At 34.3% G+C, this 72,089-nt stretch overlaps 2 protein-coding genes across 2 annotated transcripts; one reads left to right on the top strand and one right to left on the bottom strand.

The window, feature by feature from the left end:
* Window positions 1–38,506: 38,506 nt before the first annotated feature.
* Window positions 38,507–42,088, top strand: LOC139876496 (uncharacterized). The gene is made up of 3 exons (XM_071863821.1): window positions 38,507–38,590; window positions 39,617–40,614; window positions 41,766–42,088. The coding sequence occupies exon 2, from the start codon at window positions 39,638–39,640 to the stop codon at window positions 40,577–40,579; it is 942 nt and encodes a 313-aa protein (XP_071719922.1). The 5' UTR covers window positions 38,507–38,590; window positions 39,617–39,637; the 3' UTR covers window positions 40,580–40,614; window positions 41,766–42,088.
* Window positions 42,089–42,168: 80 nt separating this feature from the next.
* On the bottom strand, window positions 42,169–50,232 carry LOC139876497 (mitochondrial import inner membrane translocase subunit Tim9). The gene is made up of 2 exons (XM_071863822.1): window positions 50,068–50,232; window positions 42,169–42,544 (listed from the first exon to the last, which is right to left on the bottom strand). Exons 1-2 carry the CDS (start codon window positions 50,160–50,162, stop codon window positions 42,358–42,360), a joined length of 282 nt encoding a protein of 93 aa, XP_071719923.1. The 5' UTR covers window positions 50,163–50,232; the 3' UTR covers window positions 42,169–42,357.
* Window positions 50,233–72,089: the final 21,857 nt, after the last annotated feature.

The raw sequence follows: 72,089 nt of genomic DNA, 5'->3' as shown, positions 1-72,089 counted from the left end.
GAAAATGACAACTTAATGTAATACTACAGATCTAACATAAAGTTGATTACAATAATAAAGTTTTACTATATTTTACAAACTTTATACTACTTTTCCAATATGTAAAGAATAAATTTAAACAACAAAACTTGAAGTGAAACGATTTTAACTAATCAAATACGGAGTATTAAATTATATATCGGGTGTGTTTGAATGACAACTTATAACAGCTAGAGTTTAAGCTAAGTTAATACTGATAAACGATATGTATGCTTTTTGATTGATGTTCATTCACAGTACATAGCAAGACATAACCCTAAGAATAGCTAATGGGCTAACCGAGCATAAATAAATATAATAGTCTAACAATTCGTCCATACCATTATCCCAGTAGATTAAGCGGATTAATGGATATTCGTTAGATATTTAAAAAATGTTATAATATTTTTTTAATATGTAATGAAAATAAAAACATAATATAACAAACTAAATATAACATTATATAAATTAAAATCTTTCAACCAGAATTTGTAATCTTTGTCGAAGATTTAATACAATTTGTTAGATTTACTAAACAAAGATTATGACAAATGAAATGTGTAATTTGTATGTTTATTAAGTTAGATTTAAATATTTTATTGAAAATATTCATGGTTAATTAATTATATGATTGCAATGAAAACATATGTATATTGATAAATACATTTGTAATAGTTCCGTTTCAAACGGATCGAATCTAATGGATATCCATCATATAGTATCTTGATTATCATCACTAGGGAGAATAGGGAGAATGGAGATTAGCAACCTTGCTTGTTTGAATACAAACTTACAAAGTCAAAGAAAATATCAACCTTTATGTTCAAATAAACAATGGGTCTAGAGAGAGAGAGTTTTTTCTGGCGCTTATGGGAGATCAACGGGACAGAGAGGAGATTACAACGGAGGGCATCAAGACTGGTCTTCTAGTGCTAACAACAAACAAATCTCATCGTTCATGTTTTGCAATTATCCTCAACATTGGGTGGTCAGAGATTTATGGTTTCATTTCAAAAGGTACAGAACAGTCAGTGATATTTTCATACCGGAGAAAAGGCTGAAAAATGGTGAGAAGTTCGGGTTCGTTCGCTTCGAAGGGGTCAGAGATACTGAAAGTTTATTGAAAGAGATGAATTCCATTTACATGGGTGGAAGATGGTTTCGGGCCTATAAGGCACATGAAAGGAAAAGAATGGGTGATGCAGATACAAACGACACGAAGAGCGGGATTCATGGTGTTAAAACAGACAAGAGGAGAATGAATTCTATCGTCAATGATAGATTCAGAGATTTCGTGATGTAGTTAACAAAACTGTGGTGTACAAGGAAAAGCATAATCCTAACGACGGTACTCCGGGATTAATTTCAATCGTTGAGAGGGAATTCACAAACAAAGATATTCTTGACAAATCGTTAATTGGAGAAGCTAAAAGTATGGAGGTGTTAGAACATTTCACTGAAATATGTGATTCAGAAGGAATAAATCACGTTGAAATCAAGTATCTTGGGGGCATGGAGATCATGCTGACATTTGCATCGGTAGCGGCTACTGACTCAATCGTCAACTCAAAAGATCACTGTATTCACAAATTACTTGACAACATTAAGAAATGGGATGAGAATTATACTCCACCTGGGCGGCTTACATGGCTAAACGTAACCGGTGTATCGGTTAAAGATTGGTGTGAAAACACATTCAGATCAATTGCTATTTGGTGGGGTAATCCCTTAGAATATCACAACTGCTCGTTAAAAGGTAACCAAAATTTAGTATCCGGTAAAGTCCTAGTGAAACTGCGTAAACCTAGCAAAGTCAATAATCTAGTGAAACTAATTTCGGGAAAAAGGTCATATTATGTCTATGTTTCAGAGGATATTCATTGCCTTCCAGAATTGGATCTAGATGAAGATGTTGATTCTGACAACAGTGAGGCAAACTCAATAGCCGGAGACTCAGATTATTCCGGTGATTCAAATGAGGAAGATGAAGAGGTTCCGATTACGGTCAAGATTAACAACGATAACAAAACGGGTGATCAAGAATCAAGATGCCGAGCCACTGGTGATAGTTTCGATAGAGAATATTGAAGGAAGCAAAAAAGCAAAACATTCTTTGGAAGAAGGTGAAATTCCCTAAAACGAGGACGCATGCTACATGAAAAAGGTTTCATTTACACAATCCAATGATGATGTTTCGGAAAATGGGGGCAGTAAACGTTCTGTTGTTAAAGAAACTCAAACATCGAGTAATAAAAAACAATATACCTCTACACCTAAAATGAGATCATCACAAATTAAACCTACATCGAGCCAAAAAACTAAAACCACTTCGAGTCCTTTACTTTCAAAACCTAGCCCAAAGATCTCCAGCCCAAATCCAAGCCCAAAAAATTCCATCCCTAACCAATGTCATACAGCCCAGCCTTCCACTAAACCAAATTCTACTAAACCCACCACTTCCAAACAGAGTCCTGTAGTGACCCGAACTTTTCCATGTTTATATATATTAATTGAGATTGATATTTACATGATTAAATGTTTCCAACATGTTAAGCAATCAAACTTGTTAAGACTTGATTAATTGAAATATGTTTCATATAAACAATTGACCACCCAAGTTGACCGGTGATTCACGAACGTTAAAACTTGTAAAAACTATATGATGACATATATATGGATATATATATATATATATATATATATATATATATATATATATATATATATATATATATATATAGTTAACATGATATTATGATAAGTAAACATATCATTAAGTATATTAACAATGAACTACATATGTAAAAACAAGACTACTAACTTAATGATTTTTAAACGAGACATATATGTAACGATTATCGTTGTAAAGACATTTAATGTATATATATCATATTAAGAGATATTCATACATGATAATATCATGATAATATAATAATTTAAAATCTCATTTGATATTATAAACATTGGGTTAACAACATTTAACAAGATCGTTAACCTAAAGGTTTCAAAACAACACTTACATGTAACGACTAAACGATGACTTAACGACTCAGTTAAAATGTATATACATGTAGTATTTTAATATGTATTTATACACTTTTGAAAGACTTCAATACACTTATCAAAATACTTCTACTTAACAAAAATGCTTACAATTACATCCTCGTTCAGTTTCATCAACAATTCTACTCGTATGCACCCGTATTCGTACTCGTACAATACACAGCTTTTAGATGTATGTACTATTGGTATATACACTCCAATGATCAGCTCTTAGCAGCCTATGTGAGTCACCTAACACATGTGGGAACCATCATTTGGCAACTAGCATGAAATATCTCATAAAATTACAAAAATATGAGTAATCATTCATGACTTATTTACATGAAAACAAAATTACATATCCTTTATACCTAATCCATACACCAACGACCAAAAACACCTACAAACACTTTCATTCTTCAATTTTCTTCATCTAATTGATCTCTCTCAAGTTCTATCTTCAAGTTCTAGGTGTTCTTCATAAATTTTACAAGTTCTAGTTACATAAAATCAAGAATACTTTCAAGTTTGCTAGCTCACTTCCAATCTTGTAAGGTGATCATCCTGTAGTGACCCGAACTTTTCCATGTTTATATATATTAATTGAGATTGATATTTACATGATTAAATGTTTCCAACATGTTAAGCAATCAAACTTGTTAAGACTTGATTAATTAAAATAGGTTTCATATAGACAATTGACCACCCAAGTTGACCGGTGATTCACGAACGTTAAAACTTGTAAAAACTATATGATGACATATATATGGTTATATATATAGTTAACATTATATTATGATAAGTAAACATATCATTAAGTATATTAATAATGAACTACATATGTAAAAACAAGACTACTAACTTAATGATTTTGAAACGAGACATATATGTAACGATTATCGTTGTAACGACATTTAATGTATATATATCATATTAAGAGATATTCGTACATCATAATATCATGATAATATAATAATTTAAAATCTCTTTTGATATTATAAACATTGGGTTAACAACATTTAACAAGATCGTTAACCTAAAGGTTTCAAAACAACATTTACATGTAACGACTAACGATGACTTAACGACTCAGTTAAAATGTATATACATGTAGTGTTTTAATATGTATTTATACACTTTTGAAAGACTTCAATACACTTATCAAAATACTTCTACTTAACAAAAATGCTTACAATTACATCCTCGTTCAGTTTCATCAACAATTCTACTCGTATGCACCCGTATTCATACTCGTACAATACACAGCTTTTAGATGTATGTACTATTGGTATATACACTCCAATGATCAGCTCTTAGCAGCCCATGTGAGTCACCTAACACATGTGGAAACCATCATTTGGCAACTAGCATGAAATATCTCATAAAATTACAAAAATATGAGTAATCATTCATGACTTATTTACATGAAAACAAAATTACATATCCTTTATATCTAATCCATACACCAACGACCAAAAACACCTACAAACACTTTCATTCTTCAATTTTCTTCATCTAATTGATCTCTCTCAAGTTCTATCTTCAAGTTCTAAGTGTTCTTCATAAATTCCAAAAGTTCTAGTTTCATAAAATCAAGAATACTTTCAAGTTTGCTAGCTCACTTCCAATCTTGTAAGGTGATCATCCAACCTCAAGAAATCTTTGTTTCTTACAGTAGGTTATCATTCTAATACAAGGTAATAATCATATTCAAACTTTGGTTCAATTTCTATAACTATAACAATCTTATTTCAAGTGATGATCTTACTTGAACTTGTTTTCGTGTCATGATTCTGCTTCAAGAACTTCGAGCCATCCAAGGATCCGTTGAAGCTAGATCCATTTTTCTCTTTTCCAGTAGGTTTATCCAAGGAACTTAAGGTAGTAATGATGTTCATAACATCATTCGATTCATACATATAAAGCTATCTTATTCGAAGGTTTAAACTTGTAATCACTAGAACATAGTTTAGTTAATTCTAAACTTGTTCGCAAACAAAAGTTAATCCTTCTAACTTGACTTTTAAAATCAACTAAACACATGTTCTATATCTATATGATATGCTAACTTAATGATTTAAAACCTGGAAACACGAAAAAACACCGTAAAACCGGATTTACGCCGTCGTAGTAACACCGCGGGCTGTTTTGGGTTAGTTAATTAAAAACTATGATAAACTTTGATTTTAAAGTTGTTATTCTGAGAAAATTATTTTTATTATGAACATGAAACTATATCCAAAAATTATGATTAAACTCAAAGTGAAAGTATGTTTTCTAAAATGGTCATCTAGACGTCGTTCTTTCGACTGAAATGACTACCTTTACAAAAATGACTTGTAACTTATTTTTCCGACTATAAACCTATACTTTTCTGTTTAGATTCATAAAATAGAGTTCAATATGAAACCATAGCAATTTGATTCACTCAAAACGGATTTAAAATGAAGAAGTTATGGGTAAAACAAGATTGGATAATTTTTCTCATTTTAGCTACGTGAAAATTGGTAACAAATCTATTCCAACCATAACTTAATCAACTTGTATTGTATATTATGTAATCTTGAGATACCATAGACACGTATACAATGTTTCGACCTATCATGTCGACACATCTATATATATTTCGGAACAACCATATACACTCTATATGTGAATGTTGGAGTTAGCTATACAGGGTTGAGGTTGATTCCAAAATATATATAGTTTGAGTTGTGATCAATACTGAGATACGTATACACTGGGTCGTGGATTGATTCAAGATAATATTTATCGATTTATTTCTGTACATCTAATTGTGGACAACTAGTTGTAGGTTACTAACGAGGACAGCTGACTTAATAAACTTAAAACATCAAAATATATTAAAAGTGTTGTAAATATATTTTGAACATACTTTGATATATATGTATATATTGTTATAGGTTCGTGAATCAACCAGTGGCCAAGTCTTACTTCCCGACGAAGTAAAAATCTGTGAAAGTGAGTTATAGTCCCACTTTTAAAATCTAATATTTTTGGGATGAGAATACATGCAGGTTTTATAAATGATTTACAAAATAAACACGAGTACGTGAAACTACATTCTATGGTTGAATTATCGAAATCGAATATGCCCCTTTTTATTAAGTCTGGTAATCTAAGAATTAGGGAACAGACACCCTAATTGACGCGAATCCTAAAGATAGATCTATTGGCCCTAACAAACCCCATCCAAAGTACCGGATGCTTTAGTACTTCGAAATTTATATCATATCCGAAGGGTGTCCCGGAATGATGGGGATATTCTTATATATATGCATCTTGTTAATGTCGATTACCAGGTTTTCACCATATGAATGATTTTTATCTCTATGTATGGGATGTGTATTGAAATATGAAATCTTGTGGTCTATTATTATGATCTGATATATATAGGTTAAACCTATAACTCACCAACATTTTTGTTGACGTTTTAAGCATGTTTATTCTCAGGTGATTATTAAGAGCTTCCGCTGTCGCATACTTAAATAAGGACAAGATTTGGAGTCCATGCTTGTATGATATTGTGTAAAAACTGCATTCAAGAAACTTATTTTGTTGTAACATATTTGTATTGTAAACCATTATGTAATGGTCGTGTGTAAACAGGATAATTTAGATTATCATTATTTGATAATCTACGTAAAGCTTTTTAAACCTTTATTGATGAAATAAAGGTTATGGTTTGTTTTAAAATGAATGCAGTCTTTGAAAAATGTCTCATATAGAGGTCAAAACCTCGCAACGAAATCAATTAATATGGAACGTTTTTAATCAATAAGAACGGGACATTTCACATCCAACCTCAAGAAATCTTTGTTTCTTACAGTAGGTTATCATTCTAATACAAGGTAATAATCATATTCAAACTTTGGTTCAATTTCTATAACTATAACAATCTTATTTCAAATGATGATCTTACTTGAACTTGTTTTCGTGTCATGATTCTGCTTCAAGAACTTCGAGCCATCCAAGGATCCGTTGAAGCTAGATCCATTTTTCTCTTTTCCAGTAGGTTTATCCAAGGAACTTAAGGTAGTAATGATGTTCATAACATCATTCGATTCATACATATAAATCTATCTTATTCGAAGGTTTAAACTTGTAATCACTAGAACATAGTTTAGTTAATTCTAAACTTGTTCGCAAACAAAAGTTAATCCTTATAACTTGACTTTTAAAATCAACTAAACACATGTTCTATATCTATATGATATGCTAACTTAATGATTTAAAACCTGGAAACACGAAAAACACCGTAAAACCGGATTTACGCCGTCGTAGTAACACCGCGGGCTGTTTTGGGTTAGTTAATTAAAAACTATGATAAAATTTGATTTAAAAGTTGTTATTATGAGAAAATGATTTTTATTATGAACATGAAACTATATCCAAAAATTATGGTTAAACTCAAAGTGGAAGTATGTTTTCTAAAATGGTCATCTAGACGTCGTTCTTTCGACTGAAATGACTACCTTTACAAAAACGACTTGTAACTTATTTTTCCGACTATAAACCTATACTTTTTCTGTTTAGATTCATAAAATAGAGTTCAATATGAAACCATAGCAATTTGATTCACTCAAAACGGATTTAAAATGAAGAAGTTATGGGTAAAACAAGATTGGATAATTTTCTCATTTTAGCTACGTGAAAATTGGTAACAAATCTATTCCAACCATAACTTAATCAACTTGTATTGTATATTATGTAATCTTGAGATACCATAGACACGTATACAATGTTTCGACCTATCATGTCGACACATCTATATATATTTCGGAACAACCATAGGCACTCTATATGTGAATGTTGGAGTTAGCTATACAGGGTTGAGGTTGATTCCAAAATATATATAGTTTGAGTTGTGATCAATACTGGGATGCGTATACACTGGGTCGTGGATTGATTCAAGATAATATTTATCGATTTATTTCTGTACATCTAACTGTGGACAACTAGTTGTAGGTTACTAACGAGGACAGCTGACTTAATAAACTTAAAACATCAAAATATATTAAAAGTGTTGTAAATATATTTTGAACATACTTTGATATATATGTATATATTGTTATAGGTTCGTGAATCAACCAGTGGCCAAGTCTTACTTCCCGACGAAGTAAAAATCTGTGAAAGTGAGTTATAGTCCCACTTTTAAAAATCTAATATTTTTGGGATGAGAATACATGCAGGTTTTATAAATGATTTACAAAATAGACACAAGTACGTGAAACTACATTCTATGGTTGAATTATCGAAATCGAGTATGCCCCTTTTTATTAAGTCTGGTAATCTAAGAATTAGAGAACAGACACCCTAATTGACGCGAATCCTAAAGATAGATCTATCGGGCCCAACAAGCCCCATCCAAAGTACCGGATGCTTTAGTACTTCGAAATTTATATCATGTCCGAAGGAGGATCCCGGAATGATGGGGATATTCATATATGCATCTTGTTAATGTCGGTTACCAGGTGTTCACCATATGAATAATTTTTATCTCTATGTATGGGATGTGTATTGAAATATGAAATCTTGTGGTCTATTATTATGATTTGATATATATAGGTTAAACCTATAACTCACCAACATTTTTGTTGACGTTTTAAGCATGTTTATTCTCAGGTGATTATTAAGAGCTTCCGCTGTCACATACTTAAATAAGGACGAGATTTGGAGTCCATGTTTGTATGATATTGTGTAAAAACTGCATTCAAGAAACTTATTTTGTTGTAACATATTTGTATTGTAAACTATTATGTAATGGTCGTGTGTAAACAGGATATTTTAGATTATCATTATTTGATAATCTACGTAAAGCTTTTTAAACCTTTATTGATGAAATAAAGATTATGGTTTGTTTTAAAATGAATGCAGTCTTTGAAAAACGTCTCATATAGAGGTCAAAACCTCACAACGAAATCAATTAATATGGAACGTTTTTAATCAATAAGAACGGGACATTTCAGTTGGTATCCGAGCGTTGGTCTTAGAGAACCAGAATTTTGCATTAGTGTGTCTTATCGAGTTTGTTAGGATGCATTAGTGATTTTCGTTTCTCCTGGAACTGGACAAGAGCATTAACAGGCAGATTATCATATGATGTTAAAAAACTAGAAGAAGATATTTCAAACACTACATTCAAGAATAATGGACCGGATTCATAGGTTTGGTCGTTATCTTCAAATGGCAAATGGTCCACAAAACTCTTAACCTCCTTAATCAGGCAGCAATTGAAGTGTCAAGGTAATAATCTTCCAGAAACTTTAATCAACATATTGGTTCCATCTAAAGTCGGGTTGTTTATTTTGAAATGTCCCGTTCTTATTGATTAAAAACGTTCCATATTAATTGATTTCGTTGCGACGTTTTGACTTCTATATGAGACGTTTTTCAAAGACTGCATTCATTTTTAAAACAAACCTTAATCTTTATTTCATAAATAAAGGTTTAAAAAGCTTTACGTAGATTATCAAATAATGATAATCTAAAATATCCTGTTTACACACGACCATTACATAATGGTTTACAATACAAATATGTTACATCGAAATCAGTTTCTTGAATGCAGTTTTTACACAATATCATACAAACATGGACTCCAAATCTTGTCCTTATTTTAGTATGCAACAGCGGAAGCTCTTAGTATTCACCTGAGAATAAACATGCTTTAAACGTCAACAAAAATGTTGGTGAGTTATAGGTTTAACCTATATATATCAAATCGTAACAATAGACCACAAGATTTCATATTTCAATACACATCCCATACATAGAGATAAAAATCATTCATATGGTGAACACCTGGTAACCGACATTAACAAGATGCATATATAAGAATATCCCCATCATTCCGGGACACCCTTCGGATATAATATAAATTTCGAAGTACTAAAGCATCCGGTACTTTGGATGGGGTTTGTTAGGCCCAATAGATCTATCTTTAGGATTCGCGTCAATTAGGGTGTCTGTTCCCTAATTCTTAGATTACCAGACTTAATAAAAAGGGGCATATTCGATTTCGATAATTCAACCATAGAATGTAGTTTCACGTACTTGTGTCTATTTTGTAAATCATTTATAAAACCTGCATGTATTCTCATCCCAAAAATATTAGATTTTTAAAGTGGGACTATAACTCACTTTCACAGATTTTTACTTCGTCGGGAAGTAAGACTTGGCCACTGGTTGATTCACGAACCTATAACAATATATACATATATATCAAAGTATGTTCAAAATATATTTACAACACTTTTAATATATTTTGATGTTTTAAGTTTATTAAGTCGGCTGTCCTCGTTAGTAACCTACAACTAGTTGTCCACAGTTAGATGTACAGAAATAAATCGATAAATATTATCTTGAATCAATCCATGACCCAGTGTATACGTATCTCAGTATTGATCACAACTCAAACTATATATATTTTGGAATCAACCTCAACCCTGTATAGCTACCTCCAACATTCACATATAGAGTGTCTATGGTTGTTCCAAAATATATATAGATGTGTCGACATGATAGGTCGAAACATTGTATACGTGTCTATGGTATCTCAAGATTACATAATATACAATACAAGTTGATTAAGTTATGGTTGGAATAGATTTGTTAACAATTTTCACGTAGCTAAAATGAGAAAAATTATCCAATCTTGTTTTACCCATAACTTCTTCATTTTAAATCCGTTTTGAGTGAATCAAATTGCTATGGTTTCATATTGAACTCTATTTTATGAACCTAAACAGAAAAAGTATAGGTTTAGTCGGAAAAATAAGTTACAAGTCGTTTTTGTAAAGGTAGTCATTTCAGTCGGAAGAACGACGTCTAGATGACCATTTTAGAAAACATACTTCCACTTTGAGTTTAACCATAATTTTTGGATATAGTTTCATGTTCATAATAAAAATCATTTTCTCAGAATAACAACTTTTAAATCAAATTTTATCATAGTTTTTAATTAACTAACCCAAAACAGCCCGCGGTGTTACTACGACGGCGTAAATCCGATTTTACGGTGTTTTTCGTGTTTCCAGGTTTTAAATCATTAAGTTAGCATATCATATAGATATAGAACATGTGTTTAGTTGATTTTAAAAGTCAAGTTAGAAGGATTAACTTTTATTTGCGAACAAGTTTAGAATTAACTAAACTATGTTCTAGTGATTACAAGTTTAAACCTTCGAATAAGATAGCTTTATATGTATGAATCGAATGATGTTATGAACATCATTACTACATTAAGTTCCTTGGATAAACCTACTGGAAAAGAGAAAAGTGGATCTAGCTTCAATGGATCCTTGGATGGCTCGAAGTTCTTGAAGCAGAATCATGACACGAAAACAAGTTCAAGTAAGATCATCACTTGAAATAAGATTGTTATAGTTATAGAAATTGAACCAAAGTTTGAATATGATTATTACCTTGTATTAGAATGATAACCTACTGTAAGAAACAAAGATTTCTTGAGGTTGGATGATCACCTTACAAGATTGGAAGTGAGCTAGCAAACTTGAAAGTATTCTTGATTTTATGAAACTAGAACTTTTGGAATTTATGAAGAACACTTAGAACTTGAAGATAGAACTTGAGAGAGATCAATTAGATGAAGAAAATTGAAGAATGAAAGTGTTTGTAGGTGTTTTTGGTCGTTGGTGTATGGATTAGATATAAAGGATATGTAATTTTGTTTTCATGTAAATAAGTCATGAATGATTACTCATATTTTTGTAATTTTATGAGATATTTTATGCTAGTTGCCAAATGATGGTTCCCACATGTGTTAGGTGACTCACATGGGCTGCTAAGAGCTGATCATTGGAGTGTATATACCAATAGTACATACATCTAAAAGCTGTGTATTGTACGAGTACGAATACGGGTGCATACGAGTAGAATTGTTGATGAAACTGAACGAGGATGTAATTGTAAGCATTTTTGTTAAGTAGAAGTATTTTGATAAGTGTATTGAAGTCTTTCAAAAGTTTATAAATACATATTAAAACACTACATGTATATACATTTTAACTGAGTCGTTAAGTCATCGTTAGTCGTTACATGTAAGTGTTGTTTTGAAACCTTTAGGTTAACGATCTTGTTAAATGTTGTTAACCCAATGTTTATAATATCAAATGAGATTTTAAATTATTATATTATCATGATATTATCATGTATGAATATCTCTTAATATGATATATATATGCATTAAATGTCTTTACAACGATAATCGTTACATATATGTCTCGTTTAAAAATCATTAAGTTAGTAGTCTTGTTTTTACATATGTAGTTCATTGTTAATATACTTAATGATATGTTTACTTATCATAGTATCATGTTAACTATATATATATCCATATATATGTCATCATATAGTTTTTACAAGTTTTAACGTTCGTGAATCACCGGTCAACTTGGGTGGTCAATTGTCTATATGAAACATATTTCAATTAATCAAGTCTTAACAAGTTTGATTGCTTAACATGTTGGAAACATTTAATCATATAAATATCAATCTTAATTAATATATATAAACATGGAAAAGTTCGGGTCACTACAGTACCCACCCGTTAAATAAATTTCGTCCCGAAATTTTAAGCTGTTGAAAGTGTTGACGAATCTTCTGGAAATAGATGTGGGTATTTCTTCTTCATCTGATCTTCACGCTCCCAGGTGAACTCGGGTCCTCTACGAGCATTCCATCGAACCTTAACAATTGGTATCTTGTTTTGCTTAAGTCTTTTAACCTCACGATCCATTATTTCCACGGTTCTTCGATGAATTGAAGTTTTTTGTTGATTTGGATTTCATCTAACGGAATAGTGAGATCTTCTTTAGCAAAACATTTCTTCAAATTCGAGACGTGGAAAGTGTTATGTACAGTCGCGAGTTGTTGAGGTAACTCAAGTCGGTAAGCTACTGGTCCGACACGATCAATAATCTTGAATGGTCCAATATACCTTGGATTCAATTTCCCTCGTTTACCAAATCGAACAACGCCTTTCCAAGGTGCAACTTTAAGCATGACCATCTCTCCAATTTCAAATTCTATATCTTTTCTTTTAATGTCAGCGTAGCTCTTTTGTCGACTTTGGGCGATTTTCAACCGTTGTTGAATTTGGATGATCTTCTCGGTAGTTTCTTGTATAATCTCTGGACCCGTAATCTGTCTATCCCCCACTTCACTCCAACAAATAGGAGACCTGCACTTTCTACCATAAAGTGCTTCAAACGGCGCCATCTCAATGCTTGAATGGTAGCTGTTGTTGTAGGAAAATTCTGCTAACGGTAGATGTCGATCCCAACTGTTTCCGAAATCAATAACACATGCTCGTAGCATGTCTTCAAGCGTTTGTATCGTCCTTTCACTCTGCCCATCAGTTTGTGGATGATAGGCAGTACTCATGTCTAGACGAGTTCCTAATGCTTGCTGTAATGTCTGCTAGAATCTTGAAATAAATCTGCCATCCCTATCAGAGATAATAGAGATTGGTATTCCATGTCTGGAGACGACTTCCTTCAAATACAGTCGTGCTAACTTCTCCATCTTGTCATCTTCTCTTATGGGTAGGAAGTGTGCTGATTTGGTGAGACGATCAACTATTACCCAAATAGTATCAAAACCACTTGCAGTCCTTGGCAATTTAGTGATGAAATCCATGGTAATGTTTTCCCATTTCCATTCCGGGATTTCGGGTTGTTGAAGTAGACCTGATGGTTTCTGATGCTCAGCTTTCACCTTAGAACACGTCAAACATTCTCCTACGTATTTAGCAACATCGGCTTTCATACTCGACCACCAAAAATGTTTCTTGAGATCCTTGTACATCTTCCCCGTTTCAGGATGTATTGAGTATCTGGTTTTATGAGCTTCTCTAAGTACCATTTCTCTCATATCTCCAAATTTTGGTACCCAAATCCTTTCAGCCCTATACCTGGTTCCGTCTTCCCGAATATTAAGGTGCTGCTCAGATCCTTTGGGTATTTCATCCTTTAAATTTCCCTCTTTTAAAACTCCTTGTTGTGCCTCCTTTATTTGAGTAGTAAGGTTATTATGAATCATTATATTCATAGATTTTACTCGAATGGGTTCTCTGTCCTTCCTGCTCAAGGCATCGGCTACCACATTTGCCTTCCCCGGGTGGTAACGAATCTCAAAGTCGTAATCATTCAACAATTCAATCCACCTACGCTGCCTCATATTCAGTTGTTTCTGATTAAATATGTGTTGAAGACTTTTGTGGTCGGTATATATAATACTTTTGACCCCATATAAGTAGTGCCTCCAAGTCTTTAATGCAAAAACAACCGCGCCTAATTCCAAATCATGCGTCGTATAATTTTGCTCGTGAATCTTCAATTGTCTAGACGCATAAGCAATCACCTTCGTTCGTTGCATTAATACACAACCGAGACCTTGCTTTGATGCGTCACAATAAATCACAAAATCATCATTCCCTTCAGGCAATGACAATATAGGTGCCGTAGTTAGCTTTTTCTTCAACAACTGAAACGCTTTCTCTTGTTCATCCTTCCATTCAAATTTCTTCCCTTTATGCGTTAATGCAGTCAAGGGTTTTGCTATTCTGGAAAAGTCTTGGATGAACCTTCTGTAGTAACCAGCTAGTCCTAAAAACTGGCGTATGTGTTTCGAAGTTTTTGAGGTTTCCCACTTTTCAACAGTTTCTATCTTTGCCGGATCCACCTTAATACCTTCTTTGTTCACTATGTGACCGAGGAATTGAACTTCTTCCAACTAAAATGCACACTTTGAAAACTTAGCGTACAATTCTTCCTTCCTCAATACTTCTAACTGTAGCGACCCCGACAAATCGTCAAGTGACGGCGTCGGCTACGTGGGTCCCATTACCTGATTATAAGTCTTTTAGATAACTTTTGACCAAAATATGTCGCCTTCATTTCAAAATAAAGATTGTTTCAAAGTTTACAAGAATTGTTCAACCAATAGTTAAGTTACAACGTTATAATACGAATGAAATCTAGGCGACACGGTTTAAAGTAAAGTCAAAAGACGCTCCATGAAATGCACGTATACTCGACATCCAATGCAAGTATCAAATAATGAGCAGAAGCATGTTTCACATATCGTGTAAGACCTGAGAAAAACATAGAAATCTGTCAACAAAAACATTGGTGAAATCATAGGTTTAAGTAAGTAAGTGAGTAAAAGTAAGTAAGTCGAACCACAAGGTTTGCAAAGTTGAAATAATAGTAATACATTCTAAAAGTTAATATTCACGAGCACCCAATTATCAAAGCTTAACATTCCATCCATTGTATACCCCATCCATAGTGCTAGAACAAACACTGATTCTCGAAAATATATTTCATCCGTAGACGGTAGCGAACCGTCAGAGATGAGGGTTGTCAACCCATATGGCCATATAACATAAGTTCTCGCTTACACCCGTCAAGTGTAACTAATGATAATCGAATTGAGGATTTTTGTTCTAAACTCGTATGTAGAATGTTTGTTTTCCCGTTCTTGTGTTCACTTAGTTCAAAAGAATCGTTTATGTTTTCTCATCCCAAATATAAGTTCAAAAAGAGTAAAAGTGGGACTATGATCTCACCTTGAGTGCGAGAGTTATAAAAGTACTTCAACAAGTAAACGCGTGCAAAGACAAGGCTAGTCTTGACCTAAACATATAGGTTATATCAATAACGGTAAACACAAACGGTCAAAGATGTTCAATTAGTCCTATGGCTCGTTACGACTCGATTATATTAACATGTGAATCAACTAGTCAAGTTTCATGCAAGATACAAGTAAATAATCATGTTAGAAAGGTTGCATAAGTATTTGGTTAAGTTTGACAAAAAGTCAAACTTGGTCGGGTCAAAGTCAACGGAAAAGTCAACGGGGTCGGGTTGGGTATCCGACAATTTTTCTAAGTTATATAATCATATATGAGCATGTTAGCCAAGTTTCATGTTAATCGGAGGTCCGTAGCATAGTAAATATTTTACGTCAAAAGATCAAAGCAAACAGCCCATTTTAGTGTATCAGGACGGTGTCCCAAAAATCAGGACGGTGTCCTGATATGAAGAGTGGGACGGCGTCCCAAATATCAAGACGGCGTCCCAATATGAAGAGTGGGACGGCGTCCCAAATATCAGGACGGCGTCCCAATTGCCTTCCAGGCCCTGTTTGCTGAATTTCTCAAGTGCACGACCCAAACTTCAAACAATCACAATTTATGATCCGCAAACAATTAGAACAGGTATTTTATATCATCGGAAAGCTATTTCGACAAGGAATAAAACTAACCACATATCATAAATCAAAATCATCATTTAAGACCACAAAAACCTCGTCGAAAGTTCGTTAAACGTTCCAAATCAAGGTTTCAAGTTCATCAATTGCAATTTAAGTTTCGGGAATCCAATTTATACATATGATATGCCGTTTTGAAGGTAATGAAACATGTAATACAACTAAATACTTACTAACAACATTTCATGGCATTCAAATCATCAAAAGTTCATTTAAAGTCTATCAAACTCTAACGAAAATTCACAAAAATCAATAGTCATGAGTTTGATGTTTCCTTAATCAACCTATACATCGAAACGAAGCTAAAGATACTAGTAACACTTTTAAAACATGTACTTTAACAATCTAACAACATTTGATCATCCAAAATCAAGGATTTAGCAAGAAATTTTCATATTGAACTAGTTACACCAAAAACAACGAATCGGGCATACAAATTACATACACGACATCACAATGAGCCATAGACACTAATTAACAACTTTATAAGTCAAGAACACGAATTTAAAGAAATCTAGTGTTTTAGAAATGTTACCCAAAATCGAAGTAGTTAGCATCAAATCGAAGAGGATGATGAGAGGATCAAGAATATGTAGTTTGTTTTGATGTTTACTTCCTTGGTGAGATTTGGATGATGATTTTATGTTTGAGAAATGAGAGAGTTTGAAAGTATCAAAAATGGAAAAGGGAGGATGAATGAAAGGGATGAAGGAGGTTGACTCTTTGACCTAGTCAAAAGTTTGATACTTTGGCAAGTTTGGTCCCTCAACTTTGAATCGGGTGCGGAAAATAACCGAACGAATTATTTTAAGTTACACGGGAGTACGGGAGATATTAAAATCCGATAACGAAAATATTTAAAATGTTACATAACAAAGGATACGAATTTAGATACGAAGGGTATTATTTAAAAAGAAAAAGACGGGCGTTAAAATAATTTAACGGAAAAATGCGGGATGTTACATTATCCACACCTCAAAAGAAATTTCGTCCCGAAATTTAGTTGAAAGTAGTAGTCGATATCTCCTACTCGAGACTTTACGTTGTCAATGCTATGAATAAGTGAAAGTACGTCCTTGAGTGTTCTCATGAATTTGGATAGTCAGGGTTTTACGTTGTATTAAGGTTTGGTTTTACGATCCCCAGTTTCAACTGGTTTTCCCCTATGAAGAGAAGTTTGTCATCAATAGTTGATGTATCTAGCAGGATTGCACGTTCCTGTTCCGCAGGACACGTTTCTAAGTTTGTTACACGAAAAGTAGGGTAAACGGAAACATAATTGCATCGGAATTTCTAAACGGTAGGAAGTGGTTCCAATACGCCCCAAGGTTTCAAAAGGTTCAATATTGCAGATATAGCCTTTCTCGATTTCCTAAAATGGATTTCACCTTTCCAAGGTGCGGTTTCTCAATATTACGCGATTACACACTGGGATTTGTGAGGTTTTCATCTAAGTTTGGTATAACTCTTCTGGCGACCATGGGTTGTATCTAGCCCTCCTCGGACTTGAACGATCTCAATTGTTGTTTCTTGATGGAGTTCAGATTCGGCGATTTGCTTGCTGCATGTTTTGGTTAAATGAACAGGGGTATGACATTAGCGGTCATATAGGGTTTCGGAAGTGCTGCGTTAATATACGAGTGATAGCTGTCGTCGTAAAAGGAACTACTAAAGGTGACAATACCAGTCTGTAACATGTCTTTCCAAGATTGAATCGTACGTTTGCTCGGTTCGTCGGTTGTGGGAGATACGCGGTACGTATGTCCAAGTGGGTTTCCAAGGTTTCTTGCAAAACTAGAAGCGATACGAGTATTTTGATCCGAGGTAATTGGCAATGGTACACCGTGTTAGAATAGGATCTCTTAAGATATGTTTGAACAAGTCAGTTAGGGTTCGAAAAAAAAATGTTCGTTAGGACTATTCACCCTCGTGGCGAATACTAAGGTAATATGAGGAATTTCTCTATCCATGGAAAAATGTTACAAGGAGTTCCCTTAAACGGAAGTGCGAGCGATAAAGATAGGAGTGAAACGAGGACTTAGAATAGGATGAGCTTACATCTCGAGGTTGCCATAACGTGACTCTAGTTGTCAAAAAAAAAAATGAAGTCTGAAAGAGAAACGAGATAGTACACGTAATTGTATAGTTCGGGGTTGAATAATGGTTGGACGATTATCAGCGATGCAAGGGCGTTAAGTCAAAGAAGAGTGAAGTATCGTTGGATTGTGTGTTATCTTAAATTCCAGTAATATCAGACGGTAACGGTGAAATAACATAGGTATGTAGTGTGGTACGTGATGACGAGAAAGTTGATCGGATCCACAATTTAGTATTCGAATTCTTCGCGCAAAATAACGAATTTTAGTTACGTTGATTTTGAGTCGAGAGAGTATGCCTTTCGGCGTTCAAGTAGAAATATTTCCATGTTTGAGTTCCATCTAGTGCTATACGAATTTAGCTAGGAAGGTTGGTGTGAAGAATCACGTTCAAGGCTCAGACATGAAGAGGTTTAAAGTTGTGTAACACGAGAAAAGTCAGAAATGAATCTTCGGTAACAACCGGTGAGATCTAAGATTTTTACGAATACAAGTCTGAGTTGGGAGAGTTTCCTGATTACATGTGGCTTGATTTCGAGATTGATTGTAACGACCTGACCATAAACATCATGGTCTAGAAAATTGGACTTCGTTCAACAGAAATTCTCACTCAGAGACTTTGGTATAGAGTTGCTCTTTTCTCAAAAGTTCGAGCGGGAGATGGTGATGTTGTTCGTTTTCCTTCTTTACTTGGATAGGTCAAGATATCATCTATAATTACGATAACGAATTAGTCTATATGAATTTGCATACGCGGTTCGAGAGGTTTGTGGATACGGGCGTGCCTTGGATAAATCGAATGGTACCAAGAGAGATTTACAACTAACGTTGTGAGTTCGGAAGATGGCTTAGGAGACATCGTCTCCCTTAACCCCCAATTGGTGATAACCGGAACGGAGGTCGATTTGGAATACACACGAGTTTCACGCAAATAATCATGAGGTCATGGATACGAGGAAGTGGGTATCGGTTTCCAACCGAAAATTATTTAGTTCACAAAAATCCATACATAATTGTAGGAAAGAAAGAAAAAAAAAATTTCTCCTTAACGAATAGGTTTTGAGCTCCTTAGTTCTATAGGTGTCAAGTCATAATTCTTAACGTATATCCTCTGATAAAATTTATAGGCACACAATATATTCCGTTGGTCACTTAAATTGCCTAAGTAGTGTCTAGGGAAAAAGTGGAGTGCAAAGAGCACGAGTCAAAGACTTGGTTATAAAACGTCTAGCGGTAATGGAATCGAATAAGTATGAAGTATACGGTTTGTTGTGAAGAAACGTACCCGTTACTAGTCCATCGTCGTTCCGGGCATCCTAGGTGTCGATGTTGAAGGTTCAACGGCGTGCGTTGGGGTTGATTTTCTTATTTGGGCACACATTCCTAAAATGACCCAGTTGGCCACATTCGAAGCAAGCACCCGTTCTGTGTGCGTTGGGCATCTTTCGAGCGACGGGTCCTTGGCGCCGGTGGCGAAACCTGCCACATCCTTCAAAGTGATGCTTGTGGCATTCGTTACAAAAAGGTAGTTTTCCGGCATAGCCTTTCTTGTCGTTGGAGGTAAAAGGCTTCTTGGCGGGGTTGTTGTTATTGTTGTGGTTGCTTGATTGAGAGGCTTCCCATGTTCTTTTGTTGTTACTCGGGTGGTTCTCGACCATTGGTGCCGGTGCTTCCATTTCATTCACCGTTTCTAAGGCTTGGCGGGCCATTGTTAAAGCCTCTTGTAGGTTAGTGGGTTGAGATGTCATTACCTTGTGTTGAATGCTCTTAGGGAGGCCATCCATGTAAAGTTCGACTCTTAGGGATTCGGGAGTCATGAGATTTGGACACATCGAGACTAGTTCGGTAAACCGTTGATTATAAGCTTTGAGGTCATTTCCGACCGTTTTTAAATTCCTTAGACCCTGTTCGAGCCTTCGAGTCTCGTCGCGCGGGAAGTATTCGGTGATCATTCTTTCTCTTAATTCGGTCCAAGAGAGTGTGTGGGCTTCATCGCTTCCCACTAATTGTACATACGTGTTCCACCATGAGAGAGCAATACCGGTGAAAGTGAGGGTGGAAAACTTGACCTTATCTTGGTCTCGACAACCGCTTGTGTTAAAAACGGTCTCCATTTGTTCAAACCATCGGGTGAGAGTAACCGGTCCCCCGGTTCCATCGAAAGTGGGAGGATTGTACTTCATGAAGTTCTTGTAGGAGCAACCTTCGATTGAATTACCGGCTCCATGATTGTTGTTGTTAGAAAAGTGATCGGCCACGGCCGTACCCACGGCGGTGGTTATCATTCGTTGAAGAGCTTGTTCTAGATTTTCGAGAGGAGTATTGTGTTGACCTTGGTGAGCCATTGTTCCTTCATGAGACAAGAATATCGTTGGTTAGTATTTTCAACAATACTAACCGTGGCATGGAATAAGGATAGAGAGAAAATTTTTCCTTGACTCGCCTTAAATTCTCTATGTCATAATGTCGGAACGTCCATGTGAATCACCGTAATATAATCCCGGAAATTATATTACCCTGATTCTCATGTGCATTTAACATTACTTCATAAATTCAAGGTGGCGCATCAACAAAATTTATCAACGTAAGATCAAGATCGAATACGAGTTTGATATGATAGAAGAGTTCGAGTATAAATGCACAATTAGTCAAATAATTCCTACTTCAGTCTATATGCCGGTTGTAGTCTAGATTCACCTATGTACCCTATGACTCGGGGTGGACACAAATGAAATCTAAATCCCTACAACCAAGGCTCTGATACCACTTGTAGCGACCCCGACAAATCGTCAAGTGACGGCGTCGGCTACGTGGGTCCCATTACCTGATTATAAGTCTTTTAGATAACTTTTGACCAAAATATGTCGCCTTCATTTCAAAATAAAGATTGTTTCAAAGTTTACAAGAATTGTTCAACCAATAGTTAAGTTACAACGTTATAATACGAATGAAATCTAGGCGACACGGTTTAAAGTAAAGTCAAAAGACGCTCCATGAAATGCACGTATACTCGACATCCAATGCAAGTATCAAATAATGAGCGGAAGCATGTTTCACATATCGTGTAAGACCTGAGAAAAACATAGAAATCTGTCAACAAAAACGTTGGTGAAATCATAGGTTTAAGTAAGTAAGTGAGTAAAAGTAAGTAAGTCGAACCACAAGGTTTGCAAAGTTGAAATAATAGTAATACATTCTAAAAGTTAATATTCACGAGCACCCAATTATCAAAGCTTAACATTCCATCCATTGTATACCCCATCCATAGTGCTAGAACAAACACTGATTCTCGAAAATATATTTCATCCGTAGACGGTAGCGAACCGTCAGAGATGAGGGTTGTCAACCCATATGGCCATATAACATAAGTTCTCGCTTACACCCGTCAAGTGTAACTAATGATAATCGAATTGAGGATTTTTGTTCTAAACTCGTATGTAGAATGTTTGTTTTCCCGTTCTTGTGTTCACTTAGTTCAAAAGAATCGTTTATGTTTTCTCATCCCAAATATAAGTTCAAAAAGAGTAAAAGTGGGACTATGATCTCACCTTGAGTGCGAGAGTTATAAAAGTACTTCAACAAGTAAACGCGTGCAAAGACAAGGCTAGTCTTGACCTAAACATATAGGTTATATCAATAACGGTAAACACAAACGGTCAAAGATGTTCAATTAGTCCTATGGCTCGTTACGACTCGATTATATTAACATGTGAATCAACTAGTCAAGTTTCATGCAAGATACAAGTAAATAATCATGTTAGAAAGGTTGCATAAGTATTTGGTTAAGTTTGACAAAAAGTCAAACTTGGTCGGGTCAAAGTCAACGGAAAAGTCAACGGGGTCGGGTTGGGTATCCGACAATTTTTCTAAGTTATATAATCATATATGAGCATGTCAGCCAAGTTACATGTTAATCGGAGGTCCGTAGCATAGTAAACATTTTACGTCAAAAGATCAAAGCAAACAGCCCATTTTAGTGTATCAGGACGGTGTCCCAAAAATCAGGACGGTGTCCTGATATGAAGAGTGGGACGGCGTCCCAAATATCAAGACGGCGTCCCAATATGAAGAGTGGGACGGCGTCCCAAATATCAGGACGGCGTCTCAATTGCCTTCCAGGCCCTGTTTGCTGAATTTCTCAAGTGCACGACCCAAACTTCAAACAATCACAATTTATGATCCGCAAACAATTAGAACAGGTATTTTATATCATCGGAAAGCTATTTCGACAAGGAATACAACTAACCACATATCATAAATCAAAATCATCATTTAAGACAACAAAAACCTCGTCAAAAGTTCGTTAAACGTTCCAAATCAAGGTTTCAAGTTCATCAATTGCAATTTAAGTTTCGGGAATCCAATTTATACATATGATATGCCGTTTTGAAGGTAATGAAACATGTAATACAACTAAATACTTACTAACAACATTTCATGGCATTCAAATCATCAAAAGTTCATTTAAAGTCTATCAAACTCTAACGAAAATTCACAAAAATCAATAGTCATGAGTTTGATGTTTCCTTAATCAACCTATACATCAAAACGAAGCTAAAGATACTAGTAACACTTTTAAAACATGCACTTTAACAATCTAACAACATTTGATCATCCAAAATCAAGGATTTAGCAAGAAATTTTCATATTGAACTAGTTACACCAAAAACAACGAATCGGGCATACAAATTACATACACGACATCACAATGAGCCATAGACACTAATTAACAACTTTATAAGTCAAGAACACGAATTTAAAGAAATCTAGTGTTTTAGAAATGTTACCCAAAATCGAAGTAGTTAGCATCAAATCGAAGAGGATGATGAGAGGATCAAGAATATGTAGTTTGTTTTGATGTTTACTTCCTTGGTGAGATTTGGATGATGATTTTATGTTTGAGAAATGAGAGAGTTTGAAAGTATCAAAAATGGAAAAGGGAGGATGAATGAAAGGGATGAAGGAGGTTGACTCTTTGACCTAGTCAAAAGTTTGATACTTTGGCAAGTTTGGTCCCTCAACTTTGAATCGGGTGCGGAAAATAACCGAACGAATTATTTTAAGTTACACGGGAGTACGGGAGATATTAAAATCCGATAACGAAAATATTTAAAATGTTACATAACAAAGGATACGAATTTAGATACGAAGGGTATTATTTAAAAAGAAAAAGACGGGCGTTAAAATAATTTAACGGAAAAATGCGGGATGTTACACTAACACCTTTCTTAAATGTTCACCGTGTTTTTGGTCATTCTTTGAGTAAATAAGTATGTCATCAATGAAAACAATGACAAACTTGTCAAGGTATGGTCCACACACTCGGTTCATAAGGTCCATGAACACAGCTGGTGCATTAGTTAAACCAAACGGCATGACCATAAACTCGTAATGACCGTAACGTGTTCTGAAAGCAGTCTTTGGAATATCATCTTCTTTCACCCGCATTTGATGATACCTGGAACGTAAGTCAATCTTTGAATAAACAGACGAGCCTTGTAGTTGATCAAATAAGTCATCGATTCTCGGTAGTGGGTAGCGGTTCTTGATGGTAAGTTTGTTCAACTCTCGGTAGTCGATACACAACCTGAATGTACCATCTTTCTTCTTGACAAACAAAACAGGAGCTCCCCACGGTGATGTGCTTGGTCGAATGAAACCACGCTCTAAAAGTTCTTGTAATTGGCTTTGCAGTTCTTTCATCTCGCTGGGTGCGAGTCTGTAAGGAGCACGAGCTATTGGTGCAGCTCCTGGTACAAGATCTATTTGAAATTCAACGGATCGATGTGGGGGTAATCCCGGTAATTCTTTCGGAAATACATCGGGAAATTCTTTTGCGACGGGAACATCATTGATGCTCTTTTCTTCAGTTTGTACTTTCTCGACGTGTGCTAGAACAGCATAGCAACCTTTTCTTATTAGTTTTTGTGCCTTCAAATTACTAATAAGATGTAGCTTCGTGTTGCCCTTTTCTCCGTACACCATTAAGGGTTTTCCTTTTTCTCGTATAATGCGAATTGCATTTTTGTAACAAACGATCTCTGCTTTCACTTCTTTCAACCAGTCCATACCGATTATCACATCAAAACTCCCTAACTCTACTGGTATCAAATCAATCTTAAATGTTTCGCTAACCAGTTTAATTTCTCGATTCCGACATATATTATATGCTGAAATTAATTTACCATTTGCTAATTCGAGTAAAAATTTACTATCCAAAGGCGTCAATGGACAACTTAATTTAGCACAAAAATCTCTACTCATATAGCTTCTATCCGCACCCGAATCAAATAAAACGTAAGCAGATTTATTGTCAATAAGAAACGTACCCGTAACAAGCTCCGGGTCTTCCTGTGCCTCTGCCGCATTAATATTGAAAACTCTTCCGCGGCCTTGTCCATTCGTGTTCTCCTGGTTCGGGCAATTTCTAATAATGTGGCCCGGTTTTCCACATTTATAACAAACTACATTGGCATAACTTGCTCCGACACTACTTGCTCCGCCATTACTCGTTCCGACACCATTTGTTCCTTTCGTTCTATTAACCCCTGGTCCGTAGACCTCACACTTCGCCGCGCTATGACCATTTCTTTTACACTTGTTGCAAAATTTGGTGCAGAACCCCGAGTGATACTTTTCACACCTTTGGCATAGCTGCTTCTGATTGTTGTTGTTGTTGCGGTTATTATTGTTGTTGGGATGATTGTTGTAGTTGCTATTGTTGTTGTTGTTGTTGTTGTTGGGCCGTTTGTTTTAGTTACGATTGATGTTGCGATTGTTGGGATAATTGTTGCGATTGTTGTTGTAATTTCTATTGTTGTTGTATTGGTGATTCTTATCACCGTTTTCCTCCCACTTTCTTTTGACTTGCTTCACATTGGCCTCTTCAGCAGTCTGTTCTTTAATTCTTTCTTCAATCTGGTTCACTAGTTTGTGAGCCATTCTACATGCCTGTTGTATGGAGGCGGGCTCGTGTGAACTTATATCTTCTTGGATTCTTTCCGGTAATCCTTTCACAAACGCGTCGATCTTCTCTTCCTCATCTTCGAATGCTCCCGGACACAATAGGCACAATTCTGTGAATCATCTTTCGTATGTGGTAATATCAAATCCTTGGGTTCGTAACCCTCTAAGTTCTGTCTTGAGCTGATTGACCTCGGTTCTGGGACGGTACTTCTCGTTCATCAAGTGCTTGAATGCTGACCACGGTAGTGCGTACGCATCGTCTTGTCCCACTTGCTCTAGATAGGTATTCCACCATGTTAATGCAGAACCTGTGAAGGTATGCGTAGCGTACTTCACTTTGTCCTCTTCAGTGCACTTACTTATGGCAAACACCGATTCGACCTTCTCGGTCCACCGTTTCAATCCGATCGGTCCTTCGGTTCCATCAAATTCCAAAGGTTTGCAGGCAGTGAATTCTTTGTAGGTGCATCCTACACGATTTCCTGTACTGCTAGATCCAAGGTTATTGTTGGTATGTAGCGCAGCCTGTACTGCGGATATGTTTGAAGCTAGAAAAGTACGGAATTCCTCTTCATTCATATTCACGGTGTGTCGAGTAGTCGGTGCCATTTCCTTCAAAATAGTCAAATGGAACAAGTTAATCATACAGAATATTAAGAGTAGTTAATAGTATTTCGTAGCATAATATGAACTCATTTATAAAAGCTTTTTCTTCATATTAGCGTTTTATAAGTTTAAATTCGGGTAGTACCTACCCGTTAAGTTCATACTTAGTAGATAATATACAATTCAACTACTACAATTCTATATGAAAAACTGGTTATAATAATATTTCGCGTTCAAACTTTTACACAATATTTTACAAACTTACAATACCGCTTATTTTACATATAGCATGAAATATAGCACACAATAAATTTGATACAAGATGGTTGTGAAGATAATTCTAGCTAGTACACAAGTCGTTCAGCAAAGGTAATAAAGACACGTAATTCATACGTCCAGAAACAAGTCATGCATTCTGGTTTTACTAGGATTACTTCCCATCCTTGGTCTTGTGGAACATAACCGTTATGGCCGTTGATAAGACATCGTGTTGTAACGTCGTCAAAGGGACGAGGGTTACGTAATGTCCAACAGTCCCGTAACAATCTAAAAACCTCATTTCTTACCCCAATTACCGACTCCGTCACTTGTGGAAACGTTTTGTTTAATAGTTGTAGCCCGATGTTCTTGTTCTCACTTTGATGAGAAGCGAACATTACTAATCCGTAAGCATAACATGCTTCTTTATGTTGCATGTTAGCCGCTTTTTCTAAATCACGAAGTCCAATATTCGGATATATTGAGTCAAAATAATTTCTTAACCCATTGCGTAAAATAACATTTGGGTTCCCCGCAATATATGCGTCAAAGTAAACACATCGTAACTTATGGATTTCCCAATGTGATATCCCCCATCTTTCGAACGAAAGCCTTTTATAAACCAAGGCATTCTTGGAACGTTCTTCGAATGTCTTACAAACTGATCTCGCCTTAAATAGTTGTGCCGAAGAATTCTGACCGACTCTAGACAAGATTTCATCAATCATGTCTCCGGGTAGGTCTCTTAAAATATTGGGTTGTCTATCCATTTTGTGTTTTTATACTGTAAAATAGACAAGAGTTAGATTCATAAAAAAAATACTTATTAATACAAGCAATTTTTACATATATCATAAAGCATAAGCACACTATATTACATATATTACACCACACTAATACAACTATCTTATTCCGACTCGCTTGTTTCTTCTTCTTCGGTTTTGGTTCATTTTGCCAAGTTTCTAGGGATATATGATGTTCCCCTAATACGAACCGTCGTTTTCCACATTGGTTTAGAAAAACCTGGTGGTTTAGAGGTTCCCGGGTCATTGTTACAACTTAAGGACTTCGGGGGTTGACGATACATATAAAGTTCATCGGGGTTGGAATTAGATTTCTCTATTTTTATGCCCTTTCCCTTATTATTTTCTTTTGCCTTTTTAAATTCAGTTGGGGTAATTTCTATAACATCATCGGAATTCTCGTCGGAATCCGATTCATCGGAGAATTGGTAATCCTCCCAATATTTTGCTTCCTTGGCGGAAACACCATTGACCATAATTAACCTTGGTCGGTTGGTTGAGGATTTTCTTTTACTTAACCGTTTTATTATTTCCCCCACCGGTTCTATTTCTTCATCCGGTTCTGATTCTTCTTCCGGTTCCGATTCTTCTTCCGGTTCCGACTCTTCTTCCGGTTCCTCTTCGGGAACTTGTGAATCAGTCCACGTATCATTCCAATTTACATTTGACTCTTCATTATTATTAGGTGAGTCAATGGGACTTGTTCTAGAGGTAGACATCTATCACATAATATCAAATGCGTTAAGAGATTAATATATCACATAATATTCACATGTTAAAAAATATATAGTTTCCAACAAAATTTGTTAAGCAATCATTTTTCAAGTAAACATGGTCGAAGTCCAGACTCACTAATGCATCCTAACAAACTCGATAAGACACACTAATGCAAAATTCTGGTTCTCTAAGACCAATGCTCGGATACCAACTGAAATGTCCCGTTCTTATTGATTAAAAACGTTACATATTAATTGATTTCGTTGCGAGGTTTTGACCTCTATATGAGACGTTTTTCAAAGACTGCATTCATTTTTAAAACAAACCATAATCTTTATTTCATAAATAAAGGTTTAAAAAGCTTTACGTAGATTATCAAATAATGATAATCTAAAATATCCTGTTTACACACGACCATTACATAATGGTTTACAATACAAATATGTTACATCGAAATCAGTTTCTTGAATGCAGTTTTTACACAATATCATACAAACATGGACTCCAAATCTTGTCCTTATTTTAGTATGCAACAGCGGAAGCTCTTAGTATTCACCTGAGAATAAACATGCTTTAAACGTCAACAAAAATGTTGGTGAGTTATAGGTTTAACCTATATATATCAAATCGTAACAATAGACCACAAGATTTCATATTTCAATACACATCCCATACATAGAGATAAAAATCATTCATATGGTGAACACCTGGTAACCGACATTAACAAGATGCATATATAAGAATATCCCCATCATTCCGGGACACCCTTCGGATATGATATAAATTTCGAAGTACTAAAGCATCCGGTACTTTGGATGGGGTTTGTTAGGCCCAATAGATCTATCTTTAGGATTCGCGTCAATTAGGGTGTTTGTTCCCTAATTCTTAGATTACCAGACTTAATAAAAAGGGGCATATTCGATTTCGATAATTCAACCATAGAATGTAGTTTCACGTACTTGTGTCTATTTTGTAAATCATTTATAAAACCTGCATGTATTCTCATCCCAAAAATATTAGATTTTAAAAGTGGGACTATAACTCACTTTCACAGATTTTTACTTCGTCGGGAAGTAAGACTTGGCCACTGGTTGATTCACGAACCTATAACAATATATACATATATATCAAAGTATGTTCAAAATATATTTACAACACTTTTAATATATTTTGATGTTTTAAGTTTATTAAGTCAGCTGTCCTCGTTAGTAACCTACAACTAGTTATCCACAGTTAGATGTACAGAAATAAATCGATAAATATTATCTTGAATCAATCCACGACCCAGTGTATACGTATCTCAGTATTGATCACAACTCAAACTATATATATTTTGGAATCAACCTCAACCCTGTATAGCTAACTCCAACATTCACATATAGAGTGTCTATGGTTGTTCCGAACTATATATAGATGTGTCGACATGATAGGTCGAAACATTGTATACGTGTCTATGGTATCTCAAGATTACATAATATACAATACAAGTTGATTAAGTTATGGTTGGAATAGATCTGTTAACAATTTTCACGTAGCTAAAATGAGAAAAATTATCCAATCTTGTTTTACCCATAACTTCTTCATTTTAAATCCGTTTTGAGTGAATCAAATTGCTATGGTTTCATATTGAACTCTATTTTATGAACCTAAACAGAAAAAGTATAGGTTTATAGTCGGAAAAATAAGTTACAAGTCGTTTTTTTAAAGGTAGTCATTTCAGTCGAAAGAACGACGTCTAGATGACCATTTTAGAAAACATACTTCCACTTTGAGTTTAACCATAATTTTTGGATATAGTTTCATGTTCATAATAAAAATAATTTTCTCAGAATAACAACTTTTAAATCAAATTTTATCATAGTTTTTAATTAACTAACCCAAAACAGCCCGCGGTGTTACTACGACGGCGTAAATCCGGTTTTACGGTGTTTTTCGTGTTTCCAGGTTTTAAATCATTAAGTTAGCATATCATATAGATATAGAACATGTGTTTAGTTGATTTTAAAAGTCAAGTTAGAAGGATTAACTTTTATTTGCGAACAAGTTTAGAATTAACTAAACTATGTTCTAGTGATTACAAGTTTAAACCTTCGAATAAGATAACTTTATATGTATGAATCGAATGATGTTATGAACATCATTACTACCTTAAGTTCCTTGGATAAACCTACTGGAAAAGAGATAAGTGGATCTAGCTTCAATGGATCCTTGAATGGCTCGAAGTTCTTGAAGCAGAATCATGACACGAAAACAAGTTCAAGTAAGATCATCACTTGAAATAAGATTGTTATAGTTATAGAAATTGAACCAAAGTTTGAATATGATTATTACCTTGTATTAGAATGATAACCTACTGTAAGAAACAAAGATTTCTTGAGGTTGGATGATCACCTTACAAGATTGGAAGTGAGCTAGCAAACTTGAAAGTATTCTTGATTTTATGAAACTAGAACTTTTGGAATTTATGAAGAACACTTAGAACTTGAAGATAGAACTTGAGAGAGATCAATTAGATGAAGAAAATTGAAGAATGAAAGTGTTTGTAGGTGTTTTTGGTCGTTGGTGTATGGATTAGATATAAAGGATATGTAATTTTGTTTTCATGTAAATAAGTCATGAATGTTTACTCATATTTTTGTAATTTTATGAGATATTTCATGCTAGTTGCCAAATGATGGTTCCCACATGTGTTAGGTGACTCACATGGGCTGCTAAGAGCTGATCATTGGAGTGTATATACCAATAGTACATACATCTAAAAGCTGTGTATTGTACGAGTACGAATACGGGTGCATACGAGTAGAATTGTTGATGAAACTGAACGAGGATGTAATTGTAAGCATTTTTGTTAAGTAGAAATATTTTGATAAGTGTATTGAAGTCTTTCAAAAGTGTATAAATACATATTAAAACACTACATGTATATACATTTTAACTGAGTCGTTAAGTCATCGTTAGTCGTTACATGTAAGTGTTGTTTTGAAACCTTTAGGTTAACGATCTTGTTAAATGTTGTTAACCCAATGTTTATAATATCAAATGAGATTTTAAATTATTATATTATCATGATATTATCATGTATGAATATCTCTTAATATGATATATATGCATTAAATGTCTTTACAACGATAATCGTTACATATATGTCTCGTTTAAAAATCATTAAGTTAGTAGTCTTGTTTTTACATATGTAGTTCATTGTTAATATACTTAATGATATGTTTACTTATCATAGTATCATGTTAACTATATATATATCCATATATATGTCATCATATAGTTTTTACAAGTTTTAACGTTCGTGAATCACCGGTCAACTTGGGTGGTCAATTGTCTATATGAAACATATTTCAATTAATCAAGTCTTAACAAGTTTGATTGCTTAACATGTTGGAAATATTTAATCATATAAATATCAATCTTAATTAATATATATAAACATGGAAAAGTTCGGGTCACTACATATTTGGAGGGCAAGCAAAAGCAGAATCCCTTGTCGTGTAGAGCTTGACAAACGGGGCTTAGATTTAGACTCGGTAAGGTGCCCGATTTGTAATGACAATCTTGAAACAACGGAACATTCACTAGTCACTTGCAAAAGAGCTATCGAGGTTTGGGAACAAATTTACAAGTGGTGGCATTTTGGGTCTCCTATGAATCTTAATCTAGCCGAGTTATTCAAAGGTAATGGGTTTACTTTCAAGTCAAATTTTGGAAGATCTCTTTGGCAAGCGGTGGAATGGGTAACCGGTTACACTCTATGGAAACATCGAAATGAAACGGTCTTTAAAAGAAAAAAGATATGCAGCGCAGCAATCATGAGTGAAATTCAAGTGTTGAGCCACTTATGGATATCAAATAGAGTGAAAGGCTTCGAGATTGGTTGGTCTAATTGGCTACTCAATCCTTTGTCATTCGACTCACTTTGTGCGATTAGGACGGGTGTATTCGTCAAATTTGAACTTCCAAACCCATTTGATATCAATTACTTTAGCACCATGCGTCTTAGTAACTAGCTTCCAAATATCTAAACGATGGAATTGCTGAATCTCTTCTTTGTTGTCTTTGGCAAGTACATACTAAATTCTACACTGAGTTTGAACCGAAAATCCCTTACTTTGGTAACTAGTAACCGTCGGTTATAAGAACCGATGGGCGCGAATAGAGGTATATGGATCCTTAGAAAAATCTTTAATGAACCGACGGTAAAAACCGGCGTGCCCCAGAAAACTTCTTATACCTTTCACATTTGACGGTGGTGGTAATTTCGCTATGACTTCTAATACTCTTATGGGCTCTCGATGTCCCTAATGTCACCCCTAAAGCTTCTTTTGCCACCTCTCTGATAGTAGATGCCATGCGATTCCATATCTGGTCTACGTCAGTATGATCACGTTTTATATATTGATTTAATACAGGTTAAAGTAGGTAGTTCTCCTATGTATAACCGTTCCAAAAAAAGTTCTCCTACGTATAAGATTGACACGAAGTTGGGCAAATGTGCGACAGACACCACCAAAACGCGATGGTTTGATTAGTTCCGCACCCCATATGTTGTCGCGTTTGAACCTGTTTCATCGCGTTTGAATCACATTTGTCGCGGAATGCGTAGGTAGTTCTGCATGTAACCATATTGGGTTCACAGTATGCTTCTCCGGCATACCTTTGTACATTCAATCTTATTTAATACATTGTTGCTTTTCATAAAAAAAAAAAAAAAAATATCAACCTTTATGTTTGTGTACAAAATGCCCACCGTAGAATTGAATCATAACCTCGTGGGCCGGGCTGACGCGATTCAGTATGTCACGGGTGTACCAAAAGTAGTCAACCAAAAAACTTTGATTAAACTACATATTGCTCCCTATAATTGTCACATTTTACATTTTATCCCTGAATATTTATAACTGCAGTCTACCATTATTATTTTTTCCCAAATAAAAGAAAAAAAACAAAAACTTTTAATACCCAACAAAGGACACACAAAACATCAACAAAGGCTTAAACACACAAGTCAATTAAGAAAACAAACCGCACTACCCTAAAAGGTCCAAACTAAAGGCAACTAAACAAAAGGAATCGCACAATAAAACTACACAACAACAAACAAATCGTCAATAACTTAAACAAGAAAAACTAAATGCAAACCTAAAAACACTCGATCAAAACAAACTAAACCGAATACCACTATACAAGTAACTCACAATCCGTCCACACATTGATTTCTAAGCTCTGCCCCGTGAATCTTCCTACTCTTCACCTTATTGGATTTGAAAATCGCTTTGGAATCGATTAATTCCTAAGTGTATGCCCATGTAGTTGTTTTTATACTATTTTTGTTCTTTCGTTAAATTAATATCGCAACATTTATCTTAGATTTTTGTTCGTGTCTATATGTGTATAAGTCTTTCATTTGGTTTTCAAATAACATTTCATAAAAAGTTTAACAGAATAATAGTGAAAATGGTTGATGATGATTTGGTGAAATTAGGTTGGTGTTTGATGGTTTAGCCTTAAAAAAAAAAATGGTGTTTGATGATGATTTGATGTAAGGGTATTTTAGTCATTTACATGACATAACAGCCTGTCAGTTAAAATTTAACATAATAAGGATAAAGTTGGAAATATGACAAATATACATACGAGAGTTGAGCTCTTAAAGTTTAAGAAGAAAATGTATAATGTGAAAACTATATACAAAAAATTGTAATTTCGATCAAACACCTTTTATATTGGTGTAAAGTTTGACTCTGAAACACGACTTATTTCTTTCAACCTTTTGTCTTGTTTTGTTTTATAAAAAGTTAATTTACTTTTTCCTTTCTCGATAAGATTAATAATGTTCGTGTGACATAAGAGAACATGATAATAATGGAACGGATCGTCAAAAATGCTGAGACAAAACGACATGAAAAATTAGAGTTAGTTTGGAGTAGACATGTGATTTGTTTATTAAAGTAAAAAGAAGGGTAAAAGTGATCATTTTTTGACCTTCCACCAATGAGTCACCCGGTTAACATAGAGAATTAATTCGCGTAAAACATGATTAAAGAAAAATAAGAACAAATACTGAACTCATAACCTCCACCGCTATTATTGTCACTTTCAGAGTCGCCCCGTTAATTCAAAAATTTTATGAGTCATATTCAATTAATAAAAAAAATAAGCCTTTGTACACAAAAGTTTTAAATATATGTAAGAATAAATTTAGTAAATGCTAAAAAATTATGTTGAGTCATAACAATATTTTTCATAAAGACCACATATTGTTGGATTATAGGCTCCTTTGGATTATGTGTCATATGCGAGCGCACATGTTGCAAGCCCTCAAATCCACCCCTGGTCACTCTTTGTTTTTTTTTTCTGAACGTTATGTCGGAACCTCACCCATCTAATCATTTTCTTAGACGAACATCACAGTTCTACCTTCCCTATCGTCACTCTATTTACTAATATAATCTATAATCTATTCTAATCTAACTTATCTATGAAAAAGTCAAAATTAAATAAATATACTAAATCTTATCCATTAGATTATTATTTAAGATGATAATCTCATGGAGGATGATTCTTACACACACTTTTTTGATCCTTACACACCAATTGAGTATTATTAGAAGAGTAAAAGGTTAAAAATAGGTGTGTGAGGATCAAAAAAGTGTGTGTGAGAATCATCCCCCTAATCTCATTATTAAGTTTATGGAATTGTGAATTATAAACTAGTAATGGTAACAATAAAACGCCATATAATCGTTTGTTTGCTTCTTTTGTACCGTAAGCATAAAATCACCATAAATCGTCAAAAATGATATATTGAAAAAAATTTAGCACACAATTTGTATAAGGAATTGATATATCCACCATCATTTTTGATATATAGTGTATCAACAGGTTATACAGTATAACATGTTAATGCATATTCAATGCATATTCTATAGTAGATATATTAAAAATGATCGAGATATATCACCTCCCAATTTGTATAACTATGTAGTACTTGATTATTATACCTAAAACACTATTTTAAATTATTTAAAAAACTTGCCTAAAACCATATGATTATTTTATTAAGATAAATTGACTATTTAGACACCTTTAGAAAACCACTATCCAACTTGTTTATCTTTTTGTTGTGCATTCTATCTTTTGCATATCGTTGTCGTCTAGAACAATCACGACCTCGTATAATTTTTTATTTTCTAAATGATAATTAACATTAACATAATATATAGCTACAATATCTTAAACCACAAATTTGTTATTATATAGCTATGTCTTCATCACGATCGGTTCATTACACTGTTTTCACTTTTCCTTCTTGTCAACAATTTATCTTTATTGATTAATTATGTTAAAGTTTACTAAATTCAGGATAAATGAGATACACTTAACAAATTGAATAGATCAAGGTGTGGCGATAAAACGTAAACATTTAAGGTTTTCTTTATCATGCTATACGAGAAAGGCAGATATTTTTACTCATATGTTTGCCTTATATGTTGATGACCAATTAGATGTACGCAGAATGCCAAGTTATACCATAACCATTTTCAAGCCTTTCCTTGACCACTTAGCGAGATTTGAACCTTACAACTCTTTTGAGATTATTACAACATCAATTACTAAGCTATTTTTGCGATGGTAAGAGGTGTAAAATGAGTAATAATCTTAAATTCAATCAACATCCGACGAACTTTAAAAGGGTAATTTGAGAGTTGAGGCTTGAAAATTTCTAATGAAGAACCTCGTTCAATCTTCATAGTCTACAAAACTTGGAATTTTGTGAGTTTAATAAATTATTTGTGTGATATATTTGAAAAATTTGAGTGAAATAAATGTGGTTTAACTTGGAGCACAAGGAGTCGTGACACTAGGTAAACATATAAATTTAACACTGAAGGTGAAAATGTATAAATGGTTCAATGTTTAAGTTGAGTGCCTAATTCAATGATTTTTCAACTAAAATCATTTATTTTCAAAGTTCGGGAGTCGACGATGAAGGTTGACGGTAGGAAGACACCCGCGGGGAGTCGATGACCGTCAAATCTCGACGTCACGTTGATAAAACGTCAACAATAGGAAAAGGCATAGATTAGTCAATCACTTAAAAATATCAACATCCTACTAAAAGTTTCAATTAATGTAAAAGTAATTGTACATGTTTTCCAAAAAGAAAAGCAACCACAAGTGGTATGATCACGACGTATCTTTATCATATTGAGATTCGTGTATATACGTCGGTGTCTTTAGCTAATTAAAATCTAGCCACATTAGTTAAGACTTAAGAGTACTATCAAATCAAAGTTAAAACTAATTAAACATTCTTAGAGTTATTTTAAGGACTATATACTATGGTACTCTACAAAAGTATTTAATGGAAAATAGTATCTTCAAAAGTATTTTTGAAAAAATAGTCGATGCCTATTGTAATATACTAGTACGGAGTAGCGAAGTCCTACATAAACACAATTACAACAACATTTTAAACACCTATATTGCACACACCAAGCCTATATATGATCAAAGATAAAATTCTTTCAAAATGAATTATTTGGATATTTATGATTTAATCATTGTATAAAATAAACTAAACTCAAAGGCAGCTTAAGTACACCAAAGGGCCCTTGGCCTGGCGGTATGAGAGGAACCCTTCAACCAAGAGGTTGTGGGTTCAAGCCTCACTTGAGTCAGTAAGATGTAAATATTCGTGATTTCGCGTATAGATTGTAGGTTTGCCTTTAAAAAAAAAAGAAAAAAAAAAGGCAGCTTAAGTACCAGTTAACATATACTCCGTATATAGATTTCATTTTGATTTAGTAAGTCTAATTTACACAACTTTGAAGAATACGCTTGACTTGCTTCTTTATATTTCTTCAATCCACTAAAAATGTGATGAAACTAAATGACAAGAGTAACGTCAGAAAGATATTTATATATATTTGTTAGAAGTCTACTAGAAACACGAGGACACCCATCGAACAACTATGTTCGTTTTCTTGGCTTAAATTTAGGAGATATTGTTAAGAGTCTTGGAATTCTTGGCCCATTTGCTCATTTTAATATTTGAATGTAGCTCCTTGTCAGGTCCTTAGATTAATAAAATCTCCAATGTTTAAAAAACAAAAAAATAACAATAGTTGTAATTAAATGCGATTAAATTATAATGATAAGTTATAAAGTATAGACTGTTATCAATAATAAATGTATAATCAATTTGAGAAACGAAATACGCTCTTGTAAAGATTGAGGTTTATTTTGTTTTTTTAGTTACTGAGATAATAACGTATTTGATGATGTTATAGTTGTTTAAATTTCCTTATGAGATCGATATAGTAGTATCCTGTAATTATAGTTTATAGTTAAATAAATTTAAAAGAGCGAGAAAATATATATTAAAAAAAACAAACACAGTGCGTTTGTTTACCTCTTAATAGAATGGTTCAACACTGAATGCTGAACCATTCAGCATTCAGTGCGTTTGTTTCTGACCTCTGAATGACATATGGTGCTGAGTGGTTCAGAATTAAGCTCTGAACCATTCAGAGCAGAAACACTCTCTTAATCATTAAGAGCCTAAATTTTCTGTAATATTGTCCTGAAATTATATCCTGATCACTTAACTAACAAGTATATTAATTTTTTTATTAATGTAACACGTTAATAAGGTAGTTTTACTCAGTTCATATCGTTCATTCTAAATGATTATCAAGCAGCTTATTTTCATTCAGAGCAAACTTTATTCAGAGGCTCTGAACCATTCAGATTCTGAACCATTCAGCACTAAATCATTCAGTTTTATCAAACGCACCCTAAGATATTTTGATATATGTTAGACAAAAGATTTGGTTTTGAGTAACAATTTCTATGTGACCTTTGTAGTTCTATGAAAATATGAAAATAGAAAAAGATAGTAATAATTTAGACTGTGTTAATTACTTACGAAATACAAGACATCACTAAATACTTTTAGAAACTACTAGGTTGAGTTAAAAACTGCAAAGCTTTCCATCCAACCTACTAACTGTTTAGAATGTGGAGAGACGATACAAAAAAAGTTCATGGGATCTAATGGTGGATGTCCGTAGGGCAACGAGTATAAATGTCTTTCAAGAATTTGTGGATGAAGGAATGCCTTGGGTTCCCGGAAACATATCGGTAGCTCTTCGTCTAATGTAATCTCGTATAATTTCGAATCTCGAAGTGTTAAAGGTGTCCACATCAAGACAATTGTCGGGTTCACAAATCGATCGGATGAGAAGAATGGTAAAAAGCTTTCTTAAAGTTGTTTTTTTCTATATTTAGTTGTTGGTTGTAATAGTTTGTATCGATCATGTACGGTATCGTTTGTCTTATTTTGTTATAAGTCTAGTTGGTTGGCGTTTATGATGTGGCTCGGTTGGAGTTAGCGTCGATATGTGACGTTTACTAGTTTCGAGCCCGTTTACTTGGTTCTTTGTTTGTACCAGCTTGGATCTTCATCTTTCGATGAAGTTCCCGTTTAATATAGTTTTCGTTATTTTCGGAAAAAAACCTACCAACTGTTTGAAATATTAGGATTTTACAAGTAAAAATGGACGAAGAAATTCAGCCCACTAGAAGAAAGCCCAAAAGTTGACCCGGCCCAATTTGAATTTCTTATAATTTTCTGGTGAAACTTCATTTTATAAGCTTTCCCCTTTTCCATCAATAATAAAAAAGTTCATCTTGAGTCTTCATCCCTAAATTTGATTTCTGCAGCGCTAGTTACAATTTAAATACTTTCAGGTATGTATCTATCTATCTCCATACACACGATTAGTGTTAATTGTTAAATATTATACTTATTGTTATTGAAACCCTAATTATCATAATAACCATCGATTTTTCTTAATTCCGATTATGTATGAAATTACAAATTGTGACTACATCGTGACATAATTTGTAAAAATTCGTTAATAATTCTTATGAATTTTGGTTGGTTTCTGAATGTTTATTTCAATAGGACTTGGAAGGTTTATTATCGAAACCCTAATTGCTAGCTGTACGTTAAATTTCATAACTTGTGAATATTTGGGTAATTTTTTCGTAGTTGGTTATAATATTCAATCTTCTAGATTATACTTATTCATTGGCGTAATCTAACTATTAGTTTTTAATTTACATTTGTTCTAGTCAGTATAGATTCACAATATACTTGTTCATATGTATACATATTTGTTAACAACTCATGAAAATCGTAAATGTACGTGTACAGTACTGTACACATTGCTAATGCATCTGCAAGAAATATAACACGTGTGTAAACAGCTGATGGTAATCATGAAATATAACACATCACCCGAGTTGCCCAATGAAGCACACCACCCCCGGGTTCAGTTCCTGGCTATGCCAAATTTTTCAAAAAAGAGAGAGTGATTAGAAGGTGCGCATAATGCGCAATTCATCCGGTACCAGGTCTTGCGCTCGGGGGGCTTGATTACCTGAGGTTTTACCTTCTATGGGGGAGCCAATGTGCTCGTTCATAAAAGGGTTTCCTCGTTTACCCAAAAAAAAAAATCATGAAATATAATACTAATATTAACTCATTACAGAAACTGATAGTATCTTACATTTAGAACCACGAGTGATTAACAAATATACTCGTACACATCAAATCAAGTTTGTGTGACAGTTATTACATTTCTGTTGGTTTTGCCATCTGTTTTAAGCCTTTTGTTTATATCATTTTAAAAAGATTTAAATGTTGCTGCTTTTATACTATGCTTGAATGTTAGTGGAGAAAGTTCTGATTTTTAATTTTTAATTTTGCAGATATCCTTTTGAGCTTACAAGATGCCGGCGACAGCAGGAAGGGTTCGTATGCCAGCTAACAATCGGGTGCACAGTAGTGCTGCCTTGCAAACTCATGGTATATGGCAAAGTGCGATTGGATACGACCCGTATGCTCCCAATAAAGAAGATAACAAGAAATCCGCCCAACCTCAATCTTCTAATCCAGAACCTGAAGGTGAAAATGCTTATGCTAGTTTTCAGGGGTTACTTGCACTTGCCCGAATTACTGGGTCAAATGCTGATGAGGCTCGTGGGTCCTGCAAGAAATGTGGTCGAGTGGGTCATCTGACATTTCAGTGTAGAAACTTCTTGAGCATTAAAGAAGATAAAGAGAAAGATCAAGAAGCTATTCAGGCTGCTGTTAATGCAGGGTTAGAGAAACTAAAAGGTAATGGGAAGAGAGTTAATGAAAGTTCAGATGAGAGTGATGAAGAGGAAAGCGAGAGTTCAGATTCTGATTATGATTCGGAGATTGAACGGGCTATTGCTAAAAAATATGGGAAAAAGGTGAGTAGTAAATCGAAGTCTTTAAGAAAGAAGAAAGATGATGATGATTCGGATGAAGATGAGTCGGATTATGAAAAGAAGAAGAAGAAAAAAAAAGGGGGTAGGTCAAAGAAGAGAAGTGTTAAGAGGAGTTCAAGTGATGAGTCATCGGATGAGGTAAGCGGTAGGAAAAAGAGGAAAGAAAAAAGGAGGAGAAAGGATGAGTCATCGGATGACGATCTGGACCGTAAATCGAATCGTAGGAAGAGTAGGAAAGAGAAAAAGAGGAGTCGTAGGTATTCGGATGATTCAGATAGTTCTGAAGACTCGGTTAGAAGGCGGAAGAGGAAGAGTAAGAGCAAAAGAAGGTACGAGTCATATTCAGATGCTAGCAGCGCTGAGGATTCAAGGGTTGGCAGAGGCAAAAGAAGGTCCGAAGGCAGGAACAGGAAATGAGCGTGTGATTAAATGATGTGTTCTTGATTGGAAAGGTATCACCTTTTTTTTTAGACTGATGATCTATGGTCATAGAATTGTTAAAATGCTTTCTTTTGATGGGTACATACAATTGTTTTTGAGTGTTGAGCATATATCATATGTACGAAATATATAACCATGTATACATGCTATGTTTTTTGACATGATTCCTCCGAATTTCTTTCTTCCTTTGCATCTTATAGTTCAAGGCATCTGTATGTTGTTTGTTGTCCCATTATAGTTAGTTTACGCTCAGATTGGTTAGATATGATGTGCTGTGATTGGTATCCCGTTACAACTGAGTGGTTTAATTTGCTTGGGATAGGTGATACTACTGAGCTTAGAAATTTATGATTTGATTTTCATTGTAATCACTAATCAGTAGTGGTATTATTGTTTAGTTACCGATCACTTAAAATCCTGCAGAAGTCAATCATGTTGAGTTTTAATTGGCAATCAAATTCATTATACCTATGTCCAGTTAGTAAAGTGGGCATGTTCGGTGTCAAACCAGTAACTTTTGATACGGGTTGAATCTGATGAGGTTGGGCTGACTGTTGCCCTTTTCCGTTTAAAGTTTGAATATTTTTTGTCAGTACTTAGCATCTTGGATGTAATTAAATATTAATTATTGTATTATTCAAATATTTTAACTTTTATTTTTTTGGATTTAATGGGCTTGGGAAGTTTTAAGCATTAACTCACGCTTAAGAGTTTAAGCAACAGTCTACGTGTTTGACTTATTCGTGCGACCCATTTGGCATGTTTCTTTCATAGCTATATAGAGAGAGAATATCCTAATCCAACCTAAATAGATCAGAATTGCCACCTTTACCAATTAGGAAATCTGGATGATGTGACAAGTGCTAGTTTCCAACTCAATCACCCTATTTTTTCATGCCTGAAGTCAATGTGGTTGCACATTGATGTATGTGATGGTGCATTATGGGAAGTGGCCAAAGCAAATATGCAATGGTACAGTGTGTAAATTTTGGTTCTACAAGATACTTACACATGTTATGCCTGGTGTCTTTTTGGGCCTTAATCATATTCCCTAGAATGGTTCATGCAACTTTTACAAATGCCAAAAGTTAGCGCTTTGGATATTTTGCAGATGTTGGAATATAATCGATTGTATTTTTTTGCCTTGCTATCTGTGTTGCAGGAAGTGGAAACAGGGAGCTGTGGTGAATTGGTATGCTGATTTGTATGGCAAAAAGCAATAGTCGTTTTGGCGTGTAAACTTAATATACCAATCAACTTTTATGTACTTGAATGAGTTGTATTTTTTAGAAATCGAACTTGTACACAGTTATGTGTTTGTTTTAGTAGATTTGTGCTTTATTTCATCAGTTTCATAATAAAGCTGTGTATGTTATTATCGCCAGCTTAGAATAAGCGTGAGAAGCTTAAGAAGTTGAGAAACTGTAGATTACATTGGTGGGTTAAAAGAATGTATCAATTTAGGACAAACGTTAAAAATGTTAAACATTTGACATCACGTTTATTATCATATTACGATGTTGGTTTATTTGATAAACAGAAAAGAAGGGTGCATAACATCAAAGTTGCACATATTATAAAGCATATGAAATTAATCAAAAAAAAAAACTTGTCAAACAGCAAATATCTCTTGACAATGTGTGCATACATGTTTATGGTGTTTACTCAAAAGCCTAAATTAACTCGATTAAAGCATCCAAATTGCCGACATTAACTACCTCAAACGAGGCTGGAATAAACCATAAATGACGGTTTTAGTCTTGAGTAGCAGCCCCTTGATTAAGTTCAGCAAACCTTAATCCGACACGCATTGAATGCTTCAAAAACTTCTCAGCACATCTCTTCACACATGTCTCCTCTTGTTTATCTAATGTCTTGCGTCTGAATGTGTCCACACAATCCGTAAAGCATCTCTCCACAAGCGTGTTATACATCCTCAGACTGCAAATTGAAAAGAGAAAATAACATCATAAAGTAATCAGTGTTATAATAATAATAATAATATAGATATGGATAGTCAATTTTGGTGTATACATATAGTCAATTTTGGTACACAAAGTATGTATTTTTATATTGAGATTTTAGGCTATAAATACTCATGAATGCAAGCATTAAACTTGCACCATTTCTCACACTTACAAAGTGTTTCTTTCTTTCTCTCCATTATCATCTTTGTTCTTACACTTCATTATTAGTATTCTAAATCAAGAATCAAATCACTAAAGGTAGTTATAAGCCTACTGAATTATAACATCAAGAATCAAACCACTAAAGGTAGTTATAAGCCTACTGAATTATAACATCAAGAATCAAACCACTAAAGGTAGTTATAAGCCTACTGAATTATAACACGTTATCAGCACGATAATCTTAATACTAAATATGGTTGGCTCTGCCACCAAAATGATATATGGTCGGTTATACCACCAAAATGATATATGGTCGGTTATACCACCAAAATGATATATGGTCGGTTATACCACCAGAATGATATAGGTCGGTTATACCACCTGGAAAAATATATGGTCGACACTGTCGCCAAATTTTCATTTATGTTTACTAATATTTATATTTTTGTTATATAACATTTATTTATGATTGCTTACACATGGTCGACACTGTCACCTACTTATCATTTATGTTATATTAAATTTATGTTTAATGTTTATATACTTATGAATATAAATTGACTCTAATTTATCATGATGTTTGTTTTAATTTTTGATAATAGAAAATGTCGAATCTGGAAAAGCTTAAATTTACTCCTTTAGAATCAACTGGAAACAACTACATGCCATGGGCTATAAAAGTAAAAATGCATCTTAAATCAATGGGCATTCTTGAAACCATAAATGAAAACAACACTTGTTCTGAAAAAGAACAAGCTACGGCATGTTGCTTTATTCATCAACATATTGATGAATGCTTACAAAATAATTATGTGACTGTAGAAGATCCCCATGTTTTATGGGAAGGTCTCAAAAGCAGATTCAATAATCAAAGAGAAATTTTACTTCCAGCTGCAATGGAACAATGGAGAACATTAAGGTTCCAAGACTTTAAGAAAGTAAATGAATACAGCTCAGCTCTGTATAATACATGTTCACAACTTAAATTCTGTGGACATGAAATTAGTGATGCAGACATGATGGAGAAAACTTTCTCCACAATGAATGCTGCAAACATCACAGTGCAAAGAAATTTGAGAATGCTAAAGTTCAAAACATATCCTGAACTTAATTCATATCTCTTAGTTGCAGAGCAAAATGATGAGCTATTAATGAAAAATCAGCAATCCCGTCCTACTGGTACACTTGCAATCCCTGAAGCAAATACTGCAAATAATTATAAACAGGGACAAGGACGCGGGCAAGGTCGTGGTTATAATAACCATCACCATCATCATGCCAAAAGCCATAACTATGGTAGAAACCATCCTTATGGTAATGGTAATGGGCGTGGACGTGGTCGTGGTCGTGGCCGTGGTGGTCAAAGAAATAGTAATCCACGAAAATATAAATATCAACCACAAAACAAGCCCATTAAACAAGATGTTGAAGAAAATTCTTCTAAAAATTCTGAAGAATCTTGCTACAGATGTGGTAGAATGGGCCACTGGGCTAATACTTGCCGAACATCTAAACATCTTGTTAAGATGTATCAGGATTCGCTGAAAGGTAAAGAAAAGGAAGTAAATTTTGTGGATAATATTGATCCAACAGTCACTGAGAAACCATCTGATTTATATGAAGATTTCTTGAATGTTTAAGTTGTGTGTCTTTTGAAAAATAAACGATTTAATATCGTCTGTCTTTGTCATTATGTTTGCTAAATGTTTCAGTACTATCTATTTGCGTTTAAAATATTGTGTAATATTAATGTACTCACTATTTATTTCTTATATATGAAGTTCAATATGAATTTTGCTGGAATACAACATCAATCAAGTGGTGGAGATCTCTGTATAGCAGACAGTGGAACTACACACACTATACTTAAATCCGAGAAATATTTTATTGATCTAAAACCAACGGAAGGAACTATACATACAATATCAGGACCTGCTAACTTGATAAAAGGGATAGGAAAGGCAAATTTCATACTACCAAATGGTACAAAATTTTTAATAAATGATGCCTTATTTTCTCCCAAGTCAAGCAGAAATTTATTGAGTTTCTCCGACATATACCTTAACGGGTATGATTATCAGTCAGTGACAACAGAAAATGAGAAATATTTAAGTATCACTGACAAGAGTCATGTGGTTGAAAAACTGCCAAGACTTAGTTCTGGATTACATTATACACATATAAATGTACCAGAAATACATATGGTAGTTAACGAAAAATATATTGATCCTGGTGTATTCAGTTTATGGCATAACAGATTAGGCCATCCAGGATCAACAATGATGAAAAGGATTATTGAATGTACTCATGGACATCCACTAAAGGATAGAAAAATCCATCATGATACAATGGTTCCATGTACATCTTGCTCTCTTGGAAAATTGATAACTAGACCCTCACCACTTAAGGTTGAGAAAGAATCACCAATGTTTCTTGAAAGAATTCAAGGTGATATATGTGGACCAATTCATCCACCATGTGGACCATTTAGATATTTCATGGTTCTAATAGACGCATCTAGCAGATGGTCTCATGTTTGTCTGTTATCAAGCCGTAATGTGGCATTTGCAAAATTTCTTGCCCAAATTATTAAATTGAGAGCTCATTTTCCTGATTACACCATTAAAAGGGTGAGACTTGATAATGCTGGTGAATTTACATCTCAAGCATTTAATGACTATTGCATGTCTATAGGAATTGTTGTTGAACATTCTGTTGCTCATGTGCATACACAAAATGGTTTAGCCGAGTCATTGATTAAACGTTTACAGTTAATCGCTAGACCATTGATAATGAGAACAAAACTCCCTGTATCTATATGGGGTCATGCAATTTTACATGCTGCTGCATTGATTCGCATCAGACCAAGTGCAAGTCATAAATATTCCCCCCTACAACTTGCTTTTGGTCAAGAGCCAAATATTTCCCATCTTAGAACATTTGGTTGTGCAGTGTATGTTCCAATTGCGACACCACAACGTACAAAAATGGGTCCTCAAAGGAGGTTGGGAATATATGTTGGATATGAAACATCTTCAATATTAAGGTATATTGAACCTATGACAGGTGACGTTTTTACAGCACGTTTTGCTGATTGTCATTTTAATGAAACATTGTTCCCTAGATTAGGGGGAGAAATGAAAAATAAAGAAAATGATGTTTCATGGTGTGAACCTCAATTAAAGTATCTTGATCCTCGCACAAAAGAATGCGAGACAGAAGTTCAAAAGATAATGCATATACAAGAACTTGCAAATCAATTGCCTGATGCATTTACAGATACAAAAACGGTGACAAAATCATATATACCAGCAGTAAATACTCCAGCTCGAATTGAAATTCCAAAAGCTGGCAATAACGTCACTCATGAATCTTTGCCACGTCAGAAACGTGGAAGACCAATCGGTTCAAAGGATAAAAATCCTCGAAAAAGAAAATCAGCTGATAATGAAGTAAAAGAAAGTGTTCAAGAAGAACCACAAATCAGTACTCCTACTGCAGAGGAGATTGATGATGTCAATACAGAAATTGCAATCAATTATGCATATTCAAAAATACTATGGAACCGAAATGAAATGAAAAATCTTGATGAGAAATTTTCATTTAATGTTGCATATGACATCATGAATAATGATGATGATCCAGAACCAACATCTATGGTTGAATGTCAAAATAGACATGATTGGGCTCAATGGAAAGAAGCAATACGAGCTGAATTAGAATCACTCAATAAAAGAAAAGTTTTCGGATCCATCATTCTCACTCCTAAAGATGTGAAACCTGTAGGATACAGATGGATTTTTGTCCGAAAAAGAAATGAGAAAAATGAAGTTACAAGGTATAAAGCTAGACTTGTAGCTCAAGGTTTTTCTCAAAGACCGGGAATTGATTATGAAGAAACTTATTCTCCTGTTATGGATGCAATTACTTTTAGGTACTTAATCAGTCTGGCAGTTTCTAAAAATTTAGAAATGCATCTCATGGATGTTGTGACTGCTTATCTATATGGATCACTTGATAGTGATATATATATGAAGATACCTGAAGGATTTAAGGTACCAGAAGCATCAAATGCAAAACCCAAAGAAATGTATTCGATTAAATTACAAAGATCTTTATATGGGTTAAAACAATCGGGACGTATGTGGTATAACCGATTAAGTGATTACTTGATAAGCAAAGGGTATACAAATAATCTTACTTGCCCTTGTGTTTTCATTAAGAAAACAACATCCGGATATGTGATCATAGCTGTTTATGTTGATGATCTTAACATCATAGGTACAAATAAAGAGATCCATGAAGCCATTCAACTTCTAAAGAAAGAATTTGAAATGAAAGATCTCGGAAAAACCAAGTATTGCCTTGGTTTACAAATTGAGCATATGCCTAATGGTTTACTTGTACATCAAACAACATATACTGAAAAGATTTTGAAACGTTTCAATATGGACAAGGCAAAACCATTAAGTACTCCTATGGTTGTTAGATCACTCAATGTTGAAGCTGATCCATTTCGTCCATGTGAAGATCAAGAAGACATTCTTGGACCAGAAGTACCATATCTTAGTGCAATTGGAGCTCTTATGTATCTTACAAATTGTACAAGACCTGACATTTCTTTTGCAGTTAATTTGTTGGCAAGGTTCAGCTCTGCTCCTACCAAAAGACACTGGAATGGGATCAAACACATATTTCGATACCTTCGAGGAACTACTGATTTAGGATTATTTTATTCTAACGAATCAAAACAAGATTTGGTTGGTTATGCAGATGCAGGTTATTTATCTGATCCACATAAAGCTAAATCTCAAACTGGATATGTATTCCTAAATGGAGGTACTGCAATATCATGGCGTTCTCAAAAACAAACACTTGTTGCTACATCGTCAAATCATGCCGAAGTGATTGCATTACATGAAGCTACTCGAGAATGTTTTTGGTTGAGATCAATGACACAACTCATTACTGATTCTTGTGGACTAGAACGCGATAAAAGTCCAACAACTATCTATGAAGATAATGCAGCTTGCATAGCACAGATGAAAGAAGGGTATATCAAAAGTGACCGAACAAAACACATACCACCTAGATTCTTCTCATACACTCAAAATCTCATTAAGGACAACCAGATTGAAATGAGATATGTGCAATCTAGCAAAAACTCTGCTGATCTTTTCACGAAAGCACTTCCAACTGCTATTTTCAGAACACACGTTCATAACATTGGCATGAGACATGTTCAAAAGATGTAACAGCTGAAGCGATGTCTACTTGAGGGGGAGTCAACTCCATGCTGCACTCTTTTTCCCTTAGCTAAAGTTTTTTCCCACTGGGTTTTCTTTAGCAAGGTTTTTAACGAGGCAGTAATTTATAGTTGATCTTCAACAAAATAAAATTGCTATCCAAGGGGGAGTGTTATAATAATAATAATAATATAGATATGGATAGTCAATTTTGGTGTATACATATAGTCAATTTTGGTACACAAAGTATGTATTTTTATATTGAGATTTTAGGCTATAAATACTCATGAATGCAAGCATTAAACTTGCACCATTTCTCACACTTACAAAGTGTTTCTTTCTTTCTCTCCATTATCATCTTTGTTCTTACACTTCATTATTAGTATTCTAAATCAAGAATCAAATCACTAAAGGTAGTTATAAGCCTACTGAATTATAACATCAAGAATCAAACCACTAAAGGTAGTTATAAGCCTACTGAATTATAACATCAAGAATCAAACCACTAAAGGTAGTTATAAGCCTACTGAATTATAACAATCAGACTCTTGCCAAACAATAATAAAAAAAATGTTCTTAAAGGTAGGCATCAAAATATACTATAAAAAAACGAGAACAAAACCAGACATTAACACACGTCATTATCACAAGATCAACCACAACATAGCCACCTTAAACCACACAAACAATTACACTGATAACTACAAGAATCCACATTTTATCACTATATCAGAGTATTAGACCACTTCTAACGGTGCCCGTGATGTCACGGGCAGTTAGTCCACTTTTTGGCCAAAAAGTACAATCTGATTGTGATTTGGCAATGTTAGTTTCTGACCCTTTTTAACAGTGTGTGCCAGTTAGTTGTGTTAAATATTGGGTGGGGTGATGTGGTAAAATCTGATTGGAAATGAGGTGGAAAAAAACTAATTAATAATAAAATATAAAATGATAAAAACTTTTGATTGGCCAAGACTAAAACTAACGGACCTAAAATTTTCGTCAAGGAAGTAACTAACGCCGGACCTGATTTCTAACTGACGCTCTGTTACAGCCGTCATTTTTTTGTCAGTTGTGTCTAGGTGGGACTGACGGAGAAAAGTCCCGCACCGTTAGAAGTGGTCTTACTAGATACAAGCACCAAATCAGCGCTTATTAATTCCAAAATCGTATAGAGCAATTGCAAAATTTTGTTGTTCATAACCCAAGTTATAGTTTAACTAAAAAAATACATCTCACCATTAAAGTTTAATTGTCACAACGTAGACAGTTAGGCTAAAATGGAAGCACTTTCTTGTTTATATTAGTGTTTATAAATAAGATTTATAGTTTCGTGATGTATCTAACTAACAAGTAACAACTATACGAATTTAGCTATTGTATGAGATCAAACTACAAAAGCGACAATTGTATGTATCCGGTAACTAACTCAGCAGGTAACTGGTTTTCTTTTGCTCTTTCACATTTTAATCTATTGAAAAAAATATATGCATAAGACAGACACATCAGCAATCGTGTTACGATAAATCATCACCATAACACGGACTGGTGAGTGGTGCCACGTAAACATCGGAGCTGGTTTCAGATCACTCAATACATACAATAACCTTTTTTTGTAAATTCATACAAATATGTGTAGAGTTAAATACATCACGAAAGTATACAAAAGTAAATCAATATATATATATTTTTTTTGAAAGGCAAGTTGTTGGCATCGAATACTCTCATTTGCCACGCACGCACGCACTTTCAGGCACGAAACCCGAACCACATTACAAGGATCCGAACCTTAAACCATCCCGAGGGCAGGCGGTAGGACCTGGGTCCTGAATACGGGTCTGTAAAACCTTAAATCAATACATATTGATATGTCATATTGCTAATTACCTCCAAAAGTTTCTTAATTTGTATAATTAACCTACTTTCAGAAACTGCTTCGCTACAATAATTCTAATAATTATCGAGCTTCATCTATAAGCATATGTACATAATTAATAAAAAATTAATTCACTTAACAAATTAGCTAGTGTAGATTACATTTACATATTTACATAAAACAGTATATTAGAAATATACAGGAATACAGAACCTGTCACGAACTTGGAGCTGATCAATCATGGTAGCCATGCGAGCTTGATCTTCTGGTTGAAGATTAGCCAGATCTCCGAGCATACTTTTATCCATTTTCGATTTTGTTAATTATTTTCCGGTCCGATTTGTTCTTATTTCTTTCTGGTGTGTTTTGCAGAAATTAGGGTTTTTATTCGTTTTGCGTTTGCAAACTCAGGTTTTAGGGTAGGCTATTAATTGGGCTTTTGCGCGGCCCATAAATCACATCAGATTTGTAATTTGGGCTTATATAGCGTCTAATCCCATTCATTTTGTTTTGTATTATTCCATAATTCCATTACACAATGGAGTATTAACTCTTACATATCTATTAGAATAACATCTTCACAATTTATTTATCAATACATAGTAACAGTAATACTCAACACGATAAAATATAACTAGCATTATATTATATTTTATATTATTGTATGATTAGATACAAATCGTCATTCAATAATATGTTTCTGAAAGTTTGTTATATAAATATAAATTAATTAACTAGTTAAGTGGGGCCCGCCTCGCTGGGCCGATTTGGTGCGGACGGTTATCATTGTATAAAATGTATAAAATGTATGTTTCTCGTAAAAAATGTGTATTCATATTGTGTTTAACAGAACGTAACAAAATAAGCAGTAAAATCTACTAAATACGCATAAATTTAATATTCTATTATTAAATAAATCAAATCCACATAATATAGTTGATTAAAATGGTCGAACAAAAGAATAATTTGTCCATCTGTTCAGCCGTAGCTTTAATGTGATTGGTTAGAATAATTAGGTGTAGATTACATAATTTGATATATTCTGTATTTTTGTAAATTGAGAAACATAATGTATATATGTACTGAAACATTCTCATACCGAAATTCCTTTTAGTACATAACCATATACTTTACTAAAAATAGTTTAGCGTTAATGATTTTAACATGACCAAGAGACAATAATTTATTAACTCTTACAATTATAAACTAAGTTTATCGTCTTTTCCTTTTTTTTTATTATGAATATATAATAAATGATTATTTATATGAAAATAAATAAATTAGTTAAATTTTTTGAAAAATGTTGATGAAAGAATAATAAAAATGTCAATGATAATGATATGTGAAATTGAGATACTCATATAATAAATCATGTATGCCCATTTGCAATTGTTGGGCTTTCATTTGTTGTAATCTGCGTAATTTAAGCCCAAAAGAAAGTTGAGGATGTCCGTTATTATCATCAATCAATAATTCGTAGTAAATTACTAATAAACCTACTCCTTCATCTAACATAAAATCCCTTTTATCTGGATTCTGTTATAATAATAATAATAATATAGATATGGATAGTCAATTTTGGTGTATACATATAGTCAATTTTGGTACACAAAGTATGTATTTTTATATTGAGATTTTAGGCTATAAATATTCATGAATGCAAGCATTAAACTTGCACCATTTCTCACACTTACAAAGTGTTTCTTTCTTTCTCTCCATTATCATCTTTGTTCTTACACTTCATTATTAGTATTCTAAATCAAGAATCAAATCACTAAAGGTAGTTATAAGCCTACTGAATTATAACATCAAGAATCAAACCACTAAAGGTAGTTATAAGCCTACTGAATTATAACATCAAGAATCAAACCACTAAAGGTAGTTATAAGCCTATTGAATTATAACACGTTATCAGCACGATAATCTTAATACTAAATATGGTTGGCTCTGCCACCAAAATGATATATGGTCGGTTATACCACCAAAATGATATATGGTCGGTTATACCACCAAAATGATATATGGTCGGTTATACCACCAGAATGATATAGGTCGGTTATACCACCTGAAAAAATATATGGTCGACACTGTCGCCAAATTTTCATTTATGTTTACTAATATTTATATTTTTGTTATATAACATTTATTTATGATTGCTTACACATGGTCGACACTGTCACCTACTTATCATTTATGTTATATTAAATTTATGTTTAATGTTTATATACTTATGAATATAAATTGACTCTAATTTATCATGATGTTTGTTTTAATTTTTGATAAAAGAAAATGTCGAATCTGGAAAAGCTTAAATTTACTCCTTTAGAATCAACTGGAAACAACTACATGCCATGGGTTATAAAAGTAAAAATGCATCTTAAATCAATGGGCATTCTTGAAACCATAAATGAAAACAACACTTGTTCTGAAAAAGAACAAGCTACGGCATGTTGCTTTATTCATCAACATATTGATGAATGCTTACAAAATAATTATGTGACTGTAGAAGATCCCCATGTTTTATGGGAAGGTCTCAAAAGCAGATTCAATAATCAAAGAGAAATTTTACTTCCAGCTGCAATGGAACAATGGAGAACATTAAGGTTCCAAGACTTTAAGAAAGTAAATGAATACAGCTCAGCTCTGTATAATACATGTTCACAACTTAAATTCTGTGGACATGAAATTAGTGATGCAGACATGATGGAGAAAACTTTCTCCACAATGAATGCTGCAAACATCACAGTGCAAAGAAATTTGAGAATGCTAAAGTTCAAAACATATCCTGAACTTAATTCATATCTCTTAGTTGCAGAGCAAAATGATGAGCTATTAATGAAAAATCAGCAATCCCGTCCTACTGGTACACTTGCAATCCCTGAAGCAAATACTGCAAATAATTATAAACAGGGACAAGGACGCGGGCAAGGTCGTGGTTATAATAACCATCACCATCATCATGCCAAAAGCCATAACTATGGTAGAAACCATCCTTATGGTAATGGTAATGGTAATGGGCGTGGACGTGGTCGTGGTCGTGGCCGTGGTGGTCAAAGAAATAGTAATCCACGAAAATATAAATATCAACCACAAAACAAGCCCATTAAACAAGATGTTGAAGAAAATTCTTCTAAAAATTCTGAAGAATCTTGCTACAGATGTGGTAGAATGGGCCACTGGGCTAATACTTGCCGAACATCTAAACATCTTGTTAAGATGTATCAGGATTCGCTGAAAGGTAAAGAAAAGGAAGTAAATTTTGTGGATAATATTGATCCAACAGTCACTGAGAAACCATCTGATTTATATGAAGATTTCTTGAATGTTTAAGTTGTGTGTCTTTTGAAAAATAAACGATTTAATATCGTCTGTCTTTGTCATTATGTTTGCTAAATGTTTCAGTACTATCTATTTGCGTTTAAAATATTGTGTAATATTAATGTACTCACTATTTATTTCTTATATATGAAGTTCAATATGAATTTTGCTGGAATACAACATCAATCAAGTGGTGGAGATCTCTGTATAGCAGACAGTGGAACTACACACACTATACTTAAATCCGAGAAATATTTTATTGATCTAAAACCAACGGAAGGAACTATACATACAATATCAGGACCTGCTAACTTGATAAAAGGGATAGGAAAGGCAAATTTCATACTACCAAATGGTACAAAATTTTTAATAAATGATGCCTTATTTTCTCCCAAGTCAAGCAGAAATTTATTGAGTTTCTCCGACATATACCTTAACGGGTATGATTATCAGTCAGTGACAACAGAAAATGAGAAATATTTAAGTATCACTGACAAGAGTCATGTGGTTGAAAAACTGCCAAGACTTAGTTCTGGATTACATTATACACATATAAATGTACCAGAAATACATATGGTAGTTAACGAAAAATATATTGATCCTGGTGTATTCAGTTTATGGCATAACAGATTAGGCCATCCAGGATCAACAATGATGAAAAGGATTATTGAATGTACTCATGGACATCCACTAAAGGATAGAAAAATCCATCATGATACAATGGTTCCATGTACATCTTGCTCTCTTGGAAAATTGATAACTAGACCCTCACCACTTAAGGTTGAGAAAGAATCACCAATGTTTCTTGAAAGAATTCAAGGTGATATATGTGGACCAATTCATCCACCATGTGGACCATTTAGATATTTCATGGTTCTAATAGACGCATCTAGCAGATGGTCTCATGTTTGTCTGTTATCAAGCCGTAATGTGGCATTTGCAAAATTTCTTGCCCAAATTATTAAATTGAGAGCTCATTTTCCTGATTACACCATTAAAAGGGTGAGACTTGATAATGCTGGTGAATTTACATCTCAAGCATTTAATGACTATTGCATGTCTATAGGAATTGTTGTTGAACATTCTGTTGCTCATGTGCATACACAAAATGGTTTAGCCGAGTCATTGATTAAACGTTTACAGTTAATCGCTAGACCATTGATAATGAGAACAAAACTCCCTGTATCTATATGGGGTCATGCAATTTTACATGCTGCTGCATTGATTCGCATCAGACCAAGTGCAAGTCATAAATATTCCCCCCTACAACTTGCTTTTGGTCAAGAGCCAAATATTTCCCATCTTAGAACATTTGGTTGTGCAGTGTATGTTCCAATTGCGACACCACAACGTACAAAAATGGGTCCTCAAAGGAGGTTGGGAATATATGTTGGATATGAAACATCTTCAATATTAAGGTATATTGAACCTATGACAGGTGACGTTTTTACAGCACGTTTTGCTGATTGTCATTTTAATGAAACATTGTTCCCTAGATTAGGGGGAGAAATGAAAAATAAAGAAAATGATGTTTCATGGTGTGAACCTCAATTAAAGTATCTTGATCCTCGCACAAAAGAATGTGAGACAGAAGTTCAAAAGATAATGCATATACAAGAACTTGCAAATCAATTGCCTGATGCATTTACAGATACAAAAACGGTGACAAAATCATATATACCAGCAGTAAATACTCCAGCTCGAATTGAAATTCCAAAAGCTGGCAATAACGTCACTCATGAATCTTTGCCACGTCAGAAACATGGAAGACCAATCGGTTCAAAGGATAAAAATCCTCGAAAAAGAAAATCAGCTGATAATGAAGTAAAAGAAAGTGTTCAAGAAGAACCACAAATCAGTACTCCTACTGCAGAGGAGATTGATGATGTCAATACAGAAATTGCAATCAATTATGCATATTCAAAAATATTATGGAACCGAAATGAAATGAAAAATCTTGATGAGAAATTTTCATTTAATGTTGCATATGACATCATGAATAATGATGATGATCCAGAACCAACATCTATGGTTGAATGTCAAAATAGACATGATTGGGCTCAATGGAAAGAAGCAATACGAGCTGAATTAGAATCACTCAATAAAAGAAAAGTTTTCGGATCCATCATTCTCACTCCTAAAGATGTGAAACCTGTAGGATACAGATGGATTTTTGTCCGAAAAAGAAATGAGAAAAATGAAGTTACAAGGTATAAAGCTAGACTTGTAGCTCAAGGTTTTTCTCAAAGACCGGGAATTGATTATGAAGAAACTTATTCTCCTGTTATGGATGCAATTACTTTTAGGTACTTAATCAGTCTGGCAGTTTCTAAAAATTTAGAAATGCATCTCATGGATGTTGTGACTGCTTATCTATATGGATCACTTGATAGTGATATATATATGAAGATACCTGAAGGATTTAAGGTACCAGAAGCATCAAATGCAAAACCCAAAGAAATGTATTCGATTAAATTACAAAGATCTTTATATGGGTTAAAACAATCGGGACGTATGTGGTATAACCGATTAAGTGATTACTTGATAAGCAAAGGGTATACAAATAATCTTACTTGCCCTTGTGTTTTCATTAAGAAAACAACATCCGGATATGTGATCATAGCTGTTTATGTTGATGATCTTAACATCATAGGTACAAATAAAGAGATCCATGAAGCCATTCAACTTCTAAAGAAAGAATTTGAAATGAAAGATCTCGGAAAAACCAAGTATTGCCTTGGTTTACAAATTGAGCATATGCCTAATGGTTTACTTGTACATCAAACAACATATACTGAAAAGATTTTGAAACGTTTCAATATGGACAAGGCAAAACCATTAAGTACTCCTATGGTTGTTAGATCACTCAATGTTGAAGCTGATCCATTTCGTCCATGTGAAGATCAAGAAGACATTCTTGGACCAGAAGTACCATATCTTAGTGCAATTGGAGCTCTTATGTATCTTACAAATTGTACAAGACCTGACATTTCTTTTGCAGTTAATTTGTTGGCAAGGTTCAGCTCTGCTCCTACCAAAAGACACTGGAATGGGATCAAACACATATTTCGATACCTTCGAGGAACTACTGATTTAGGATTATTTTATTCTAACGAATCAAAACAAGATTTGGTTGGTTATGCAGATGCAGGTTATTTATCTGATCCACATAAAGCTAAATCTCAAACTGGATATGTATTCCTAAATGGAGGTACTGCAATATCATGGCGTTCTCAAAAACAAACACTTGTTGCTACATCGTCAAATCATGCCGAAGTGATTGCATTACATGAAGCTACTCGAGAATGTTTTTGGTTGAGATCAATGACACAACTCATTACTGATTCTTGTGGACTAGAACGCGATAAAAGTCCAACAACTATCTATGAAGATAATGCAGCTTGCATAGCACAGATGAAAGGAGGGTATATCAAAAGTGACCGAACAAAACACATACCACCTAGATTCTTCTCATACACTCAAAATCTCATTAAGGACAACCAGATTGAAATGAGATATGTGCAATCTAGCAAAAACTCTGCTGATCTTTTCACGAAAGCACTTCCAACTGCTATTTTCAGAACACACGTTCATAACATTGGCATGAGACATGTTCAAAAGATGTAACAGCTGAAGCGATATCTACTTGAGGGGAAGTCAACTCCATGCTGCACTCTTTTTCCCTTAGCTAAAGTTTTTTCCCACTGGGTTTTCTTTAGCAAGGTTTTTAACGAGGCAGTAATTTATAGTTGATCTTCAACAAAATAAAATTGCTATCCAAGGGGGAGTGTTATAATAATAATAATAATATAGATATGGATAGTCAATTTTGGTGTATACATATAGTCAATTTTGGTACACAAAGTATGTATTTTTATATTGAGATTTTAGGCTATAAATATTCATGAATGCAAGCATTAAACTTGCACCATTTCTCACACTTACAAAGTGTTTCTTTCTTTCTCTCCATTATCATCTTTGTTCTTACACTTCATTATTAGTATTCTAAATCAAGAATCAAATCACTAAAGGTAGTTATAAGCCTACTGAATTATAACATCAAGAATCAAACCACTAAAGGTAGTTATAAGCCTACTGAATTATAACATCAAGAATCAAACCACTAAAGGTAGTTATAAGCCTATTGAATTATAACAGATTCTACATTTTTCCCCAACTGATAACCCTAATTTTAAAATCAACCCCATTCCTTTCCCTTATTTTCTGCTATGAGAACAAACTTTTATCCCCATCTCTCCTTTTATCATGATCCACTCAAGGCCACCACCGCTCTACCACCTCTACATCGCCACCACCGCTGTCCATCACCACCACCAGTATACCACGTCTCCATCGCCACCGCCACTCTACCAACTCTCCATCACCTTCCAATTACTCACTGTTACTGCCATCCAATCTAACTTTCTACCATAAAAATGCAAGCAAATCAATAGAGGTTTTGTTAGTTTTTTTCCCCTCTACTTTAGATCTCTTTTTCTTTGTTAGTTAATTTTTGAAACCATATTGGAAGTTTAGATCTATATTTTATTTAGATTCGTGTTTAGATAAATACTTTTCTTTAGATTTTTGGTTTTGTTGCATATTCGATCTATGTTTTTTTTGTTTCTTTAAATTTAGTTGTTGGTGATTGTAACTGCTGGCGATTGGCAGCGTTGGTGGCATTTGGAGGTGATGGCTTTTAAAAAATAAAAAAATAAAAAAAGAAGTTGCTATAGTACTAGGTCTTAGTGTTAGTGGGGGTGGTGGGTGGGGGGAAGAGAGAAAGATGATACAGTATAATAGTAAAAAGTGGGTAGGTGGCGGGTCCCTATTGAACACCGACTTACGCCAATTAGTATATATATAGTAAAGTAATTTTCTTAGATAAAATCAGATTCATTAAAAATGTATGTTATCTATAGAAAATAAGATGGGCTTGACTATATAGTTTATAATAATTTACGCCGTACATATTAGCATAAATAATATAAGCCCATAAAAAAGCCCAAGAGTTCAATTAGACTTTCAAGTACCTTACTTTTGTAGAAAATATAGTTACGCAACTCTGAATCTCAGTTTTTTCCTCTTTCGCTCTCACTGACCAAACCCTATTTTCTAAATTCATTAAACTGCGAGAGATCCGTTTACTTCGGTTGTTTAGATCGTCACATGGTTTAATAAACTCATTAATTTCATCTTTAAATAAAATCATTCAACCGAAGATGTCTCGTTGAAACGGAGCAAGGTTGTTGATCAAGCATATTTTCACGGGGTCAAGGTGAACCTACGCTTGAGTGCATAAAGGGGTTTAAGGACTAACAATATTCGAACCTCCGACACTTAGTCGTGGATGACCCATATCGGTATCGTTTCGATTCTGACAGGGTGGCCGATTTGAGAGTCCACCAACAACCTAGCATACGAGGTTGAGTGGCCCTAAGACATGAAGGTTTTATAGTTCGAGACATACCTGAAAGTCTTTAAGATCGTAAGAAGCTTTATTCGTACGATGGAGATTTGTATGTTGTGGTTTACGTATGAGTAAACGAATGAATAATCTCTATTAGGGTTCATGAGCTATGCATTTATAGGCTCACGAATTAGGGTTTCGGTAGAATCTCTTCCCTAATTAAATGTGATCTTGTCCCAACTAACTTTCGTTATTTAAGGAAAAAAAACCGAATTGATTATACCGTACATTCTTCTAGAATGTACTGGATCCTTATGCAAGTATATGAAACTCGCATCAGATGGTATAGGCGCATAATGTGTGGCTATACCCGTGCCACACGCCTTATATGGCAGTTTGTGTGCGGTCTAGGGCTTTGGATGCGCAATCCGCATAGTCTTGCGGATATGCGTATCATTAAGTCCCCCAGTTCGATGTTATATATAATGCCAATAAGTGTATAGCGTCGAACTAATAAAATAATAGCACCGAATAATGCCCAATGATTACCTCGGATCTTAGGATTGTGTATTTTAACGTATTAGCGAGACACATAGGACATTATATGCGTGTATGTGTAACCAACCGCCGTTTGCATTAAATGCAATATATTCGTATAGTTGAAAAATCGTCCTTTCGACTGTAATTCCTTTACCCGAGGTGACAACTGTCACTATTTACCCTAAAGATAATGATGACAGCGTATGCAACTGTCTATAGTTGCTATTGTACGCCGATTGTTAATTCACGTAGATTGTGACACGTGTACGCTGAAGAATTATCCGTGTCATTTTCATTTATACTTGCTTATAAATAGCCAAATTACCCTTTTTGGGTTTTACACGCTCCTCTCGATTTTTAAATATTTGCTCTTTTTTCGGCAGCCATTTACTTTTCCGTTTGTATTCAGTTATCCGAAGGTCCGTGCTTTCTTTTCTTCCTTCTTTTATTTACGTTTTTTAATCTTGCACCGATCTGCCATGTCTTCTGACAAGAACGTCAAGGATATAGAGTCGTCGATTAATGAATCGGAGATTCGCCGAATTGTCCAACAATATCCTCCTCTTGAGCAATATTCCCCGATTGCCCCCTTAAATGGCCAACGGGCTAATGAACCACCGGAGCTAATGATTACAGTCTACGACAAAGTTATGGAGCTCGGTAACACACGTATTCCTCCAACCCCTTTTTTCATGGACGTTCTTTGCCACTATTCGATCGGTATTAGCCAACTTCACCCGTATGGTGCCAATCGCATTTCTATTTTTGAAATGTGGTGTCGTGCCAACGGTCAGAAGCCTTCTTTAGCCATTTTTACCAATCTATTTCGTGCCTCCATGAGTGATGAGAGCTGGTATTCTTTTGATAATGTGGCCAAGTTTTGTGTTACCCCAAAACAGGGCGTGAAGGGGGCGTGAAAAAAATCATTTTTCTTTGTTAAAGCTACTTGTATTTCTGAAGAGTTTAATAGCATTCTCGTCTGGTATTCTGGCAAGAAGGGGGAGAAAAATAAACCTCTGCCGATTCCTGCTGAGGAAGACAAATTTTATAGGTCTTGCCTTAACCTTCAACTTCCATCTCGCGTTTATCCCAATGTCCCCTTAGTTATCGGCTGCATTTCAACCCACTGGGCACGTTCTGATAAACGTCCTGTTATAATTAAGAACAAGAAGGGTATATCCCTTTTTTAATTGCATTACATAGGGTGTATGTTTAATTTCCTTCTTCTCATATTTGTATGTATTCATGTATTTGCAGAGATGGACTTGAACGAGTTCATGCTGTTGAAGACGTCCGATGGCGTTGCTTATGGACAGAAAGATCTGCATGATACTGACTCTGATGTGCACCCAGAAATTATCAAGGCTTCAACTAATCCAGCTGCTCCTGCTACTTTGAAGCGCAGGACAACCAGTCTACGTCAAGAGAGAGAAGCCGACGTGTCTTCCTTTGTTGAAATTCAGCGATCCCCTGTTGTTGAAACTTCGAAAGCAGTCGGAAAAAGGCCAATCATAGGTAAGCGCCTTGTATGCTCTGTTTTAGAACATTTCTATTTTCATTCATTATTATTGTAGATATATTTTATTGTAATTCCTTATATTGCAGATATTAGCAATCCGATTGAAATTGACCAAGAGGTGCAATCTGTCAACCGTACCCCTGCTTCAGAAGCCCAAGTATCCCAAACTGTTCTAAATTCTCCCGTTCTCCATCAATCAACTGTAGATCCAAACGTTTCCTGCGAGCTTCCACCATTCCAAAGGTGCACCAACTTGTATTCGAACGCCTCTTCACTTGATACTAGCCGCAACAAGCGTGCTCAACTCAACATTCCGACCAGCTTTTCTTTATCCCCTGACATGAATATGGATTATTTTGAGGAGTTTTTTGAGATATCTATCCCCGCTTTTTCCCAACAATTCTCGCATCTAGGTGCATGCGCTCCTTCCAATATTGCTGCAAAGTTTGAGCATCTTTCTCCTGAGCAAGATCTTTTCGTTGATACGCAAGCCACGATGTTTAATATTGCCAAAGATATTAGCCGTCTGAAACAAAAGTCTAATTCCATAATTCTTGGTCATAAACATCTATCGCGTGAGCAAAGGGAGTTTGCCAAGCTTGATGCTGAGAAACAACAGATTTATGAACAGCTTCATCAGGAGGTTGCTGCCCGTTTAAAAGTGGAAGATAGGAATACTCATCTTGAGGGTGAGTGCCAGCGTTTATTGAATGAAATCAAGCGTTCTGAAACTGTTCGTGCTGATCTTGAGTCGCAAGTGAATCATCTGTCCCTACAACTTGGTACTGCATCATCGGAAAACTGCCAGTTTAAAAAACAGCTTGAGGAGTTGAATGCGGAGCGCCAAACAGTTGTTAACGAGCGTGATGATCTGAAGACCAAGTGCTCAAGCCTCTAAGCTGAATGCTCAAGCCTCAAAGCTGAATACTCGAGCCTCAAATCTGAATACCCGACCCTAAGGTCCGGTCTTCCTGAGATTGCGAAGCATATTATGGCTTGTCCGAGTATTCGCATTCCGTTTGGTAAGGCTATAGTTGCTGCACGTGCTCTTGAGCGATCGCGCTTTTGGGATGTTGTGAAATTAAACCTTGTTGTGCCGGATATTATTCCGACACCCATTTCAGATGAGCTTGCGGAGGATGCTGACGGAAAGTGTACGGAAGCCTGTGCGGCTTTAGCAAGTTTAAGGATTCCTCGTTTGGAGGAATTGGCTGAAAATTGGAACTTTTCATCCCGTCAAATGGTTGACGATATGGTTGCATAGGTTGTCAGCGGTGGGTTGTAGGGGCAGTGATTATCCGCTTCCCAATATGTTGTTTTTTCGCCAGCGAGGGATGGGCCCTGGTAGTTTAAGGGTTTCACATCCCTATATCTATATTTATGTTTTTTGTTTTGAAAGCGGGATATACGTTTGATCGCTGTGGGCGAGGATTGTATATTCTCCTTAGTGTAGGGCACCGTTCCAATTAAGCCACCCTTAGTATATTAGTAGGAAATAATTATTTTAAACGATATGCGGAAGAGTAGAATTCTATCCTTTATAGGTATCTGCCTTTTCTTATACGATGTTGGAGTATAAGTGATTTTCTGTTTGCTGAAGGCATTTTGATATAAATATTGCTCTACTTATCGTGTATGAATATTTGAATATATTTTGCTATATGCGTTTCATATTTGTTTGCAAATTTATAAGCGGCATATTTGCATTCGTATGCGCATTACAGCATGGGAATAAATGTCATTCGCATATGACGGGAGCGACCCTTCTATATGCGCATGATCTTTTTATTCTTACATATTATCAAAGCAAACCAATGCTTGTACATATTATACTCTTGAGTTTTAAATTATTTGTACGCATTGATAGACCAATATCGAATCCATCTATATAAGCAACCCAATGCTTATTTCAAGAGTCTTTCGGACAATCCAATGTCCGTGATATGAACAAGTAACCAAACTTGTATTTTATAGTCATGACTTTGCAAGTCTCCGTCTTGCGCGGTATACAAGCGTTTGAAACAAACCAATGTTTTACTACTGTTACCATTAGAGATAGTATTAGTAACCAAACTAAACTATGCCACTTGGGACTCGGAGTGTGTCCCTATGCAGCTTAAGGGGCATATAAGTAATAAAAATGCACAAATTATGGGCTTAAATTGCATGATTCAATTTATAATAAAAAAAAATAATTCGAATGACAGAAATAGAAACATAACAAAATTTTAACAGATGTTTGGGTGATCAATCCTATTGTTACTATCTTTTGCTTTTTTGTGCCGTTTATTTTTACGCATGCAAGGCGCATCCTGTCAGTTTTCTTTCAAGCCCTTGTGCCCCTTTTTGTTGCATTTCCCAGTAACCATATTATCTGGGTTATTCACCATGCAATCACTTCTTGGATTTTTATTTTTCCTTACCGCTTTTAACGTGGCAGTTCCATCATGTACTTTAACCCAACGTTGCTTTCGTGGCCTTTTTCCTTTTAACTCTCTTTCACTTCCCTTTATCTTTTCACGAACTATCTTCCTAGGTTTTTTGTTTGTATGGTGTTTAACCCACCCTTCGTTCGATTGTCGTTGTTTTAAATGCCATAAACCTCATGTTGATATAATGTCTGAGAATAAATTTCAATTTCGCTTAGGGTAAAATTTTTAGCTTTGTTGCTATTGTATGCAACTTACCTCTTTCTGACGACCATGTTTGAATGATGTCAGTAGATGTTTGGGTGCGCACACTTTGCTTTATGCGAGCTCTTTAGGCACATCATTCTCTACAGTTATACTGGTTTTTGACGCTGCACGCAAGCTACTTTTTGACTTTATTTGTGCGCTCACCCTTGCATCGCAAGTTGCCACTCTTTGTCGTTAGGTAATTTTTCGACCCTTGCATGTGCGGCTTTTTTCTTGTTCCTTGGTTTGCGCTTTCTCGCTAAACCAATGATGCGGGTGCGAATCTTTTCTCCGCAGTTTCTTTTGATTCCCTGGTTCGTCTTTACACTTTTTCTAAGATTTTCCAAACCCTGCACCTTATAATAGTGTATAATATTTTTAAAACAAATAGTTACAACACAGTTTTTATGCACCCTTATTACATAATTAAGCGTTTATCTTAATTATTTATTACTTTAAAGTAAGCAACTTTGTTTGAAATACAAATTGGTGCTTGTACTTTTTTCTAGAAACTGTGACATTGCAACATTAAATCTCGAATTGAAATATTTGTGTACCTGTGAGCGTAGCGTTTCTTGGGTCATTCGCTGTTTACTTGACTCCACATCTTTTTCTCCCCGTCTTATGACTTTTTGCATCGTTCTGTCCTTCCCATCCACTTCTGATTTTATAGTTGTGACTCCCCATTTTGTTGGAAATCTTAACAAGCCATGTATTGTGGATGGTATGGTACCTAGCTTCTGCAAGGTGTTTCTGCTTAATAGTGCATCGTGCTCAGCTCTCGATTTGACTAGAGCGAATTCAATCTCAACATCCCTTCTCTTTTTATCATTGGTGTCGTCTCGTAGTTCTAACCCAACTTTAATCATTCCTAATGACGGGACCAATTCACCAGCAAAACCAAACAAAGTAACTGCTTTCTTTTTCAGCTGCGACTTAACTGACATAGGCAGCGACATGTAGCAATGTTCATACATTATATCTATATCGCAGCCAGTGTCTACACACAATCCCTTAAGTTCCTGATTGCAACTTTTGATGTATCCTTTAATTGCCACGGGTTTGTTCAACCAGTCCCTTTCACTTACTTCAAATGAGATTTATATTTTTTTTTTCAATCTCTAACCTTTCTCACTTTCGTCATCACGTTCTCACTTGTTACCATATTTATGGTTTTTTCTGCTTCTCCTGCTTTTGGTTCGCTTTTCTTTTGCCACGGATATTCTTTTTCCTGTCTTGACTTATGGCCTTCTGCTTTAGCCGATTTCTTTAAATGCTGCAACCTTCCCTTTTTTAGTTCTGCAACCACCCTCTCGATTAACTGCCTGCGCTTATTAGTTTCATGACCAAAATCATCATGAAAATCACAAAATTTGGTTTTATCCTTTTTTGCATAATCGGGTAGTGGTGTCGGAGCTTCGAACGTTTTACACGACTCGGTTGCCAATATTTCCTTTGGTGTTTTGCTGAGATCTTTTATGATTGCATAATTATCATCGTGAACGCTCTTGTTTCTGTAATTGCCACCTCCTCTACTGTTGTTGTACCGTCGGTACTTATTGTTATTATTATAACTTCCGCCTTTGAGAGGGCTATTATTATACCTCTTCGCAGATCCAGAGCTCTTGCCCTGATCACGATGGTGATCATCATCATTATTACCTTTGCCCAGGTAGCTTTTTCCGCAATTCTGTGTTATATCTTCTTGCGCCCGCATGTAATCATGTGCCTCCTTTATTGCTTCCTCAAATGTTTGTGGAACCTTCCTTCGCAACCTCTGCCACAAAGATAGGTGCCTTTCTGTATCAAGGCAGTGTATAAATCCTGACACCTTTTGGCTTTCTGGTAGATCTGGTATTTTAGCCACTTCCTTGGTGTACCTGTCAATGATTTCACCCAAGGATTCTTTGGGTTTTTGCTTTATATCATGGCATTCCACATGTAGAAACCCGTCCTAATCCATCTGGACGAAGTCTTCAACATATGGTCCCATTGAGAGGTACTGAACTCTATATTCCATGAACGACTCCATGTAATATCTTTAAAATGAGAAAATGCACAGCGAAAGATTTCTTTCAGACCTGAGAACAAACATGTTTTAAAAGTGTCAACCAAAAGGTTGGTGAGTTCATAGGTTTATCATAAACAATAAAATTCATAATTTTGATAGACCACAAGATTTAAATGTGCATGGTACAAATGGGCCCGAATCCTATACCCACCTGTAATGTACATGCGATATCTTTTAAAAACAGTACACCTTTCTTGTGTACGAAATCCATTTTTCATAAATCTTAGTAACCGTACACATATCTCGTGCACAAAAATTAATACACATAACATGTGTATAAAAATCATTCTCTCGATACATAACATTCACATCAATTGGTGGCAATTATCATGTCCACATAATTCAACAGTGGCAATTATCATGTCCACATAATTCAACGGTGGCAGACATATAATTCAACGGTGGAAATTATCATGTCCACATAATTCAATGGTGGCAATTATCATGTCCACATAATTCAACGGTGGCAATTATCATGTCCACATAATTCAACGGTGGCAATTATCATGTCCACATAATTCATTGGTGGAAATTATCATGTCTACATAATTCATTCGAGGAATGTTTTGCTTGTGTCTATCTCGTCAAACATTTATAAAAGCATTTCATGTATTCGCAGTTCAAAATATATTTCAAAAGCATTTAATAAAGCAGTTGTAAAAACAGCGCATGTATTTTCTCCCAAAAATGTAAAGAGTAAAATGGAGCAAATGAACTCACGATACGATATTTTGTAGTAAATATATGCATACGACGGAACTGAACAATGCAGGGTTGGCCTCGGATTCACGAACCTATATCAAGTATATATATTAACACCTTGTAATCGAATAAATTCACATATAATTATTAGTGATATTATATGTCTTATATATATGTATATATATGTATATATATATATATATATATATATTTTATTATAATATTTTATTAAGTTATAACTTAATGTTATAATGTATTAAAATTAAAATTTATATTTATATATGTGTTTATATTATTACTTATAATATATTAAAATATATTTATACGCTATATGTAATTTAGTTATCATTATAGTTAATAACATATCATATAAAAATATATTATGTAATATACTTTTTATATATAAATATCTTTTGCAAAAGTAATAATTATAATAATACTAAAATAAGAATCATAATACTGATAATTAGATTTAATAATGATATTGATAATAATAATTTTTGATAACAATACTAGTCATTTTATTTGTAGTAATAATAATAATGGTAATAATATATTAAAAATAATGATACTTATAATAATGATAATAAAGCTAATAATACTTAATACTTAATAATAATAATATTAATAATAATAATAATAATAATAATAATAATAATAACAATAATAATAATAATAATAATAATAATAATAATAATAATTGATACTTAATACTTATATTAGTAATAACAATAATAATAATAGTTATAATACTAATAATAATAACAATAACAATAACAAAAACAATAATAAAAAAATAATAATAATACTAACACTAATAATAATAAGAAGAGAATACTACCTCAAAGTAATGGCCTAAAAAAATGACTCTTCCCAGGCTCGAACCCACGACCTCTCGTTACCCAACACCACCCCTTAACCATCCATCTATTCCTGTTTTTCTGATTAAATACACCCCTTAATTTTATTTAACCCGGCTTTTACTGTTTCCCTTTCTTCTTATTATTATCATTAAATATAACTATCTAACATAATCATAACATATAAGATCATAATCGTGGATCATCATGAATCGCTGTATGAACCACCTTCATCATATTATCAAGCGTTAGCATCCCTCTTCGCTCATTGTTATGATCTTTATCTCATACAACACCTAACCGTAAGCATCTCCACTTTCATTCTTATAAAAACATAAAATCATGATTATCGGTTTCGTTTAATCATTCTCTTATTCGATAACACTATTTATCATTTTCACCTTCACTTAATACATGTGAGTGTGTTTTGGATTATCAAGAGAAACAGTGATATCAGTAGTAATGAATCTTCATCATCATCGTTACACCATTCATGATTATTATTATCATTGTGTTTTAACAGAAAGATGCATGAGCAGGAGAACTCGCATTGCAATAACAGGAATTCTTTCAACAATTAACTCCGATGGAACTGTTATTTTGACCCTTGCCATGGTGCTTCCAGCTCCCAAGACAGATCACCAGCAAACGAATATTACTTCATAATCCCTATTGTTTGTGTTTTATGTTCCTAATCCAATAACCCACCTAGGCTTGGCCCAACTTATTTAATTAGAAGCCCAACTAACATTTCACAGTCCAAGAATCTTGTGGTTTTGAATCTGGAAGTTTTCAAATGGCCTAGGGATGAAAATGAGACAAAGTATGCGGTCCCCTAGTCCTTCATGTTATTATATTTAATAGACCATGTCACTTTCCATACTTTAATCATACCCGACACATTACCACCAATTACTCTTAACACTTTAATCATTTCTCTCAAATCCACCTCATGTTATAGAAACAAAAATTGATAAGTAAATTAGCAATGGTGGCAACCATTTAACTTTCATAGGTGTGTATGTGTTTTCAACTGCAAAAACCGAAATTTAAATTCAGCGGTGGAGGTGGTGGTTTTATGGTCGATTTGAGGGGAGACAGGATTAATCAAGTTGGCTTCGTTGGGAATACAAACATGATCATATTGAGAGAATAGGTACAGTAGTTTCCAACAGACGGGTTGTAGGCTGAAAACACGATCGTAGCAGCAGGGATCGAAAGGAAATAGAAGTTGTAAGGTTATCTTGAATTCATGCCTTCAACAAAAAAAAAAATATGGAGATAGAGAGAGAGAAGGTGGCGGTGGCGTTTATTTGTTCACGAATAAGAATTAGAGAGAGAAGAGCAGGAGCAGGTTATATTATATGGTTATTAGTTGATCAGGAGATTATAACAATAAACAAGATGGTGTGTGGTTTGGTGTAATCGTGGGTGAAGATTTCATCAATAAGGTGATGGTGATTTCAAGTGGTGTCGTGAAGATAATCAAATGAAGATGATGGTTTGAGTTTCGATTATAAATCCTAAATATCTCTCTGCAATTGATTGAGTGTAAGTAATATATGTATATGTATCTTAATATCTCTCCTTCCTTGTTACAATTACAGTAGCGGATATATATATTGTGCATTTGAATGATTGTAATAGAACTCAAGGCTACGATCGATTTTGTTTGTAGTGCAGCTATGGTTGACAGCAATATTCGAGCCAGGGAGGAGCAAACAAGAAAAATAAAGTAGAAAGTGAAGTGTAACAGATTCGTACGATATATACAGCACAAGATTCGATTACAGATTTTTTCGTAGCTTTGATTGGGTCGACAGAAGAATCAACCGGGTACAGATAAAAATTATATATATATATACAAGTTGAATACGACTGGTAACAATTTCGTACATTTTTCTGTTACTGATTTCTATTCAAACTTGTTTTATAATGAAATTGAAGTCGTCCAAGAATCTTGAGCAGGGAAAGAAATCAAGAGAAGAATGTAAAAATGAATAAAGGTGATCACGATGTCTAACTGAATGGTTTCTGTAGTTGTTTCGTAGTGAATTGGAGTCGACAGAATGAATTTCGTGAGCAGGGAATGATGAAAAAGAATTAAAAGTGGATTGTGATTGATAAGAGATTCGTACTACATTTTGATATCAATATCCCACAATTTTGTATTTGACTCTTGTTATCTTGTGAATTGGTATCAATTTGCAGACATGAAAAGTTTTGTTGATAAAGGTTGATCGTGATATGAAATAGAATTCGATGATATCTGATTTATGTATTTAACCATTTTGTTTCTTCTAAATTATCTTATTTGAATGTTGATTCTTAACATATCATACTTGTTTGTATATACTATAAATATATTAATAAGAATACCATTAATAATATTAGCAATAATAAAAATACTAATAATAATAATAATAATAGAAATAATAATAATAATGTAATAATAATATCTAAGATCATAATTTTATTACTAATTATAATAGTAATGTTATTAATAATGATAACAATAATATTAGTAATAATAATAATAATATAATAAATCAAATGTATGTAATAATTTTTAATAATACTGATTATTAATATTAATAATAAAAATGATAGTAATATAACAACTATAATTAAACTTGTAATTACATTACCATATTAATATTACAATTTATTAATTATATCATATTTACTAATTATATAATATATATATATATCATATAATAACATATATTGAATATTTAATATTTATAAATTACAATATATATAATATTACTTATGTATAAAATTCATATATACGTCGGGAACAGTCGAAGGTCAATTAAATGTATGAAATAGTTCAAAATTTTTGAGACTCAACCTAACAGACTTTGCATATCGTGTTAGAAATATTAAATCGTATCAAGAGTTTGGTTTAAAATTAGTCAAAATTTTCTGAGTCATTACAGTACCTACCCGTTAAAGAAATTTTGTCCCGAAATTTGAGTGGTGACAGTTGGAATTGAAATTGAGAATGTTTTAGTACCATATTTGAACTCAGATTTTTAATAGAAATATTTTAGTCATCTAAGAATGTTTCTTCGAAAAAGAAAATGATAAGATTAGAGATTTTCTTTCGAGATTAATACTCAGATAGTTTATGAATGGGTTTCATGATGAATTTGAATCAAGTAACATGGTTCATGATGAATACAAGTCAAGTAATACGGTTCGTGGTGATGGTAATGTTGATCACTCATTACCATCATCACGTTCCATTAGAACTTCCGCATGACTTACTGTAATAAAATAACGTTGATCAAGTGTCATTATATTACATTAACTCATGCTTTCATTCCAATATTACTCTAAAATATCCAAGAATTTAAAACTTCAAGGTTTCACTGAAATTTAGAATTCAAAGCAGTCTTTGATATGATGTACTAAGGATAGAATGACAGCCAAGATAATTACGAACAAAAACGATATAAAGATACCTTCGAAAATGTCCAGGATATTCACAGTTAAGGATGATATAACGATATCATAGAAATATTGAAGATATTATGATGAGGAAAGAAAATTTCGATCATTTTCCGAGCTTTTCCAACGTACCATTCTTTTGTTATCAAGCTTTCGGTCATTAAGACCATTTACAGCTTTTGCTGCTTCATCAGCATTCTCCTATCTGAATCATTGGTTATCGATCCGAGGTGTTTTCAAGGATTTTGAATGAAGATTGTAATTGTCAAGATATATATGATGTTTAAGATGAAATCAAGTGGCAAACTTGAGGAAATATTTAACTGTAGTAGATGTAATTTATTTACTATCTTTTAAGTCAAAATGTGTTGTAATTAATATTTCCTACTCTTTTAATACTTTTTAATTGTCCAATGATAGTAGTCCAATAGTCCAATAGTTCAACCAAAACTAGTATGTTATAAGGAAATAGTCATATAGGAACAGTTAGCTAGGAACAGTTCGCTAGGATTTGGTTAGTATAGTTTTAAAGTTTTACGTAGTTAATTAAATGGTTACTAATAAATTTTATTTTGTTCATTATTTTCTTCATTATGCCACTTTTCAAATCTTGCCTTAGATTCTGATCGGTCAAAATTCAAATATGAAATTGAATTTGAATGAAAATAGTTGTGCTTCTGTGAACGGATACGTACGTGTGTGGATTTGAGCAGTATTATTAATGACTGCTGAATCTGAATTGAAGAATGTAAAGTGTAATTTGTTAATGTGAAAACTAAATATTCCTCGAGTATTACCTACCCGTTAAAATATTTTCACCATTAACAGTTTGTACAAAAGAATTTTTAATTACAATTTTTATGAAAATATACTTACATATATATTTTCTTCAGATGTAATCATGAATTTAATGAGTTAATATGATATTAAACTCATTTACTTTTCGGTTTGAGCTAGAATAAATAACCTCTAAGACTTTTAGAAAAAACATATTCTTCGCAGAATATTTCTTCAATGAAGTTATGGATCAATACTTCATCGTTCATTGTTGTTGGTACTCCTTGGTATCTATGGTGCGTATGATGTTGATGTTTGAGATATAGATTATGATGTTGAGGTGTGTGATGCAGATGTTGTTGTTAGTGGTACTGGTGTTGTCGGTACTGATGTTGGTGGTACTGTTGGTGCCGGTGATGTTGCTGAAGCTAGTACGTTTTGCACCATATTTTCCAAGACTACAACTCGGGCGCGAAGCTCGTTGACTTCTTCTACTAACCTTGGCTGGTTATTAGTGTGAGGTGGAGGTTGGATATCTTCTCTAGTTCCATTAATGGTAGCCTCAAGACAAAAAATTCTCGCAAAGAGGGTATAAACAGTGTTGCGAACAGGTTCGCCAGTGAGCGGATCGAGTACTCCAATGTTAGGCGGTAGATTCGGCTCATGATATGGAGTACTTTCTTCCCTTCTCTATAGGGTGAGTATGTCGCGAACCCACCCCCATTTTCTCCAGTAATCACGGTAGTTGATCGGTTGGTGCGCTCCCGTCACACTGTCTTCGGAGTCAGATGAACTTGGTCGATTCGTAGAGGCCATCTTACGCGATCACAGAAAAGATTTTTGGTATGAAACGTTTAGTGACAGCAAATGATAGTTAGATGGTATTCTCAATGCATAATATGCATAG

The sequence above is a fragment of the Rutidosis leptorrhynchoides genome, chromosome 11, assembly GCF_046630445.1.
Source record: "Rutidosis leptorrhynchoides isolate AG116_Rl617_1_P2 chromosome 11, CSIRO_AGI_Rlap_v1, whole genome shotgun sequence".
In the NCBI taxonomy this organism is placed as follows: domain Eukaryota; kingdom Viridiplantae; phylum Streptophyta; class Magnoliopsida; order Asterales; family Asteraceae; genus Rutidosis; species Rutidosis leptorrhynchoides.
The sequence above is the reverse complement of the archived record's forward strand: the minus strand, read 5'-3'. Positions and strand labels throughout refer to the sequence as shown.

Coding starts and splice junctions, on each gene's coding strand:
- LOC139876496 (XM_071863821.1), top strand. CDS start 39,638: ATGCCGGCGACAGCAGGAAGGGTTCGTATGCCAGCTAACAATCGGGTG.
- LOC139876497 (XM_071863822.1), bottom strand. CDS start 50,162: ATGGATAAAAGTATGCTCGGAGATCTGGCTAATCTTCAACCAGAAGAT. Junction 42,545..50,067: donor CAGCTCCAAGTTCGTGACAG/GTTCTGTATTCC, acceptor TTCAATTTGCAG/TCTGAGGATGTATAACACGC.